The sequence below is a fragment of the Rana temporaria genome, chromosome 1 (genome assembly GCF_905171775.1).
Source record: "Rana temporaria chromosome 1, aRanTem1.1, whole genome shotgun sequence".
NCBI lineage: Eukaryota > Metazoa > Chordata > Amphibia > Anura > Ranidae > Rana > Rana temporaria.
In genome coordinates this window covers 420,555,086-420,627,174 of record NC_053489.1, presented here as the reverse complement: position 1 = coordinate 420,627,174, position 72,089 = coordinate 420,555,086, and the positions used below count along the sequence as shown (strand labels likewise).

The 72,089-nt window shown below is 41.1% G+C and overlaps 1 protein-coding gene across 4 annotated transcripts; it reads left to right on the top strand.

The window, feature by feature from the left end:
* The first annotated feature begins 16,418 nt into the window (after positions 1 to 16,418).
* On the top strand, positions 16,419 to 60,626 carry RASGEF1B (RasGEF domain family member 1B). Of its 4 annotated transcripts, none has more exons than XM_040325131.1 (14): positions 16,421 to 16,783; positions 42,478 to 42,660; positions 43,334 to 43,456; positions 44,766 to 44,903; positions 49,131 to 49,343; positions 49,430 to 49,504; positions 49,860 to 49,958; positions 50,043 to 50,145; positions 52,759 to 52,838; positions 53,565 to 53,660; positions 56,547 to 56,642; positions 57,395 to 57,518; positions 58,999 to 59,071; positions 60,188 to 60,626. In XM_040325131.1, the coding sequence occupies exons 2-14, from the start codon at positions 42,484 to 42,486 to the stop codon at positions 60,210 to 60,212; spliced, it is 1,422 nt and encodes a 473-aa protein (XP_040181065.1). In that variant the 5' UTR covers positions 16,421 to 16,783; positions 42,478 to 42,483; the 3' UTR covers positions 60,213 to 60,626. The 4 variants fall into 4 exon arrangements, with proteins under 4 accessions (XP_040181052.1, XP_040181065.1, XP_040181060.1 ...); XM_040325135.1 differs by having other exon boundaries at positions 16,423 to 16,783; positions 49,863 to 49,958; XM_040325118.1 differs by lacking the exon at positions 60,188 to 60,626 and having other exon boundaries at positions 16,419 to 16,783; positions 58,999 to 59,304.
* The last annotated feature ends 11,463 nt before the right edge of the window (positions 60,627 to 72,089 follow it).

The window sequence follows — 72,089 nt, the reverse complement described above, 5'->3', positions numbered from 1 at the left end:
ATCAAACATATTTGCATCTTGGGGGACATTTAGCTTTTGGCGAAGTACCAGTTTAGGGTAAATAAATGAGTGTGGTTTCTTCTTGAGAAAAGGGAAAAGGTCTATATAACAAGAAAGGGGTAACAAGAACGAGGTAAGGGTATTGCAGAAAGAGCTAAGTATAGAGATTATGAAAAAAGATAGAGAGGAGAACATAGAGAAGAGATGTAAGGACATTGGGGCTCTCCACATGTACTCCTCCAAGACTCCTTGCCTACAAGGAGGTATAGCTTGCCATTGGCAATGATTGACAAGTGTGGTGTGTACCCATGCTTCAAAATATTTTATTTAACAAAACACTTTCAATGTTATATCTACCAGACCAAAAGGGATCAACAAGTAAATTGTTATGGTTTACATATACTTGAATCATGCTGCAGTGCTACCAACACGCACTGGACACTCTTTTTTTCGACACTCAAGCCTACAGGTTTCTAAGAAGGTTGCATTGATCTTGGTAGCCATTAGATCAAGCAGCCAATACATGGTCAATCTCATGTATCATACCTGAAAGGTAACTGTGCTGAAAATTAGGTCTTTCAAACAACATGTTATAGGTTGAGTATATGTAAATGAACATTTGGATAATATCTATGATTCTTTGAGTGCTAATCTTGCAAAGTACTTTCTGATAGCAGCTTGTCTTAGGTGTTTGTCAAACAGTCCCTTTGGAATGCCCCTGCCATTGTCCATATTTGTTTTTGGTGTTAGAATGCTGACCTCTGCCAGGGTAAGGTCATAGGTTAGTTAAGGAGGAATTTAAAAGAGGATGTAGTTACAGCCTATTAGTTTGGTAAAACTTCAAGTCTACACGATGAATTCCTAGAATTACCATCATCAAGTTTTGTATTTAGTTACATCATCTATTTAGCCTTTCCCTGTTTTCCAAATGTCTCAGGTTAGTGTAGAGTGGTTGTAAAAGTCTTTATAATGATTATTATAATAATCTCACAGTAAAGTAAATTAGTAAGCCATATACCAGGTCCCTCCACTGGCTGCCCGTACAGGACAGGGTGACATTCAAGACGCTCTGCCTCACCCACAAATGTATACAGGGGAAGGCTCCCCAATTCTTAAGCGAGAAAATCAAACCCTACGTCACCAAGCGCGTGCTCCGGTCAACCAACCAAAACCTTCTCCAAATTCCTAAATCCCGCTACAAATCGAAGGGAGAACGTAGATTTTCGGTCCAAGGACCACGGCTCTGTTATGCGCTACCCACTACCATTCGCTTGGAGGAAAACCATCGGGCATTTAGGAAAAAACGAAAGACCCACCTCTTCTGAAAGACCGGTATGACGCTGGATGCCAAGCGCCTTGAGGCGATTAAGTTTGCATGTGCTGCGCTATACAACTTACTCACTCACTCACTCACTCACTCACTAAAGTACATGGCTATCTTGAGGATACTTCTATATCTATTTGAATGAGGTTTGAAAGTAATGGTGTACCTAACCACGATTTGAGTTTGCATGTTCTCCTTGTGTTCATGTAGGTTTCCTTCTACACTAACAAGACATACCAGTGATTTAATTGAATCCTGTCTAAATTGGCCCTAGTAGTATGTACTGTATGTGCAAAATGGTTATGCGTGTGTTATCACATTCTGCATGCCAGTCCCAAACATCAGCAATTGGGGAGAGTTGTGAAAAGATCTGGTGACCTACCTCAAAAAAAAAAAAAATCAAGAAAATTCTATAGAATTCAAGTGCATCAGGCATGGTGCCTAGAGTGCTGGCCCATAGAATGTATAGATGATGGGAAAATTAAGAAAATAATGATGTTACAGAAAGTAATAGGAATCATTGCTTGACAGCAAAAAAATCATGGATATCTAAAACTGTGCTGTTAAACATGGTTTTCCTGGATATTGCATTGGCTGCATGGGAAAGCTGGCTATATGATGACCTTGTAAATGGTAAGAATTATGCCCAGCTACAAGCAGCCTAAAGGTACCTACAAATACAAGAGCACATAAACCTTTCCATTCACTTGCTTTCGGGTATAAGTGATTGTTCCAATGTTTGTAAGCCTTCTTTTTTACGATTGAGCCTAAAAGGGAGAGAATTAATTGGCCATCTGCAGAGTCCTTACTTTAAACCTTGTCAAAAACACACAAGTTTTTTCAATAGAAGGTTGAATATTTGTAGAACAATCTTTCAAAGTATACGTTTTAGATTTTAGAGAGCCCACAGAGAAGAACTGTCTAGATTCTGTAAATGCCTATGTATAGACTTTTTGATTTTCTCATTTCACTAAATGAAAACAATAGTAATTGTGATTGGTAGAGAACATATGATCTCAGCTGGAACCCGTAAGCAATATATTACATTACAGAAAAGGATAAAGCCTTGGTTCTCATTAAAAAGCCTCAAATAGAAAAATCAAGACAAAAACTTTTCTTGGTCTACGGTCTTGTTCTGCCCTTCTCTTTTCCCAGTTATTTAGCTAGATTTATTATTACAATATACAGTGAGGAAAATAAGTATTTGAACACCCTGCTATTTTGCAAGTTCTCCCACTTGGAAATCATGGAGGGGTCTGAAATTGTCATCGTAGGTGCATGTCCACTGTGAGAGACATAATCAAAAAAAAAAAATTCCAGAAATCACAATTTATGATTTTTTAACTATTTATTTGTATGATACAGCTGCAAATAAGTATTTGAACACCTGTCTATCAGCTAGAATTCTGACCCTCAAAGACCTGTTCGTCTGCCTTTAAAATGTTGTATTACTCAGTTCTCAGTCAGTCTTTCTCAATGATTCAATAACATTCTGCAGAAATTCTCAATGTTGTACTATTAAAAGGTGTCATTCCCCAAAAAAATCAAAAAACAAAAATCATGATTTCTGGCATGTAGACTAAACAATGATTTCAGGCAATGCTGTCATAAAAACATTGTTCATTTTATAACCCGTTGCCTTGGAAATTGAAATCTGATTTGTCATTATTCCCCTTGCTTATAAAAATAATTTCAGAGGCTGGTCGTTATCTGTTTAAAATGCAAATTTTCAGGAAGATGTATGTGTGCTTAGAAAGACCATTTCTCATTTCTGCTTTCACTAAGTTCCCCTTTTCCTCAATCAGGGGGCAGATCTTGTAGCCCGCTACTATGCTTACTGTGCATGCATTTCAAAATTCCAGGCACACATTGTATATATGTATATATATATATATATATATATATATATATATATATATATATATATATATATATATACACACACACACACACAGTATCTCTCTCAAAAGTGAGTACACCCCTCACATTTTTGTAAATATTTTATTATATCTTTTCATGTGACAACACTGAATTAATTACACTTTGCTCCAGAGTAGTGAGTGTACAGCTTGTATAACAGTGTAAATTTGCTGTTCCCTCCAAAAAACTAAACACACAGCCATTAATGTCTGAACTGCTGGCAACAAAAGTGAGTACACCGATAAGTGAAAATGCCCAAAATGGGCCCAAAGTGTCAATATTTTGTGTGGCCACCATTATTTTCCAACCCTCATGGGCATGCATTTCACCAGAGCTTCACAGGTTGCCACCGGAGTCCTCTTCCACTCCTTCATGATGACATCACGAAGGTGGTGAATGTTAGAGACCTTGCGGTCCTCCACCTTCCATTTGAGGATGCCCCACAGATGCACAATAGGGTTTAGGTCTGGAGACATGCTTGGCCAGTCGATCACCTTTTCCCTCAGCTTCTTTAGCAAGGCAGTGGTCATCTTGGAGGTGTGTTTAGGGTCGTTATCATGTTGGAATACTGCCCTGCGACTCAGTTTTCAAAGGGAGGGGATAATGCTTTGCTTCAGTATGTCACAGTACAAGTTGGCATTCATGGTTCCCTCAATGAAATGTATCTCCCCAGTGCAAGCAGCACTCATTCAGCCCCAGATCATGACACTCTCACCAACATGCTTGACTTTAGGCAAGACACACTTGTCTTTGTACTCCTCACCTGGTTGTCGCCACACACACTTTAATTTAATTTGGTCTCATCAGACCACAAGACATGGTTCAAGTAATCCATGTCCTTAGTCTGCTTGTCTTCAAACTGCGGGCTTTCTTGCGCATCATCTTTAGAAGAGACTTTCTTCAGGGACAACAGCCATGCAGACCAATTTGGTGCAGTGTGTGGTGTATGGTCTGAGCACTGATGAACTGACCCCTCACCCCTTCAACCTCTGCAGCAATGCTGGCAGCACTCATTCTACTTCCCAAAGACAACCTCTGGATATGATGCTAAGCACTCAACTTCTTTGGTCGACCATGGCGAGGCCTGTTCTGAGTGGAACCTGTCCTGTTAACCACTGTATGGTTTTGGCCACCGTGCTGCAGCTCAATTTCTGGGTCTTGGCAGTCTTTTTATAGCCTATGCCATCTTTATGTAGAGCAACAATTCTTTTTTTCAGATCCTCAGAGAGTTCTTTGCCATGGGGTGCCATTTTGCACTTTCAGTGACCAGTATGAGAGAGTGAGAGCGATAACACCAAATTTAACATAACCGCTCCCCCATTCACACTTAAGACCTTGTAACACTAACAAGTCACATGACACCGGGGAGGGAAAATGGCTAATTGGACCCAATTTTGTAATTTTGTTGCCAGTGGTTTAGACATTAATGGCTGTGTGTTGAGTTATTTTGAGGAGACAGAAAATGTACACTGTTATACAAGCTGTACACTCACTACTTTACATTGTAGCAAAGTGTTGTCACATGAAAAGATATAATAAAATATTTACAAAAATGTGAGAGGTGTACTCACTTTTGTGATATACTGTGTATATATATATACATACACACACACACTGTAATACACTGTATATACACACACTCATATATTGAATGATTTGTAGCATTACTATAAATATGCCTATAGTCTGTGGTTCTCCATGGCTAGCCACATGATCTAAACTCTATGGGGCCGATCCACTTAGCGCATCGCATTTTTACGTCCGGCATAGCGTATCTCAGATACACTAGGCCGCCGTAACTTACAGCGTATTTCCCGTATCCACAAAGAATTTGCGCCGTAAGTTATGGCGGCGTAGTGTAAATGTGTCGGCGTAAGGGCGCGCAATTCAAATCACTAAGTTGTGGGCGTGTTTTATGTTAATACATCTTGACCCAATGTAAATGAAGTTTTTTCTGAACGGAGCATACGCCGTCCGTGGGGGTATCCCAGTGCGCATGCTCCAAATTAACCCGCAACAAGCCAATGCTTTTGACGTGAACGTAATTCTACGCAAAGCCCTATTTGCGAACGTTTTACGCAAACAACGGAAAATTCAACCCTGGCCCGACGTCCATACTTAACATTGGCTACGCCTCATATAGCAGGGGTAACTTTATGCCGAAAAAAGCCTTACGGAAACTACGTAAATAAATGCGCCGGCCGGACGTACGTTTGTGGATCGGCGTATCTAGCTAATTTGCATACTCGACGCGGAAATCGACGGAAGCGACACCTAGCGGCCAGCGTAAGTATGCACCTTAGATCCGACGGCGTACTAAGACGTACGCCAGTCGGATCTAGCCCAGCTTTAGGCCAATCTTGTTTTGTGGATACAAAACAAAGATACGTCAGAGCAACCTAGAAGTTACGCGGCGTATCAATAGATACGCCGTCGTAACTTCTTTGTGGATCTGGCCCTTCAGGTGCATTAAAGAAAAAATTTACTGATAGAAATAGGAAGGATGCCGTTGCTAACAACTCTGTAAAAAAAAAAAAAACCTTGATGCCTGGCTATCTTTCTGATACAATGGATTCTATTCATTCTCAAAGTTAATGAATGTCAGGTACAGTATGTAGGTAAGGATTCTCGGTTAACTGGATGCATGCTTGTTTCAGGTCTGTGACCTAAAAACCATTTATGCCTTATGCACATGAGCAAATGCGGCTGTACAATTTAAATTGCCGGCGTATTTCTATGCCCAGGAGACACAGCTTACAGCTTCTCATTTTAAATAATGGCTGTATGTGGGTAATTGTATACGGTACACAAGCCTTGTCCAGGGATTTATATCTGTGTGCATGTACAGCTAGCATACAGCAATTCATTACTATGAGTGGCTTTATGCTGCAGCCGGGTTTTGAAGTGCTGCTGTACAGCCTAATGCCGCATACACACCATCACTTTATGTGATGAAAAAAAACGACATTTTCTGTGAAGTAAAAAACGACGTTTTTGGAACTTCAATTTTCAAAGATGAAGTTGCCTACACACCATCGTTTTTTCACAATGCTCTAGCAAAGCAAAGGTTACGTTAACCACGTTTTTCCATTGAAGCTCGCTTCATAACTAGCTTCTGGGCATGCGTGGGTGTAAAAACGTCATTTTAAACGTCGTTTTTTGCTACACACGGTCAATTTCTGTGAAGTAAAAAACAACGTTTTGAAAAACGACACATAAAATTGAAGCATGCTTAAATTTTTTTTGTCATTTTTCACAAGACATAAAACAAAGTTTTCCCCTACACACGGTCATTTAAAGTGACGTTTTTAAAAACGTCGTTTTTTTTCATCACATAAAGTGATGGTGTGTACGCGGCATCATGCGCATGTGTGCATGAGGCCTAATGCCCTGTGCACACGACCGGTGTTCCTGACATGCCAAAACCTGATGATTTTCCCCACGTGATTCCTCTCAGGCCTGCCTGGCATACACACGTTCAGTCAAAAAAACGCTCGACCAAAAAGCGGTGATGTCCAACACGTACGACAGCACTATAAAGGGGACGTTCCTTCAAATGGCGCCACCCTTTGGGCTGCTTTTGCTGATCCTGCATTTTCTGCAAAAAAAATTCCTGCATTTCTGCAAAAAACATGAAAAAATGCATTGGTGTGAATGGAGCCTAACCCTCATTTTCTTTATTAGGTCTGCTGTTTGTGATAGTTCTCTGAAGCATTACATATATTTAACATTATGTGAGATATTTTGGTGATGTTAAGGGCTGTATTTGAGGCCCCCTTTAGGTCATAAGTTGACAACAATTGATATAGAGAGTAGCATATGTTGTATCTAAGGAATGGGCCATATGGGAGGGTTAAGATTTGGGATCTGGTCTCTTCTTGAGATGCTCCATTTAAAACTGAGCTGTAATACACGTCTGGGAATGGGCATACACAAGCCATGAGCTGGAGTCTAATGCAAACAATGTTAGGTGGAAATCCTGGCCTGGGGCGCTAAAAGATAAAACTGTTGTCTGTCTGCATCCAGTTGGAAACATTTGTTTTGGCCACAATGCTTTTCTTCAGTTGTGCTACAGGGCATAATTAATGTATTGGAATGAGTTAACTCAAATGTGAAGGTTGTACTGGTATGACAGCCTTTTTAGGATGTTTCATTGGCTAAAAGCAATATTTTAGTTTTACGACTAAAGTAAAATCATAATCAGGTGTATGGTATTGCCGAGGAAAAACAAGAGACGAAAACAAGTCAGCAAAGGAAGTCCCCATATTTCTGACCTGCCAATTCCTTTAAAGCCACCCACAGACATTTGAGAGATTGTAAGCGAGGCTGGGCTTAGGGGTAGGCAGAGTAGGCCTCCTAAAGGAGGGGGTTGCAGAAAGGGCAGGATATGCAACCTATGCTGCTTCACAACTCATTGGAGGAGGTTAGCACTTTGGCTTTTCTTCCTTGGGTGCCAAAGGACCTTGTCCTGGCACTGCTTGTAATGCCTCGTACACACGATCGGAATTTCCAATGGAAAAAGTCAGACGGAATTTTTTCATCGGAAATTCCGACCGTGTGTATGTCCCATCTGACTTTTTCAGTCGAAAATTCTGATGGAGTTAGAAAGAAAACATGTTCTCTTTTTTTTTTACGACGGAAAAAATTTCGGAAATTTCGTTCGGCTGTATGGAACTCTGTCGGAGAAAAAAAAACATGCATGCTCGAAAGCATTGAACTTCATATTTCTAGGCTTGTCGTAGTGTTGTACGTCACTGTGTTTTTGACGGTCGGAATTTGGTGTGTCCTTGTGTATGCAAGACAGCTTGAACGCAATTCCGTTGGAAAAACCCGTCTGAGTTTATTCCGATGGAAACTCTGATCGTGTGTACAGGGCATACGTGTGGCTCAGGCAAGCTTACACATTTCTGTAAGTGGATAGGGTAGATATGAGGAGCAAAACAGGGGACACCTGGTACCAGCTTGTTGGGAAAAGCAGTGGTGATCAGGAGAGGTCCTCTATCCCAAGAGCTATCAACTGCCATTGCATGTCTATATACATTTATAATGTAAATTGAACTTCCAGTGAAACTCTTCCTTGTATCCTGTAGTGTGAAAAAGCTCCCATGTGGTGCTCTCTGAGGCCCGAATTAACCCAGAGCAATTTAAGGAATGATTTAAAGAATGTCTCTAGAACCTTTTCAATGCTTAGCAGGATTTCCATTGTATTCGAAGGTACCTGTTTCCGCCTAAGTGATGCTTGAAGCTCAGCCCATGAAAAAGCACATGAGTGCTTGAGACAGAAGAAAATATGTTGTTAGCACACCTTAGTCTTCCAACTCTGAGAAAAGTAAAATGCTCCCTTTAGGGTTAAACGCCTATGTACATCTAGGGGACCAGAAAAGCAGTTTTACTTACCCAATACTTCATTCACATGGCAGATGGGTGCTCCCCTATGCCCTAAAAATGGACAGTTTATCAGCATCCTCACGTCTAATACAGGGCTAGGGGCAGGGCTGGACTGGGACAAAAATTTGGCCCTGGACTTTATCCAGACTGGCCCACTTTGACAGGTCTCTCCCATGGCGGCCGGACAACTCCTGCCCCCCTACCCCGGCCACCCAAGCCCCCTCTCCCCCTTCACTAGCCATTCTACTTTATTAGAGTAGAACAGCTGGTACTGGTACTCTTATAGGCAGTACAAGTGGGGAAGCTAGACATTATTTTACCCGGGGCAAAGGATCAATTTTTGCGCCCCCCCTTATGGGACAAGATTAGGCAGAAGTGAGAAACTCCCAGGCCATAGCTGTTGAGACCTCTGAAGGTCCCTCCATCAATTTGGTACTCGCAAAGGTTCCAAAATGACATTGATTTAATTTGGCCATATTAGGTTATGATGTCACCAGCATCCTTGCCCCTTTGTGTCTGTGCATCTGTGGTGGGGAATGCCCTTGATGGAAGTGAAATCTTCCTTCTGGTTTCACTTCAAAGTTCAGATTAGCTCAGCTCTAATGGGCAAATTCTGGTTTAATGTGCGATAGCAATATTTTCATGGGGCGGCACAGTATTTCCACCTGGCAGCAATAGGGCCATCAGTTTGAATCCCAGACCACGGTACTACCTGCCTGGGATTTGCATGTTCTCCCTGTGTCTGTGTGGGTTTGCCCTGGGTACTCAAGTATAAAGGGGTACTGGGGAGAAAGAAAACTAAACACAGGGAAGTAGAGACTCTGGAACAGGCTCGGGATGCACATACAGAGACTCAGAATTATGTCATAAGAAGCTCGCTGGAACGCCGACCCATTGGAATACTTTGTTTGAACTATTGCCAGCTTGCACTTTCCCCACAGATGTTACACCCGTACAAACTTGGGGTAACCTGGGGCAACCATAGTTAAGTTTAGTTAGGCAAAGGATGTCATTGCATATTGTACCTTCTTGGCCTAATGTTCAGTAAAGTTGTTTACTCTGCTCAAAGCCTGGTCTGAATTTACTCAAGGGGTGCATGTAGGGTCCTGGTATTTCTTTCTTAGGAACTGGGGTCTGGACTCACACATTGAGGTCTGTAAAACCTCACTGCAACAAAAGGTAACTTCCAATCAAGTTGCTATGAGTAACCAGAAGGCTTTGGGATGGTGCCTGGATAGGCGACGGGTTCTCCGGTAGTGAGGGAGATCGGCATTTGGCTTCCTTCCTAGCCGTCTGTCTCCGGGAGCTGAATAACAAAATTGAGACCTAATACCTGGACCAAAAAAAGTTAATTGGAGCACACATGAAGTCTGCGCTATGTGTTCAGTGGTAAGAGAGGCATGCAGACTGGTGGAGTGGCATAGGCTTTGCATGTCCCTCCTAATGCAACACATACACCTGTTCAAGTGTGCTGGGGCAAGTGACGCTGTTCATCACATGGCATAGCCTAAAGAACCCACCATGGGGTAGGCTTCCTATATGGCCGACATTTTGTACCCAATGGGTTAAAGTGATACTAAACATACACTGTTCAATTTACATTGTCCCTTCTATTTCTTTATGTGGATGATGGTACTGCAATTATTTTAATAAAAAACAAACATCTAAGTACCCTTTTCCTAATTGATATACAGCCGTCACGTGACCCAGCTCTTTCCCAGCCTGTCTGCAGGAAACAGAAGGAGGAGGAGCTTCTAGTCCTCTGCTGTTGGTCACATGTTAAAAAAAAAAACACCTTTGGAATACAGAGTAAAAATAAATAATTGTTGTCAATAAACTGTTTTAAATTGTCATACAAATATATATTTGAAAAAAAATCGTTATTTTTATTTTTTTGGCAATAACACGTGTGGGTGAATTTCTGCTAGTCACAGGCTGTATCACGCCTCTCCAGCAAATGTCTTAAAATGAAAGGGAGGTGAAGCCTCAATCAATCTACATGTACTATCCCACCCCCATTGTGCTTTGCTGGTTAGTGAGCACGGAGGAGAAGGGAGGGAGTGGGCTGTCATTTACCACTGTGTATACACTCGCATGTGTAATTCTATAGTCACATGGGCTACTCAGATGTGATAGGGAGGAAATGCTCAGCATAGAAACTCACTGAACACTGAGCATGTGCAGAGTTGCCGCCACAGCTGCAAAATCCCTAGCTGAATTCGGGACATGAACAGAAGGTATAGCTAGAGAGCAGCAGAGTCAACCAGGTTTTTTGCAGAATACAGAAAACAAATTTCATAGTGACTGAGTATATGAATATGAACAGCATGGTCCATACACACGATCAGAAAAAATTCTGAAAAATACTGCTTTCGAATCGATTATACGGCAATCCGATCATTAGTACACAGCTTTCGACAGCCAATCATGAGAGTTCATGCAAAATTATCCGATGGGACAAGCACAAAAATGTTTCTCATTTTAATTTTTGTTTAACCGCTTAACGCCCGCCGCATGTATATGTACGTCCACAGAATGGCACGTACAGGCATATGGGCGTACATGTACGTCCCTGCCTTTCCCGCGATCGGGACCTCCCCTGGTACATGCGGCGGGCGTCTTACCTCCGGGAGCGCTCAGTGATGAGGGGGCGGCTGTTCATTTTTGTCGGCCCCCTCGTGATCGCTCTCAGCCAATCCGGAAACCCCCCGCCGTGTGACTTTCTCTGCCTGTGTAATGTAAACACTGGCAGAGGAAGTGATGTCAGCTCTCCTCTCGGCGGTATTTTCAATCCGACGAGAGGAGAGGAGACATCACAGTAAGTGGCACCAACACTACACTGACACCACACACATAGGCACACTTAACCCCTTCCGATCACCCCCCCCCAGCCCCCTGTCACAGTGTCACTGATTGCAGTGATCATATATTTACTGATCACTGCATTTAGTGTCAGTGTGACAGTTAGTGTGACAGGCAGTTAGTGTTAGGTCCAGGGTAGCCCCGTACCCCCCCTAATAAAGGTTTAACCCCTTGATCACCGCCCTAGTTAACCCTTTCACCCCCTATTGCCAGTGTCACTAAGCGATCGGTTTTCTGATCGCTGTATTCGTGTCACTGTTGCCGCTAGGTAGCAAATTTTTTTTTTATATTGCGATTTTTTTTTTACTAAAGACATGTGGCTGAATAAATTTTGGCCTAAATTTTTGACTAAAATGTAGTTTATTTGATTTTTCTTATAACAACAAGTAAAAAAATATTGATTTTTTTTCAAAAATGTCGCTCTATTTTTGTTTATAGCGCAAAAAATAAAAATCGCAGAGGCAATCAAATACCATCAAAATAAAGCTCTATTTGTGGGAAGAAAAGGACGCAAATTTGGTTTGGGAGCCACGTCACACGACCGCGCAATTGTCTGTTAAAGCGACGCAGTGCCGAATTGTAAAAACACCTTTGGGCATTTAGCAGCATATTGGTCCGGGGCTTAAGTGGTTAATCAGTACAGTTGTCGTTTGAAAATTCAATACAATACATTACATGACTTCCAAATTTTTATTCTGTCGTATGAGAATTTTGGTAATTTTACTAAACTCTCGATATGAGACTAGAATGCGAAAAAAATATGCTGCGGCCACAGTTCCAAGCATGGGGTCTGGTGTGTTCCTGTTCACCGGTAAGGATGAGCTCCGGCATGTTCGCACAGTCCACGTGCAGAGCCCGCCGGAAAGTCGGCACCGCACATCGCTAATCACAGGCAGGGAGACATTGTCCCGATGCTCAGCAGCAGAGATCGGGAAATGTCTCCCTTCCTGTGATTAGCGCAGCGCCGTGCAGACTTCCTGGCGGGCTCTGCACGTGGACTGTGCGAACATGCCGGAGCTCATCCCGGTTCAGGTGCGTATCAGTCAGAAATTTTGCCTAAATTCACACCTGAATCGACCCAAACACGCACAGGACCCTTTTTGGAATGGGGACCGTGACAGCCCCGGACATGTGTGAACCGGCTCTATTGGGAGCTGGTCACACTCACATGTCATGCAAATTGGATGCGGGGAAAACCAGCATTCAATTTGCACATATGTGAACCCAGCCTGAATGTGAGTTATGCCTCCTACATACGATCAGATAATCGTTCGCATTTTGTTGCGCTCTACTAAATGTATGATTTTTTTCATACGATTCTGGAAACGTTTCCTGTTGGCGTAGCTATGTATCAGAAGTGATGTCATATACATGTGACCCCTGTGTCTGCCACGCCTTGTGGCCATTTCCGTTTAAATTGTAGAAGTATATTCATGTGTTGCTCTCCGCATGTTTCATTAGCGCATGTTTTTTCCGCTCGTTCTCTTAATGAACAGAGAACTGTACTGATCTGTTTCTGTTCGTATGTTGGAGCATTTTTGCTGTACAAACATTGTTTACGTTCTCCCATCTGCTTCCGGGTTACTTTTGTGTTTCCGATCATGCGGGGTGTTTGTCTCTCGATTTTTAGAGGATGCATACTGTAGAGAGTTGCCACCTCATCCCTTTAAACCCAAACACATATGAATTACACAGGTTCTGAGGCTTATTTAAAGGATCAGTAACGTTTTTAAATAACAATCATGTTATACTTACCTCCCCTGTGCAGCTCGTTTTGCACAGAGTGGCCCCGAACCTGGTCTTCTGGGGTCCCTCAGCGGTTGTCTCGACTCCCCTCTGCAAGGACTCAACACCTTCATGCGAGCTCGCATGGTGTTGAGTTATTGCGGGGCTGTATCACTCGGCCCCGCCCCCCGTCACGCCGCGTCATTGGATGTGATTGACAGCAGTGATTGACAGCAGCGCCAGCCAATGGCTGCGCTGCTTTCAATCCACTGTAGCCAATCAACGGCCAGGCTCAACGGTGAAGAGGATATCGGGGGCGAGCACGGGACTTTCGAGGGGTCAGGTAAGTATAACAGGGGGGCTGTATCATTGGATGATTTTCCCCCTAATGCATAGAATGCATTAAGGTGAAAAAACTTTTACCTTTACAACCCCTTTAACCACTTCCCGACCGCCGCATGTACATTTACGTCGGCAGAATGGCACGGACAGGCACATAAACGTACCTGTACGTGGGTCGGGGGTCCGATCGGGACCCCCCCCCCGGTACTTGCGGTGGTCGGGTTCCCTCGGGGAGCGATCCTGGACGACGGCGCGGCTATTCGTTTATAGCCGCTCCGTCGCGATTGCTCCCCGGAGCCGAAGAACGGGGAGAGCCGTATGTAAACACGGCTTCCCCGTGCTTCACTGTGGCGGCGTATCGATCGTGTGATCCCTTTTATAGGGAGACTCGATCGATGACGTCAGTCCTACAGCCACACCCCCCTACAGTTGTAAACACACACTAAGTGAACACTAACTCCTACAGTGCCACCTGTGGTTAACTCCCAAACTGCAACTGTCATTTTCACAATAAACAATGCAATTTAAATGCATTTTTTGCTGTGAAAATGACAATGGTCCCAAAAATGTGTCAAAATTGTCCGAAGTGTCTGCCATAATGTCGCAGTCATGAAAAAAATCGCTGATCGCCGCCATTAGTAGTAAAAAAAAAAAAAAAATAATAAAAATGCAATAAAACTATCCCCTATTTTGTAAACGCTATAAATTTTGCGCAAACCAATCGATAAACGCTTATTGCGATTTTTTTCACCAAAAATAGGTAGAAGAATACGTATCGGCCTAAACTGAGGAAAAAAAATGTTTTAGATATGTTTTTGGGGGATATTTATTATAGCAAAAAGTAAAAAATATAGCATTTTTTTCAAAATTGTTGCTCTATTTTTGTTTATAGCGCAAAAAATAAAAACCGCAGAGGTGATCAAATACCACCAAAAGAAAGCTCTATTTGTGGGGAAAAAAGGACGCCAATTTTGTTTGGGAGCCATGTCGCACGACCGCGCAATTGTCTGTTAAAGCGACGCAGTGCCGAATTGTAAAAAACCCTTGGGTCATTTAGCAGCATATTGGTCCGGTCCTTAAGTGGTTAACATCAGGAGGCTTCGCGGGCCACTGGTTGGGCACCCCTGCCTTAGGTTGGAAGCTCCTTTAGGGAAAGGGACTGATGTGAATATATGATATACTGTATATGTAAAATGCTGCATAAATTGATGGCGTTATAGGAGTACCTGTATTCAATAAATGACCTTTTAGGGTAGAGTAGTGCGTTTCTTCCCCAATGGGATCACCTGAAAAAGTCACTTTTTCTTTTTGCACGTCTTCTATTCTAGTAATTAGACTTCCATCACCTAAAATAATAATAAAAAAAAAAAAAAAAAAAGATCAAGCCTAAAACACAATATATATATATATATATATATATATATATATATATATATATATATATATATACAAAATTGTGTTTTAGGTTTGATCATTATATATATACATATATATATAGGGCCAGATTCACAAAGGTTAGCGGATCTTTAGATCCGTGTAACCTATGTGTTTTAAGATCCGCCCTCGCAAGTTTGTGAGGAAAGTGTCAAATTCACAACACACTTACCTCCAAACTTGCGACGGCGGATCCTAACTCCCCCGGCGGAATTCAAATTCCGCGGCTGGGGGAGTGTACTATTTAAATCAGGCGCGCTCCCGCGCCGATTTAAATACGCATGCGCCGTCCGGGGAATTTCCCGGCGTGCATTGCTCCCACTGACGTCAATAGGACGTCAGTGGTTGCGACGTGAGCGGGACTTGCGACGCGCGTGTTCGTGAATCGGCGTACGCAAACGACGTAGGAAATTTCAAAATCGACACGGAAACGACGGCCATACTTAACAATACTTACCCCTGCTTTTAGAAAGGGTAAGTATACGACGGGTACCGCGCTACGGAAACGACGTAAGAACACAGCGTCGGGTCCGCGTACGTTCGAGAATTTCGCGTATCTCGCTGATTTACATATTATTCAGTGTAAATCAGCGGGAACGCCCCCGGCGCCATTTTTAAATCCAAAAAAAGATCCGACAGTGTCACACAGTGTGACACTGTCGGATCTCGGCCCTATCTATGCGTAACTGGTTCTATGAATCAGGTGCATAGATAGGACCAGTAAAAATCAGAGATACGATGGTGTATCTGAGATACTCCATCGTATCTCTTCTGTGAATCTGGCCCATAGTGTTTTAGGCTTGATCTTCTTTTTTTTTTATTTTTGATCTTCTTTTTTTTTACTTTTTTTTATTTGTTTGTGTTTTAGGCTTGCAAATTTTTTTTTACTTGTTTGCGTTTTAGGTTTGATCATTTTATTATTATATATATATATATATATATATATATATATATATATATATATATATATATATATATATATATATAAATAAATTGTGTTTTAGGCTTGATCTCTTTGTTTGTGTTTTAGGTTTGATTATATATATATATACACAAACAAATAAAAAATATGATCAAACCTAAAACACAAAAAAATTAATAAAAAAAAAAAAGACACTCAGCCCAAGTGTGTATGGGATCTACCAGCTCGTTTCTCTAACCTGGGTCGAATTTGCAAGTGTCCTCTATTGAGAAGCCACATTGCCCTGATTGCAATGAAGGAAATTCCCCAAGCTAGCAATTGAAGTTAGCAGCCCTTGACTTGTTCCCATTTCGTCTTGCTATATTTCCCAGTCTCCCCAGTGGCCCTGAGGCTACAACTAGGAGGGGGAGGGGGGAAGCTTTGCCCTGCAGCTGTCTATACTGGAGCTCAGTGATTCACCATGTGTGTGTATACAGGAGGGATCAGAGAGTGGGAGGAGCAGGAGGGAGGACAGGGAAGAAGAAGTGCGGGAGGAGGACAGGGAAGAAGTGTAGGAGGAGTGTACTTTGAATGCGATTTGAAACCAAGAAACAAGTGCACATGAAAACACAGCAGTGTAGTCTATGCCAGATCTCAGCGTGCTGATCGCTCTGCTCACCGGGAATTATATACGGAGATAATGATCGCATTTTAAGGACAGTCCTGCTAGACTTTCTCAGCTTTCCAATTCTAAATCGCATCCACGAATCTGCGAAATTGTCGGATGTGTGCCCTGATCGGACCTACTACAGCCCGGATCGTAACCTTGGTGGAAAGAAGTGCAGCACATCATCATTGATTGACGGATCATCAAGCTGAATTTACAGGTAAACCCAGGTCGTGTTAGTACTTCTAGGACTGATCTGTGACTGCTAGTACTGTGCATAGTGTGGGGTCTGCACATCAGGGGGGGTCTGATTCAGCAGAGCTTGCCTTGTGTCCAGTGCAGGCATTCTCAAACTATTTCACACGCAAGATCCCTTGAAATAATTTTTAGGTCTTTGGAATCTCCTGCTTGTCTAGGGCAGCTCTTCTTCTTTTATCCATAAAAGCCCTTTTAAAATATTTTTTTTAGGTCCTAGGAAACGATCCTTGTGTACAGGGCAGCCCTTTAAAAGAATGTGTAGGTCCTTGGAATCCCCTGCTTGTGTATAGGGCAGCAGCCCTTCTGTTATGCATAAGAACCCTTTAAGAGAATGTGTAGGTCCTTGGAATCCCCTGCTTGTGTATAGGGCAGCCCTTCTGTTATGCATAAGAACCCTTTAAAATGTGTAGGTCCTTGGAATCCCCTGCTTGTGTAGGGCAGCCCTTCTGTTATCCATAAGAACCCTTTAAAATAATGTGTAGGTCCTTGGAATCCCCTGCTTGTGTAGGGCAGCCCTTCTGTTATCCATAAGAACCCTTTAAAATAATTTGTAGGTCCTTGGAATCCCCTGCTTGTTTATAGGGCAGCCCTTTAAAATAATGTGTAGGTCCTTGGAATCCCCCGCTTGTGTATAGGGCAGCCCTTCTTTTATCCATAAGAACCCTTTAAAATAATGTGTAGGTCCTTGGAATCCCTTGCTTGTGCAAAGGACTGTCCTTCTTTGAGTTAGATGATCATTTTAGGTCTTTAGGATCCCCTGCATGTGTCTTTTTATCCAGAACAACCCCTGAAATACATTTGGGGACTTGGTGAACCCCTGCTTCTGTCCACGACAGACTTTCCCAACATTTTTGCTCCAGAAGGACACTTGAAATAATGTTCAGATCTCTGTGTCTAGTGTATTTTTTATTTTTCTTCTCTAGAACCATTAAAATGAATTGGGGAACCCTGGTTGTGTCAAGGGCACCCTTTCCTAACCTTTTTTGATCCCAAAAAAACCCTTTAAATGATGATCGGGTCTTGGGGAACCCCTGGCTGTGTCTAGGGCAGCCTTGAAGAACCCTGGAAATAATAATTTTCAGTTCTCTCGGGAATCAATGCTAAAACCAGTTAACTGGTGGTCAGTGGGAAAAATCCTCCTTTGGTCAGAACCCCCCCCCCCCCATTACAGACAGCTAAAATGATCATTGGTGTAATTCTGCTGGCTCTGTCAAGTGGTGTTGAACCTGGAACCATGTAGGCACCATCTGATGGAATGTCAATCAGCCATCGCTTAAGGAACCCCCTAGAAAACTCTGGATGAACCCTAAGGTTTCATAGAACCCAGGGGGAGACTGGCTGGTCTTGGTCTAATATAGAATGGTACCACTGGTTATCATTTCTTTGCACACATTCCATCTGATGAGATCTCAAATATGACACTTGGAAACAACATATAGCTGGCCATGCATGGTTCAATTTCAACCATGCAGTGCCTAGGACTGACTGACTGACAAATGAAAATTGTTTAGGTTTGATATCAAATTTGTATAGTTTTGGTAAATCTAAAGGAAAATTGTACAATGTATGGCCAGCCCAAGTCTAGCCCCCTTGTTAGATTCCTAAATGCCCACCATTTGCTTTGACTACTGTGCTCTGTGCTAGTACTGTTTGGAAATGACATTTGGCTTTGAAAGCCACACTATAAAAATAGATTTTGACAGACTTGTTTGTGAGCATTGCAGTTACATCAGCTGAAAGTAGTGTGCTGGGTGAGCTCAGTCTCCTGTAGTGACTCAGTGACTATTAAGGAAAATAATCAGCCTAATATGTTACAACTGTTAATGGCCATGGTGACTTAATGTTGAAAGAGAGGTTTGTTTATCGCGATCAGCTTGTACACCATGTACTGTATGCTGTGGAATGCTGCCCGTGTAGCTTACAGTCTCTGGTAGGAGGACAATGTCAGCTGTGGAATTTATTTGTTCTCTTCTATATTTAGACAATGTATTAGCGTCACAGTGATGAGAACTCAGCCTTGGTCACTGGGGACTGCATGACCCTTGGAAATCTCAAAGCCTGTGCTCTTCTTCTGATTTCATTGGCTGGCGCTTTTAAGCGGCAATTTACCGTCCCTTAAATTGAAATTGATCAGTATAGACCGGAATGAGTACTGAATATGGAATTTGGACAAAAATGTAAATGGCCTTGTTTATGAACCGGTAATAAAGCCAGCTTAAATATATAAAAACCGGTTTGCAGGCCATGTCAAAGCTTTGGCATGCGATATTTGCATGGTTATTTAGACAAGAAGGCTTATTCTGGCAGTGGGTGGTCTGATTGTTCAGCTGACCCAATTGTTCCGTTGATGATGCCTAAGGCAGGCCACACACAATTGACTTTCAGCCTGTCCATACACCGTTCAATCAATCGACTTGGGTGCAACCAGCCTGCTGGGTTCTATCAACGATTATCACTAACGGGCACTTTAGACGCTAGCAATTATCGCTGTCTTCTCAAATCCCCCCCACTGCTTTCAGAAGACAATGGCTTGGCAGGAGGGTTTCCCACATCAACACTATCTGTGTTGATTGGGGAATCAATTTCTATTAGCCTTGTTTATGAACCAACAATAAAAAGCTATTTACCTGTGGTTTCAGGAAATCTGCTCCGTGTATGGCCGGCCTAAGTCACTGTATTGAATATCTGCAAAAAGATTTCCAGTGTGCTGGAAATCTTGCCATGTTTATGACAGCTATCTTTTGATGGGTGCACGGAATACGCCCTTCCTGCACCGTGTCTTGGTGTGAACTGGCCCTTAGGATGTGACTAAGATTCAGGAGGTTAGTATTTGCAAGATGAAGCTAAGGCCAAAAACATTGAGACATGACCTCAAACTGTTCAGGAACAGAAAGACAGAAGGGAAGTTCAAAACTAGCCTTAGGCTGGGTACATATGGGCCGTAAGTTGGCAGAAAATGGGAAACTTTGGGTGTGTGTGTGTGTGTGAAGCTCCCTGTCCAACCGAAGCTGGTCTCGTGACTGGCTTCTGTCGAATAGGCATGCTGGAATAGCTGCGAGTGCTAATCGGTGTTTCGTTCAGTCCCCCTGTCAGAACACAATGGCACAGTGGGGAGATCGCCACACTAATGTAGCTTGTGTTATTAAAGTGAACTGTCAATTTTTTCCCTCCTTTTTTGCATAAAGGGTACCAAAGGGGCAGTTGTTGCTTGGAGAGGTAATGAGTCAACGGTAAGGAGCATTTGGACGTTTTTAATCCTGGTGGGCTTAAAGCAGAGGAAATTAAAGTCAGCAGCTACACATACTGTAGCTGCTGACTTTTTTATTATTCGGACACTTACCTTGTCCTGGAATCCAGCAATGTCAGCCGATGTTTCCATCGGCTCTCGGGTGCTGCCGCTGCCATTCGTGGTAAGGCAAACCGGCAGTGAAGCCTTCACAGCTGGTTCCCTACTGCCCGTGCGTGAAGAGTGCTACGCTTTCTGAATGGCCCGGCGGTGGAGGAAGGGGAAGTGATCTCTCAGAAGTGGAGATGGGGTACCTGTCAAAAACAGGTACCTACTCCCCCCTCCTGAAAAGTGCCAAATATGACGGAGCTTCTACTTTTGGGTGGCACTCATTAAGCTTGTATAGAAAGAAAAATGGGGAGGTGAGGAGGTTGCAATTGCTGACCAAATTCTAAAAATCTTTTTTGAGCATTCTTGCAGCTGTTGACGTGAAAAATGTATAATTTATTTAGGTACTTTATTATAGCGCTGTCAATTTACACAGCGCTTTACATATACATTAACATCATTCCCTACCCATCAAGGAGCTTACAATCTAAGGTCCCTAACTCGCATTCATACGTACTAGGGCCAATTCAGAACAGAAGCTTATTAACCTACCAGCATGTCTTTGGAGTGTGGGAGGAAACCGGAGTCCCTGGAGGACTCTTGCTTTGCATGTGTTGTGACCTATTATTATTTTGATCAGCCAAGCAACTAGCATTTTCATTAACTGAGAGATCTGCGATTGGCAGCCTACACATTTTCTTTCAGCACAGGTTTCCATTCGGTAATTGTCGCATGGACCATTGGATTTTTTTTTTTAACCAATCTGGACATGTGCCAGTGAATTGTGTGGGGGGTAGGCTCCTGTTCTATGAGTGATTGACAGGGGTCATGCCTTTTGAAGTGAACCTTTTGAATGGGCTTTGTAGTTAATAAATATGCTGCATTCCAGCTCCTGCAGAGGGAGTTTCCTTGGCATAAGCGATTGACTGCAGATCCTAGGGATGACCTAAAATCCTGAATGTGATTATCAGGAAAAAATGAATCAGTGGAGAACCCATTAAAATGTGTATTAAGGCCTTGTGGGGCCGGGTCTTTTTTTTTTTTTTGCATTTGCATACAAACAGGAAATATCGGAGCATTATACATCCAAGTAATTATTAGTATGATGGGACTTGAGGGAGTGCTGGGCAGGAATATGCATTTACAGGCCCATCTTTCCAATCTGATGCTCTTATTGCACAATTTTATTACCAGTACATTTCTTTTCCTGTCTTTTGCAAGTCAATTATGAAAATATTATTGTTCTTGCCCTGCAGCTTTCTGTTACATTAGCATGCCTACAATTTTTTTTTTTTTTTTTTTTTTTTTGTATGTATCTAAACACGTCCTTATTTTTGTTAAATATTTTGCTTGTTGTAATTGGAATGTTACAATGTAACTATAAAATAAAACGTCAAAAGCAGTCCCCTTGGTATCCCATTGAACAGTGCCACCCAGTGGCCAAATTGTCATGGCTGGTAGTATACGGTTTGCTTGGCATAGAATGTGTGTAGCTAGGAATTAATCTGGGCTAATGAAATGGACTTTAGACGGTACAAGTGAATATGGTTGAAAAAAAAAAAAAAATAAATATATATATATATATATATATATATATATATATATATATATATATATATATATATATATATATATATATATATTCATTAAAATAGGAAGTATACGAAGAGAGAGATGATATACAAAACTTTGAATACAATATCGGCATATTTATCACAGTACATACATTAGGAAATGATACATAAAAGTTTATATTGGTGCACATGTGCTTATAAAAAAAAAACATATAGCACCAAGGGGTATGTAAAAACTTTATGGATCCTTAGGACTGGATTGAATATGCGGAGTGATGGATGTTGCTTTTACTCAACATGTTTCGCGTTAAATGCTTCATCAGGAGCATAACGGTAAATAGCAAGACTCATTTAAAATAGAATGTGTGTAACCTGGCTCTAAATATGAAGCCGCGTGTTTAATTTTAAGTGCTTTTGTATGCTGTTGGATTAAACTTTGCCCTAAGCAATATAGTATGTATGTGATGTCAATATAGCTCCATTTATCCTGTAAAAAATATTTGAGTAGTGAAGTCATTGCATGTATATGAAAAGTGGTATTGTTGTAACAATCGGATATAACAAATTTTGAGAACAAAGAATGTTTAGAAATTGCATCCCCATGACAGAGTTCCAACATATTTTCTGATGGATTCAGATCTATCATTAAAGTAACTACATATTAGTAATAGGGTGACAATATCCAGGTTTATATAATTGGCAGCAAAATATTGTCACATCCTGAGCAACCAATCAGATTTAAGTTTACTGATGTTAGAGTAATAAGTGACATTATTTGGATTGTGTGGGTTACCTGCATTTGCTGGTTCCCTATTTAGGTCAGTGTGCTTCACTTATTTGCCCCTTTTTGGTCTGTTAAATATACAGTACCACTGACAGTTTTTGTTATCTTTTCAGTATACAGCAGCTGCAAACAATGCCTGTTGATCCTGCCATAAATCCTGTGTGAGGGTAATACCCAGTGCTGGCTCAGCTGCACTCTTACACGATAGTATTGTTCACAGCTTTTCCTGTGCACTACAACCCTCCCTCTCCCTTCTTATGTTATAGAGAGCAGGAGGTGTTCTGTAATCTTGCCCTAGGGTGACAACGCTTCTCCTTTTGTAAAGGGCCATCTGTGACTGTTGTCACCTTAGGATAGGAATTGTGTTCTGGCAGACCACCACAGTGAGCTGCAATATTTTATGCCCCTTTTACATGAGCGGACTCGAACGAACCATCTATTGTCCCTGAATGAGCAGCGGATGTCAACGGACTTGTGTCCATTGACACCTGCCAACATCCGATCCTGTCCTCTAAAAACGGATGGATGGGGATCCGTTCCTCATTCACCTGGCGGATCGGATTGGATGACTTTCAGGCGGAAATGGACAGGCGGACCATTTCCAGCCAGCAGCCCATAGAGGAGAGCTGGACTGTGTCTGTGTCTGCTCTGCATGAGAAGAGCAGACACGGACCTGTCATCCACCTGCTCAGTACGGATTAGCGGAGCGATCTCCTGCTTATCAGGGGGATCCAATGGAGGACTCCAACAATGTGAAAGGGGCCTACACTTTATTGGTTTAGATACAGTCACTTATGACCTATTAATGTGGTTGTAAACCCTTACAAATAACTTTTCCCTACAGGTAAGTCTATAATAAGGCTTGCTTCTAGGCACTGGAAATATCTCCTAAAGCTGCATGCTTTAGGAGATATTTACCATATATGCTTGCGCTGGCGTCCTCGGTGCATGCGCACTTTAGAAAGGGCCTGACCATCGGCTCCTGCGTGGGAATGACATCACGCAACTCCGGCCAGTCACAGAGCCGGAGTCTGCGGCCCCGGGAGGATAAGGCGTGAAGATCGATACTTCCACCAGCGGGGACATTGCAGTCTTCATTTGCAGGGAAGTGCCACATAATGGGCTAGTACGCAATGAAAACTAGCCCATTATGCTTTTACTTTGCATGGGAATAAAGAGGAAGTGAAACCCATCAGGGTTTACTTCCTCTTTAAGTTATATTGGTAAAACCTCACGTTTCCTAGACATTAACAAAGGGGTAAATGGATTCTTTGTGAATTAGAATGTCACTAAACTGGATATTCCACTTCCCAATAGCCATATCAGTTGGTAGAGATTTCAGATCAGAGTACAAACAAAGAGCATCCTTCAGGAAGCTTTGGTTTATAGATGGGATAACGATGCACTCTTTAAACATATGCTCCATATAACATTGGCATTGCATTGTGTTTTATGTCATGTACTGCTGTTCTGAAAACCGTGCCCTCACATTGCCTCTAGAGAAGCCTGGTGTGACTGCAGCTCACGTTTTTGTAGCGGAGGATTAATTTGGCTCGGGGTAAACCGTGATGTTGCTGTAGCGGCTATTCTTGGATGCATCATGAGACATGAAACTAATCCGATGCAAACCTAATTAAGCTGAACTCTGTATATTTTTTATTCTTCTTTTTTTTTGCATTGAACCAGTTTGTACCAATGTAAGTATACAGTACATGTGCCATACCTGTGGGCCTTCTGTGAAAGCAGAGAATCGCATCTAATAACCACTGCCACTGCAGTGATCTCTGCTGTCTGCACTTACGCCAATGACATTGATGGAGAAAAAATGCAAAGTGTTCTCTGATTGGACGAGGCAAGCAGTAATAGCACAATCTCCACCTTGTGCTATCGGAGGAGATCAATGGAGCCAGGCAGAAAATTGAAGCTAAAGCATATGAATGGAGAAAGCTTCCCTGCTGGGTATTGTACTCTGACAGCCACAGGTGCTGGTTATCACAATACAATACCCGGTAGGGAAGATTCCACAATCCGGACTCTTTAGCATGGATGGAGGAAACTAATTGGACTTCTTTTGTTCAGCCTGCAGGCAGAGCAAAAAAAAAAATCTATGCGCGTATAGCCAACTTTATTGGATTTCATTGGCAACTTAGGGGCTGGTTCACGCCACAATTTCTGTGTTCCAGATGAGTTTCTGCGTGCTGGATTTTGATGCATTTCAGTGGTTGGGATTTTTATTTTATATTTTTGGTTCTTCATCTCTATATTGATGACCTATACATTCTGGTATGCTTCACATACTAGCACGCTCACGGCACAGGGCTCTGAAAGAACGGAACGGGTGGCGCATACGCCAATGATGTCACTGGCTGCGTGTACAGTAAATATCTCCTAAACAGCGCACGTTTAGGAGATATTTACACTACCTATAGGTAAGCCTTATAAGCTTGCCTATAGGTAAAATTCAATGTTGGAAGTTTCACTTCCAATGTAAAATCTGTCCTATAAGAAATATGAGGGTGGCCACTGCTAATGGTTTCTGGAAGATTAATTTGCCTGGCTATCATGGTGATCTGCTGATTTTCATTACTGACCAGGCACAAGAATGCACATGAACTTTTTCTGGGTCGGTAGCTAGGGTATTTATGCAAGGAGATAAGAGAGCCAGGCACCTAGCATTTTTCAGAAGAAGGAAAGTCCTATCATGACTGGTTTGCTTTTACCTCTTTGGTATTTGTAGTTTTGTAAGTCTAGTGATGCCTGAGAACTCGGCTAACCTCATTGCATTGACAAGGCCAGGTAAGGGCCCTTTCACACATGCAGACAGTATGTCTGTCTGTATTCCATCCATCCGTTTTTTAGATGAAATACGGACATACATTAATCCCTATGGGATAGCGGATGTCAGCGGATGAACATCCGCTGACACTCGATGTCATCTGTCCCCGCTATGGTTCGATTCTGTGGAGGAAAATCCTATTTTTCCATCCATGTGCAGTGCGGATCGGGTGATCACGGACAGACGGTCTGTGTTCATCCGAATTTCCCCCCATAGGGGACCGCCCTGTCATCTGGTGACTCAGCGGGGATCAACAGAGTGATGCCAGCTGAGCAAGTGGATGAGACATGTACAGATCCTCACGGGATCCGTACATGTGAAAGGGGCCTAAGGCCCCTTTCACACTGTCGGACCGTTCAGGTCCGCCTGTCAATGGCCGCTCCATGCAATCCTATGGAGCGTTGCATGTCAGTGGAGACATCTGACCTGATCCCGCCAAAATCAGATGGATGGCGATACTTCCCCATCCCTCCATAGGAGACAGCGGCGCTGCACAAGCCCCTCCCCGCTCAGTGAGCAGAGAGGGACTTGTCATCTGCGGAGAGATCTCCCGCTGAGGCGGCGGAAGCTGACGGACTCCGTAGCGACGGAGTCCGCCTCGTGTGAAAGTAGCCTATAACTAAACAGGAAAATCCCCTAGTCAAATGGAGCATACATGCTAAATAACTTGATGGCTATTGTGAACTTTCAGGTTAGCTGTAGAATGTCGCTGTGTGGATCAATGCAACTTTTTATGCATTAGGGATTGTAATTTTGAATATCATCTGGTCCATGTGTTATGCACAAATGTTCCTCTTCAGTAAATGGAAAAAGAAATGTGGTGCTGAGCATAAATAATTAATTCTTGGCTTGCCTACAAACTATAAGTAGCAGAAGAAAGCAATGCATTTATTAGAAGTGGGGAAACATGTCCAAGGGCAGTTTGAAGTACCGCCCCAAGCAGATGCTCGTATTTTAGGCCGTGGCAGCCCCTCGCTGTGCTCTGGTAGCGCATATGATCAGAAGCTGTTCAGCTATGCTGGCAACAGCTGACAATCACTTCTCTAGCGCAGAGCGGGGACTTCAATGTTTTATGACCCATCTGCCAGCATATCCCTAATTAATAAAGAATGTCTGCCTGGGAGAGAAGGTAAAGAGCAACTGGCCTTCTCTGTCACACGCACAGGGCCCCTGTTCATGTCTGTAAGGACCATGACATGAAAAACAGCTGATCTAGACAAGACGAGCCACCAGGCTAGGATGAGGGGGTCTCGTTGCTCGCCAAGCTCAACTCCATAGATAACCATTATCAATGCAAGTTATGGAAACAAATACTTAACAGACCTGAACCGGCTGTATGCATGTAGACTATGTGGCCTATAATTTTAAGGTGTAGCTGTACTCTAAACCAGAAGTTCTGAATGTACCATTGGCCACTAGGGCATAAATTAATCACTTGACCTTAAAGCGGTCTTTTATGCAAAAAAATAAATAAGTTTGCACTATTGCAACCCTCTCCAAGCGTTAAAGGCTTATATGTGTAAATATACACTCCACCCGAGAATGAAGTTGTGGCAGGGTGGATTGAAGAGGGGACATATTTTTTTATATATATATATATATATATATATATATATATATATATATATATATATATATATATATATATATATATTCCCCTCTCCACTTCATTCTCCCCTAGGTGAGAATTACACTTATTCTAGAAGGCTGTGAAGAGTATATCACATTGGATATCTCAGGCATCATCTTCCATACAGGGGATAGAGGGTGGGCCTGGGGGCACATCAGGGAGCGAACCCAGAACTGACAGCCAGTTCCCAATGTCGGAGAAGAAGGTAGCAGTGTGGGACCTGGCATGCAGTGGAGGATTAAAGCTTGGCCAAAACTGGTTTCACTTGGGCATGTATGCTAATTGAGGACAACCCAACATAAAAGATGGGAGGGTAATGCAATATGAACATGTGAGGGGGTGGGGTGAAGTTTCTCTGCTGAATCCATAATTGCCCTTAGCCCCTGTCCCGTAGCCAAAACAGGAAGTGAGATGAAATCTGTCACCAGAACTAGTGTCCTCATTGGAAGATTTTCTTTTTGTTCTGGTGACAACCCAAAAGTCAGAATGTCATTGATAAGTCACCAGGACAAACCGAGGAAAGTGAATCTCCTTAAGGCCCCTTTCACATAACGGTTTAAATACAGGCCCACCTGTCTGTTTTTAATGCCTGCTCGAACAGTCCATTCATCCCCATCGACCAACGGAAGTGCCCATTTACACCCGCCTACCTCCAACATCAGGGGTGCCCAACCAGTGGCGTTCACCTCTATTGAGCCACAGATGTAAACAGAATTGTGGCTGTGTGTGTGTGTGTGTATGTGTATGTGTGTATGTATATATATATATATATATATATATATATATATATATATATATATATATATATATATATATATATATATATATATACACACATACACATACACATACACATACACATATACACACACACACCCTTCCATCTGGGAAAATCGGATTGGAGGGCCAATAGAGTAGAGTGGGCTGTGCCCCTGTCCGCTCTGTATATGCAGAGTGGACATGGGCCTGTCATCTTCCCGCTCCGCTCATTGTGGCCCGCGACCAGTTACCAAGTTGCTTAAGTGGCCCTCGCTCTTCAAAAGGTTGGGCATCCCTGGTGTAAATGGACAACTGAGTCCATTTGGTTCTGGCCGCCCATTGAGCAGAGCGTGCTTGGTCTGTGTCTGCTCTGCAGAAACTGGGCTGAAACAGACCTATCATCCACTCGCTGTGTGAGCAGATTCCCTGTTGATCAGAATGTAGTTTTCCCCCCGGTGTTAAAGGGGCCCAATGAGGAAACAGACAGCAATAAAAGCGTGACAGGTGTTCTAATCCCTCTTCACATCAACAACAAAAAAAAATTGCTTTTTAGTTATACTTTTAATTCTATTTATGGTTTTTGATTGCAAATTATCAACTACGTTGTATGTTTACGCATGTGCTATTAATATGCATTCACAATTATGCAACGTCGGTTCTATTTAGCTTGAGGTTAGTTTCGTTTTATCTTCAAGTGATCAGTGCCAGTTATTTTTAGCAAGTGATTAGCTCTTTTAAATCGCAGTGAAATCCTTGGGCTGAACAAGACTTTCATCCGAAAAATATCACTGTCATCTTTGACGTTGGAAAACCAGTTTATTTTTTTTAAATATTTTGCATAAAGTAAAGATGACGTGTATATTGTACGAGTGTCAGACTAATAACCAGAGGGCTGTAACATCCTGACCTGTCTGCTTTCTGCAGCTATTAAAAGATCCTCTTTTCTTTTAACAAGCAGTGCCACGTTTGTTTGTTAAATACCACAAGTATGCGCACGCTGTTTTAACAGGTGTCACTGTTTGGTGATGAACACATGAGTTGTTCCAGGAACTGTCATCAGTCGCACTGGCGCTGTTTGTAATCAAATAACAATGAGGGACCTCAGAAGGATTGGCAAACAAATTAGCTGTCATTTCAAATTAAAAAAAAAAAAAAATGGGTGTAATGCTTGTGGGATGTCAAATGATTATAACCTGTCACTATGTATTTTCAGTTGATTTCTGTCGTGCTTTGGGAGTCCTTTTTTTTTTTTTTTTTTTTTTCTCCAACCAGACTAACTATGTCCCAAAGTTTAGGTGCCTATTTAAATTATTGGTGTGTCTGTTGTGTTTCGCTCACATTCTAATTGGCTGCTAGATGTGTGGGGTGGTCTCGCTAGCCAATAGGGGATAGAGTGGGGGGTTGGAGCCTTACCATGCAAACTCTGGTTACAATTTGCACAATAAAGCACCTTTTGATCAGTACCACTAAATTTGAATGTATACAACCAATAACCTGTCTGGTTATAAAATTTTAAGTAATTTTAGTTTTGGATAGAATGGACAGATATTAGAACACCTGCCAGGTTTTTATTGCTGCTCTGGGATAGAAGCATGCGGACCATTTTTTTTTTTTTTTAGTCACGTGACTGCGCAGTTGGCAAAATGAAATGAGGATAAAAACTTTCTGCACTCGTTTAGATGCACATGCTCCAAATTGGTCACATTGCAATTGGCCACAACTTTTTTAGCACCTTGATTTCAGCAGGAGGACATGAATAATGCATGGATTGTAGTTATTTCAGCTGTGTGGTATTGGGGATTAAGGGGACGTTTGCCTTTATGGGCCACAGCTGAGCCCTAGCTATCTAGCTCGTACAAAGAAAGCATGCAGCTTTTTCGTGTGTTCTCAGTCCTCCACCTTCTCCTTCCTTCTCTTTTTTATTTTTTATTTTTTTTTTTTATTTTTTTTATTTTTTTAAACCTGGTGGACCAGCCAGTAGCACCCTTCCTGTCTGATGTGTCTCCACTCTGGATGGATGAGTAATGGAGTCACCCTTGGACAGAAGCATTGTCCATGTGAGGAGAGGGTATTGTTGGATGTACTAGCAGATTTAAGCCTAGTACAAACTGCTAGTGTTCGTGTGTGTGTGTGTGTGTGTGTTTTTTTCTGGTTTAACCCAGTGGGCTAAATAGGGGGGGGGGGCTGACTGTACTACTGTACTAACATCTGATGTTTGTATACCCCCCCCCCCTGGTGTTCTGACAGGGGGATGCCATTGGCTGAGAGCACTGATTGGGAGCCATTCGATAGACCTTTTTCGGCTGGCTTCTATTGGACTGACTGCAGTATACACGGGGCGATTGTGGGATGTTTTTTGTTGAACCGGCTAATACTGCCCGACATTTGGCCCATGTGTACGGGGCTTTAGGCTCGCTTCACACCTATGCATGTTGCTTTTGAGCGTTTTTGCGGTGCTTGCTGCGGTTTTTGACGTGCGTTTTTACCGCGTTTTGCTTTTTTTTTTTTTTTTTTTTTAAGCCAGTAATTTTTTTTTTTTTTTTTTTTTTTTTTTTCATTTCCTTTAACAACCAGCTATGAATAGGTTGGGAAAAAAAAACGCATATCGCGGCAAAATGCATTGAATTCTATTGCATGAAAAACGCTGCTTTTTGCTGGGGGAAAAAAGTCCCTGACCCTTTCCAAAAACGCAGAGGCACAAAAAAACATTGATGTGAACATGTTCCATAGGAAACCATGTTAAAAAATGTCCTTGCATTTCTGCAAAATGCGCCAAAAAAAGCATTAGTGTGAATGGAGCCTAAGATAGTCTTGGCTAACAAATTTTAAAGCCTAACCCGTTTTAGGCAATAGCAGAAATAGTCAATTTCATATAGGGATAAAGCTTTAACGTAAACAAAAGTTGATCTGAACCCTTGTCGGTGCTAAATGATTTGTCTGAACACTAGCGTTAAAAAATAAAACTTGCTGAATCACCAGGTGGAAAAAAAAGGGGGGGGGGGGGAGTAATGCAGTCACCACACCTAAAGGATTGGTGAGCTGCGGTATAATAAACTTCTGATTTTGGGTTTAATACCACTTTAACTTCCTATCTGTTATCCATATTGGTGGCTCTGCTATTCCACTTGTGTACATTAACAAGGTTTACTCTGTACAAGACATTTTCTGTTTCATTGCCTTTTGTCAAATTAGGCTTTCTGATATTGCTCTGACACCCAAGTCCCATTGTGCTGCCTTGTCAGCCCGAGTCTGGTTGACAAATGAAAATGGCTTGCGAATGCTGCCACAGTGATTCTCGTCCTGTCTAGACAGAAGGTTGTTGGTGAAGGTATGCAAACTGCTTACCTCAGCAGGAAAAAAAAAAATGAAAATATTTCTTAGTACACTCTGTTCGTTTTGTGCTGGGTGGCTTAAATGGCCTATTCACGTGTCTACCTGCCTCGAGTGACGAGGGATTGTGCTATTGTGTTGAAAGTGTTTGCGCAGGTGTGCTCACCTATGACTCTGACTTTTGAAATGGATCTTGACAACTTATTGTGAAATAGTATATAATTTAACTCTCTAATTCAGTTTTCATGTACACTTTTATATTGCCATATTCAGGTTTAGGACAAAGGAGTAAGGAGAAAATGTATTGGATGGCTTTGGAATTTAAAGTAACACTAAACAATATCCCTCCCCCCAAAATAATCCATACGCATCTACTACTTGATGACCATGTAATTATTTTGTATTACATTTTTTCTTCTTGTGTTTTTCTGCCTCCTTCTAATGACTTTCTTGTGCTCTGGAACCTTTTTATTTCCTCCTTCATTCCGATTTGTTTGGAGGGAGCATTGCACATCAGTTGTGGTCATAAGTATGAACACTACACATCCCATAGTTTATAGGCCATCATTCATTTCGGAAGTGAGCAATAGGGGTAGCTTCATTCCTACATACAGTGAGTCCATGTGGATTGAAAGTATCCACCCAGTTTGGACATTTTGGAAGAGGCTAAGAGCAATACAAGGGTTTTTTTTTAATTAAAGTGGAGGTTCACCCAAAAAATACATTTTTAACATTACATTCAGCCGAGCTGTCCTAATGCCAATCGGCTTTTTTTTTTTCCGTACATACCTTTTTTATTTTCACCACCGCTTCCGGGTATGTCTTCTGAAATGGGTCCTTTTTAATAATAAACCCCTGAGGGTGTGACAAAATGTGTTGGAGGGGGGGGGGTGGTTTGTGGTGGCCACTCCTTCTGTACTACACAGGCTGGGAGAGCGGCATCCAATTTAATCATGTTTTGTCACTTTTCGGATGATGCCCCCCCCCCCCCCCCCACCGTCTCCTGACCAAGGGAAGAATCTCCTATCACCTCTTTAGCTTACAATGGCCATTAAGCTCTTCATTTTGTTAACAGTGGTAGTTTTTTTTTTCTTCTGAACTCTGAGATCACAAATATACGTTTTTAATGCCAACGTATTAAAGTTTAACATTTATTAAAAGTACATAATGCTGAAACGCCTTATAAGTAGGTTGACCACCATTTCTCAACATACCAGCGCTTCATTTTATAAGCGGTCACAGGCATGCAAATTACTGGTGGTTACAGTAGTACAAGTAGAACGTTTCTTTACCAAAGCAGTTTAACTGCTAAGACTGCTCACTTTACATAACATTTGACCTTTCTTTTCTAACATAACGCCTATGGAAAAGCTTTAAAGTATATTAAAACCCGAACACTAATGATGCTTGTTTCTATATCCACTTCCCGCCCGGCCTATAGCCGATTTACGTCCGGGAAGTGGTTATGAAATCCTGACAGGACGTTCTAGAACGTCCTGCAGGATTTCATGCCGCGCGCGCCCGTGGGGTCGCGCATCGCGGCGATCGGTCATGCGGGGTGTCAGTCTGACACCCTGCATCTCGGTAAAGAGCCTCCGGCGGAGACTCTTTACCACGTGATCAGCCGTGTCCAATCACGGCTGATCACGATGTAAACAGGAAGAGCCGTTGATGGCTCTTCCTCACTCGCGTCTGACAGGCGCAGCCCCCCCCCTCGGATCACCACACTGGACCACCAGGGATGCCCACCCTGGACCACCAGGATGGGCAAAAAAAAAAAAGCCTGCAAAAAAAAAAAAGCAGATGCCAATCAGTGCCCACAAATGGGCACTGACTGGCAAAATCAGTGCCACCCCACAGTGTCCATCAGTGCCACCCATAAGTGCCGCACATCAGTGCCACCCATAAGTGCCGCACATCAGTGCCACCCATAAGTGCCCATCAGTGCCGCCTATGTGTGCCCATCAGTGCCGCCTATGTGTGCCCATCAGTGCCACCTATGTGTGCCCATCAGTGCCACCTATGAGTGCCCATCAGTGCCACCTATGTGTGCCCATCAGTGCCACCTATGAGTGCCCATCAGTGTCGCATACCAGCGCCGCCAATCAGTGCCTCATCTGTGCCTGTCAGTACTACCTCATCGATGTCCATCAGTGCCATCTCATCGGTGCCCATTAGTGCTGCCATATCAGTGCCCGTAATTGAAAGAGAAAACTTATTTACAAAAAAATTTACAGAAAAAAATAAATGTAATTTTTTTTTTTCCAAATTTTCAGCCTTTTTTTAGTTGTTGCGCAAAAAAAAAAAATCGCAGAGGTGATCAAATACCACCAAAAGAAAGCTCTATTTGTGGGGGAGAAAGGACGCCAATTTTGTTTGGGTACAGTGTAGCATGAACGCGCAATTGCCATTCAAAGTGCGACAGTGCTGAAAGCTGAAAATTGGCTTGGGCGGGAAGCTGCGTAAGTGCCTGGAATGGAAGTGGATATTCTAATGTAATTTCTGTATTTGTGGAAATCTGCAGCTTTCAATAAAATATCTGTTGATCCTGGAGGGTTCTTGTACAGGCATTTTCTGTTATAAGGCATCAACGCTCTGTCTTTTATTATTTTTTTATATTTTTTTTTTTTTTCTGCATTATGCATGTTTGTAGATAGAAAGTAGCTGCAAATAAATGGGCAGAAGCCTTGTACTGTTTAGGGTAGTTTTATTTAGCTTTCTCTTCTTGTAATGTTTTGATCTTCGCATGACAGAAGTTGTGCATAGTGTTCCATGTCCCCGAGTGTGGGATGATTACTGGTATTATTATTATTATTATTATTATTATTATTATTATTATTATTATTAATAAAAAAAATATATAATCTCTATCTCTATAAAAAAAAATACTTTCACCATAACATTTTTTTTTTTTTTATAACATGACATGCCTCCAAAAGATATGCCGCGAGTAGGATAAACCACTACATCCTCTGAGCTTGCTCCTTAGTGTTTGATTTGCCAGGCAATGGTCATGTGCAGTTTATTACTCCCACCTTTTACAGGCCTACATAAAAGGCTTCCTTCCTTTTGTAAGGCTACGAGATAAGAGAGACCTATTTGTACTACTAATGTTCACTATATTTGTTGTACTGTGTTCATATGAAGTCATTCCTTTGCAGGCTGTTTGCATATTTCACAATGAGAAGGAAGTTCTCAATGAGAAGGAAGATATCTACTGATAACCAGTGTTGCACAATTCATAATACTGACACATACTTTTTAATATTTGTAGCTTACGTTTGCTTTGCTTCAAGGGAACTCATTATTTAGCCAAGTGTAGAGAATAATTGACCTTGGGATTGCAGGCCTTTCGTCTTCACATTTAGCAGAGCCTTTGTAGTATAAACGTCTTTTTTGTGTGTTGGAAATGAGACGTTTAGGTAGCCGATTGGATAGTCATAAAACCCTATCTTTTTTAAAAGGTTTCTATTTGCGTGATACAATTTTGACACCTTTTGGGTAATGATTGGACAGTGTTTGGAACACATATATGATGTAAAGAGAAACTCTACTCTACGCTATTTTCAGTTTCGTCCATTAGCTTGTTATATATCGCTGAGGGATCTCCCCATTTGAGTTCTCTGTGATACTTGTTACCTATAAACATTACAGAGTCGGTTCACACTAGGGCGACACGACTTCCAGCGCGACTTTCAGAGGCGACTCCGACACGACTTGAGTATGAACCACAGGGCGATCTGGGGCGATTTACAACACGACTTGAAGTCGTCTCCAGGACAGGAGACTTTCCAGTGGCCAATCAAACAACAATCAGCTCTAGGGGAGGGAGGGAGAGGTTTGCCTGAGAAATGTATGTTATCTTCCTGGAAAGTCGCTTCAGTTAAGACAGTGATCAGACTTGGATCAGACTTGGAGGCGACTTCCATTGAAATCAATGGGTACAAATCGCCTACAAGTCGGATTGAAGTGGTACAGGAACTTCTTTTGAAGTCGGAGCGACTCGAGTCGTGTGTATTAACACCGCTCCCATTCACTTGCATTGTTTTTCTCGACAGCGCGACTTGGGACGACTTGAGGCGACTTCAAGTCGCCCCAGTGTGAACCGACTCTAAGTCCTATGGTGGATTTCTTTACGGCAAAAGGATTGAGATAACCTTTTTGTGTTTTTTTTAGTTTGGCTGCAATGAGATTGCAGAGAAGGCTGCTCTACTGGGGGAAAAAAACTTCACAATGAACTCATTGCTGACTAGGTCTTGAAGAAAAAGTATTTTAACATTTCTGAGATTATCTACTTGACCTTTTTAAGCCCCATTTGGTTAAAAAAAAAAAACGTCTGTGTGTCAGTCTGTCCAACAAAAATCAGACGTGCCTGCTGGAAAACCAGCAGCCGACTGACTCCCGATCATCACTTTCAGCCAATGGAAGAGCACTGATCAGTGTTCGGGGGGGCATCCCCGCATCGGAACACAACAGCTCAATAAGGGAGATTGTACTAACCATACAAGGTTACTCCAGCAATGTCTCTGACCGGAGCTGTCCAGTTGCTATGCTCACTTGCCTTTTTATGTAATGAAGATTCAATGTCGAAGTCAATTTCTATTGGAGATTGTGTCCTTACGTTTTGATACTTGGTTTGGTGGATAATTGGGAGCCTACCCTGACACTATCTCTTGTTACCTGACCTTGAGACAAGCAGAGTGACTCGCCCACTATTTGGAGATGGATAGCTAGATAAGGAACTAGAAAAAAAGTGCCCACTTGGTCTCCAATTTAAAAAGCCAAAGCACTTGTGCAGGTGGCTTTATTTAAAGGGTCACTAAAGGAAAATTTTTTTTTTTTGCTGAAATGACTGTTTACAGCAGGGGTGGCCCACGGAGCCCTCTGATGTGGCCCGCGACCTCCTGCTCTGGAATGGCAGGTTAGCAAGCAAAGATTGCAGGTTGCCGACCCGCCATACCACAGCATCAGTGTTGTGAATGAAGCTGGTGGTAGAGGAAGGAAACGGCTGCGTAGCAGAGCCCCATAAGCCGATGCTTCCTCTACAACGCCGGCTTTTGCCACAGGCGGAGTCTAAGGCAAAGTTCGGCTAACCCACAAGATAGACACAGCGGCACTCGCAGTGTGGGTAAACCGCAGCACAACAGTGTGAAAGCAGTCTTAGGCCCTTTTCACACGATCAGCCTGACCAAATGGGACCCTCAATTCACCTCTTCAGAGCGCCACATGTCCGTTTACGCCAGCCTACCTCCAATCCGAAAAACATTTGTACCCTCCTATCTGGGCGGCTCAGAGGGCCTATAGAGTAGCCGTGACCTGTCATCCGTCCGCTCCGCTCATTCTGGCCCTCGACTGGTCACCAAGTTGCTTAAGTGGCCCTCACTCTTCAAAAGGTTTAGCACCCCTGGTTTACAGGGTAAAGAGACATAACAGTTATCTATTTTTAATCGTTTTTAAAAGGAATCAGTTAAGTTTAGTTTTAGCATGTTATGCTGTATCTGTGCTGGACAGTGCCATAGAGCAGTATTGGTTTGAAAACGAAACTAAAATCTCCCAGTATTGTGGTGATCAGAAAACGGACAACTAAGAAATGTTCAGAACCGAGGAGAATTACAGCAACATCAGAGCAAAAACGAACAATGAGGACATGAAATCAGGACTGCAGTAAGGTAAAGGAAGCTATTTAGCTAAAAAAAAAACTTTAGTGACCCTTTAAGCCTGTCCTTGTAAAGTTACTCTTTCAACATCTTGGTTCCTTGAAAAACAAACCTTTTTAAGAATTCTGACCAAAATGGTTTCTAAAGATGTCAATTCATATTAAAGCGGATGTGCCACTAAACAAATATATTAAAAGCCAGCAGCTACAGATACTGCAGCTGCTGACTTTTAATATAAGGACACTTACCTGTCCTGGAGTCCAGCGGTGATCGCAGCAGATGACGAGCCGATCGCTCGTCACCCTGCTGCTCCCCCCTCCATCCACGGTGAGGGAACCAGGAAGTGAAGCGCTCCGGCTTCACTGCCCGGTTCCCTACGGCGCATGCGCGAGTCGCGCTGCGCCCGCCGATTGGCTCCCGCTGTGTGCTGGGAGCCGAGTGTTCCCAGCATACAACGGGGGACGGACGGGAAGGGGAAAAAAAAACCCGTCCTTTGCCCGTATCGTAGGGCCGGAAGTGGGTGCAGATACCTGTCTGTAGACAGGTGTCTGCACCCCCCTCCCCCCTGAAAGGTGTCAAATGTGACACCGGAGGGGGGGAGGGTGCCGATCAGCGGGACTCCACTTTAGGGTGGAGGACCGCTTTAAGCTGAGTCCCAACTTTGATTTCCAGATTGACTTTACATAAGTAATCCATCCAACAGCTATTTAAAATACAAAGTGGCGCAGATACTATATATATCTTCTTCCTCCCCTTTTTTTTTTTTTTTTTTTTCCACTATTGTATTAGAGGTAGCAGTGGAGTGCTAACAAGGGGCTCCTAATCCTATTATTATCTACTAAGCTCTTTAGCTTCATGTTACTTAAGCTTAATGCAAATGAAGTTACCAACAACACACAGGAAAAGGAATGTGTGTAGGGTTCAGTGTTTTGTATATATTACATGAATTTTACCTGATAGCATTGGCTTGCCATTTACTGCTCTGATTAGGAAGTGTTTTTTAAAAAGACGTGACAGTTTTATCCTGAACGGTGATGTCTGTGCATGACATGCGTAATACTAAGTGACATAGTCTAGGCTGTGATATCCGTATAGTCACGCAAGTGCAGTATGCCCTAAGGCTTGCAGTCGTTTTTAAAGAACTGACCTTTTCTATAGTTCGCACAGACTTTCCATTTTTTTTTTTATTGTCCATAGACTGGAGAATAGTTTACATTCCTATAGTTGGTTATTAGTGTTTTTTAGGACTTGTTGGGTAATAGTAATATTGTTCATTAGGGAATGTTCTTACTATGCGAAGGCCATTTATACAAATTGTACAAATATTTTAGTACGTTTTTCAGAATTTTAAGGGACTAGAACATAACACAATCTCTTGTCTCAGGCCTTATAATGGGGAACAATTAAATTACGCTGACAATTGGGAGATTCTATAGTTTAATTTATTCGGCGTACACAGGTTATAATAAGGATAAAAGGTGTTTTCAATAGTAGAAACAACCCTAACAATACATGTTAATCACTTATTCTTTTCATGTATATATTTTGCATTTTTTTTTTTTTTTTTTTTTTAGCAGCCATGTTGGATAATTGCATACATTAGATCCGCTTCTTACTTTGCTGTGATAGACTATGCTTTACTGCTTCATCTCACAATGCTTGTCTCATCAGTTGGTCGACTCATAGAAAGCAATGTGCTCAAAGGGTGGTTTATATCTTCTCTTAACAGATTGACTGACTACCACAATCCTTCTACCTTTTTAACAATCTTCCTTGCCTTTTAATTTTAAATCTTCAGATACAAGATACGACGGCGTATATCCTGATGCGCCGTCGTATCTCTGAGTGCGGGCCGTCGTATCTATGCGCCTGATTCAGAGAATCAGTTACGCATAGATATCCCTAAGATCCGACTGGTGTAAGTGTCTTACACCGTCGTATCTTAGGCTGCATAATCACGCTGGCCGCTAGGTGGCGATTCAGAAACGTACGTCCCAACGGCGCATTTTTTTACGTTGTTTACGTTAGGCTTTTTTTGGCGTATAGTTAACCCTGCTATATGAGGCGTAGCTAATGTTAAGTATGGCCGTCGTTTCCGCGCCGAGTTTTGAAAATTTTACGTCGTTTGCGTAAGTCGTTCGCGAAAAGGGCTGGATGTCATTTACATTCACGTCTAATCCAATATGTCCTTGCGGCGTACTTTGAAGCAATGCACACTGGGATATTTTACAGACGGCGCATGCGCCGTTCAAAATAAACGTCAACGCGGGGTCAAGTAAAATTTAAAAAAAACACGCCCCCAACATCCCCATTTGAATTAGGCGGGCTTACGCCGCAACACATACGTTACGCCGCCGTAACTAAGGGCGCAAGTTCTTTCTGCATAGGGAACTTGCACCCAAAGTTACAGTGGCGTAACGTATCAGAGATGCGTTACGCCCGGAGAAAGATGCGCTCAGCTTTCTGAATCTGGGCCACTGTATGTACATTTTAATACAAGAGCAAACTTTTGTATTTCTATTAAACAATTAAGTATTTTGTAACCATACTGCTTCGCTCTGATTAAACATCAGCCAAAGATTTGATTGAGCTCATTCCATTGGGTTTTTAATCCAGTAAAGAATGTCCCAATTTATATTATTCCTGTTATGTAGCTGGCTTCGAACCTTTGTGTCTAGCCAAAAAGGAACAGTTGGACCCATTATATCATGGTGCATGTCTTTTTGCTATGTTAAGCTGTGCCATGTGTACTATTGAAATGTCTGTTTTTTTTTTTCCTCTAGCAGCCCCCAATCCACAGCCGAGCAGATGTATAAGGCAGCTTCCTGTTTTCTTTTATATGACCATAAATCCTTCCCTTGGGTCTTTTCCTTTTATTTTGATGCAAATATTCTATTGTGTGAAAAAAGTGAGGTTAGGTAACGTGTGTGTGTGTGTGTGTGTGTGTGTGTGTGTGTGTTTGGACTTTGAATCTTTGTCATTGTTTACTTGCTGAACTTTTTCATTCTACCATTGATTGCTTCTTTTTGTTTCATCGGGCAGCAGGAGCTAAGTGTGTAGTGCATGTTGTCCCTAGGAATCTGGCTAATAACTTGATGGTGGCTTTCCAGTGCTCTTTGAAACATTCTTTGTTGATACATAGACGGGGCAGATGGAAGGAAAGCATTGTAACTTCACTCCTTGTTCCAAGATCAGATGTCTGCACAGTCTGGTGGTATTGTGCACAACCCAAAATTAGCTTTTTAGATGACACCATAAAATCTGGGGTGGGGGGGGGGTTATGCCTGCTGCTTTTGTAAATTGCTAGAGTTGTAATAACGATGTGATGCTCTGGAGAAGATCGTACAGAAATAACCCACAATTTTGACCATTGAAAAAGTTTGTCATGGCACACGTTTTATGTGCATGTTTCACTTCCACCACAAATCTAAAAAAATATGAGTGATTTACAGGTATGGCTCATTTTAGGCTAGCGGGCAGCGCCATGCAATTCATTCATTCTTTTATACCCCTGGGTCAACTTTTCATCCAGATTTCTAGCACATACAATGGATTAAAAAATTCTACACACCCCTGTTAAAATTTCTGGTTTCTGTGATGTAAAAAAATGAGACCGAGATTAATCACTTTAGAACCTTTTTAATGTGACCTATAAACTGTACAACTCTATTGAAAAACCAACTAATATCTTTTAGGTAGGGGAACTAAAAAAAAAAAAAAAAAAAGATTGTGGTTGCATAAGTGTGCAGACCCTCTTATAACGGGATGTTGCTGTGTTCAGAATTAAGCAAGTCAGTACACACCTTACACAACTTTAAAGTGCCTCTGATGAACCCCAAATAATGTTCAGCTGTTCTAGTAGGTTTTTTTTTCTTAGTCCCATCTTACAGTAAAAGACATGGTCCGCAGAGAGCTTCCAAAGCATCAGAGTGATCGCATTGTTTAAAAGTCAGGAGAAGGGTATAAAGGAAATTCAAAGGCATTAGATATACCATGGAACACAGTGAAGACAGTCATCAAGTGGAAAATATATGGCACAACAGTGACATTTCCAAGAAATGGACGTCCCTCCAAAATTGATGAAAAGACGAGAAGAAAACTGGTCAGGGAGGCCGCCAAGAGGCTTACAGCAACAGTAAAATAACTACAGGATTATCTGGCAAGTACTGGCTGTGTGGTACATGTGACAAAAATATCATATTCTTTATATGTCTGGGCTATAGGTAGAGTGGCAAGATGGAAGCCTTTTCTTAAGAAAAACATCGAAGCCGGCTAGATTTTGCAAAAACACATCTAAAGTCTCCCAAAAGCATGTGGGAAAATGTGTTGTGGTCTGATGAAACCAAGGCTGAACTTTTTGGCCAAGTTTAGTTTGGTGCAAAAACACTGCACATCACCAAACGAACACCATACCCACAGTGAAGCATGGTGGTGGCAGCATCATGCTTTGGGGCTGTTTTTCTTCAGCTGGAGCCTTAGTCAATGTATAGGGAATTATGAACAGTTCAGTTCAAAATACCAGTCAATATTGGCACAAGACCTTTAGGCTTCTGCTAGAAAGCTGGACCTGAAGAGGAATTTCATCCTTCAGCATAACGACCTTAAGCATACATCCAAATCAACAAAGGGAATGGCCTCACCAGAAGAAAGTTTTTTTGGCCCAGACCTGAATCCGACTTGAAAATCTCTGGGGTGATCCGATAAGGGCTGTGCACAGGAGATGCCCTCACAATCTGAAAGATTTGGAGTGTTTATGCAAAGAAGAGTGGGCAAATATTGCCAAGTCAAGATGTGCCATGATTCGTACTGAAAAAGACTGAGTGCTGTAATAAAATCAAAAGATGCTTCAACAAATGAACCATTGTGCAACCATATTATTATTATTATTATTATTATTATTATATATATATATATATATATATATATATATATATATATACATATATACATACAATTTTTTTTTTTTTTTTTTTTTTTTTTTTACTTCCCTCCACCTAAAAGATTTCAGTTTGTTCGAAGTTGTACAGTTTATAGGTTACAAAGGTGGAAATCTTTCTGAAATTATTTATCTTTTGTCTCCTTTTTTTTTGCTTTTTTTTTTTTTGTTTTTGTTTTACAGGGATGTGTAGACTTTTTATATCCATTGTATATAGTTCTATACCATTTATTCCAGTTGCATTTCTGAATGCACAGTTTCCAATGGAGGAACTTTGAGTACATCTCCAGCATGGCAAACTTCTGTTTGTGTGTGGGCAAAGATGATCCCAGCTGGGGATTGAAGAAAATGATCACAACTGAAGATTCATTGCCATTGCAGTAGATCCAGTGGATTAGAATACTGATACAGTCAATTAACTGATACATTGGAGATGAACTGGAGGTGTTCTGCATTTTCCCTACAATGTAATGATGTGAATGTCTGGACTTGACAAGTAGATGCATAAGTTAAATGAATAAGATCACCTGTTTCCAAGCAATAGGATCCACTGGCATGTGTTCAACTAAGATTTAAGCCAGGAGGATCAGTTGTTTTTTTTTTTTTTTTTTTTTTTTTTTATATTGTGTATATACTCACTTATGATTAAGTTACATCTTTAGCATGTACTTTTTAAAGCAATAGGTTGACTTTTGTAATTATCTAAAACTACAGCAATGCAAAAACATTTTCCAAAGTTAATTAAAATGTAGAGCTCAAATATTCTTGTAAAAATATTCTGTGATTGTAATGGCCCTTGTTTTCTTTTACTTACAGGAGAGCATGCCACAAACCCCTTCTCTGGTAGCCATGTTTGACAGCAGTAGTTATAACCGTAACGTGTATCATTCAAAAGAAGAGAGTTCTGCTGACTTGTATTACCAAGAGAACAACTTGCTATCTGGCTCCCTTGAAGCACTCATCCAGCACTTGGTGCCCAGCGTTGATTACTATCCGGATGTAAGTTAAAGGGAACCGAAAATAAATCTGTTGTCAGTCATACACTTTCACACTGTGTACTGCTTACATAGGAAGCTTTTTTAGCACAGGAAGCAAGGCGATAGCTTATCTATGTAACACTAAAGTCAGGCTGGCAAATAGATAACAAGTGGTAAAAAAAGGAGCTCTAGCTTTGGGAGCTCTGCTTTAATAGAAAGATTACTGAAAGCAGGTCACGTAATTGTGTAATATATAAAGTATATAGACAACTTGGTGGGGAGAAAAGCATCAACTTGTAGAGAAGACGAAGAATGTGGTTGCAGTCGTTGTTGTTTTTTTTTTTTTTTTTTGGTCGAGAAATCTTTTTATTATTATGTATTGCTACCAACAGATTTGGCAAGGCAGATTGTCTACTGGTTCTGGGCATTTAGGCATCGAGTACCAGTAAAGAATGTTCAGGGAAGGAGGGTGGTTTTTTTTTTTTTTTTTTTTTTTTTTTTTTAATCCTACTTCTTTTTGTAACGGTTGCCCATATGTCCTCCAGTATAGCTTTTTATGATTCAAATCACATGAATATGGTGTATTATTTGAAGAGCCAAATCTATATATAAAAATGTGAGGTGTTTTGTGTTTTTTTTTTTTTTTTTTTAAATTTTAAATTTAAAATTTAAAATTGTTTTATTTTATTTTGTAGCGAACGTACATCTTCACCTTCCTTCTCAGCTCTCGACTCTTCCTTCATCCTTTTGAATTAATGGCTAAAGTCTGCCATGTTTGTATTGAACAGCAGCGACTAAATGAGCCAGGCACTGATAAGGTATGTTAAGGCTCAGTCTAAGGAAGGTTAACCCCTTTGTAATTTTATATATTTGATTCATGTCCGTTTTACTGTAGTTTGTTCTGATTTGGGAAGAAAAGCTATATAAATGCCCCCAAAGGCTTCTCCAACTTCAGCCTATTCCTGCTGAACTGGCTAACATTTGAGCCACGGGTGGCCCTGCACGCATCCATCTGGCTCAACAAAAGTTGATTTAAAAACTGACTAAAGCCTTGTACACACGGTATGATTGTTGTCAGAGGATTGTCTGACATGCTGTTTTCCTAAAATCTTACCGTTAGTACGCTCCTTTTTGACAATTGTTGTCCAATTTTCTGTCAACAAATGTTGGATGACAGGCTAGTAAATTTTCGGCGGACAACGGCTTGAAGTCGTCTTCTTCTTTTTTTTTTTTTTTTTTTTTTTCATATGGTCAGTACACAAATCCATCACACAAGTCAAAAGTACAAATGCACAGTCTTGGAATCAATGCTCCCCAAACACGAAATTAGCAGAAGGGGTCCAAAGGATGGCACTCGAGCTTGAATTCCTCATAGTACGTCACTACGTTCCTGTTTTGTGGCACGACACTCGTGTAATGTTGATATGCAAGACAAGATCCTGGCACATGCCCTTTTGGCAAAAATCAGATGCTCAGTTAGCCAACAATCGTACTGTGTGTACAAGGCTTAAGCCAGGTGGAAAGTTATCGGCTGAACATTGACTGCATCCAATCGGATGCAATCATTGTCCAGCATTGCCACTGTTTTCAGGCAGCTGTGGGTGCTACGGCTGCTTAATACAATAGATGGCAATGGACATTCCTCCATCCATTCGGTTGGCATGGAAAATGGAATTGACTGATTTTCGTTTGTTCAGCCCGCAGGCTAAATAGGGGAAACTCAAGGAGTGAGCAACTGATTGAAAGCGCACACAGACCTAAGCTGATTGTTTGTTCTTTTTAGTTGGATCATGCACACATTCTGTGGATGTCTTCAGATGTGCCAAACTCTCCTGGCTGACTTATGTCATGAAGGGGGGGGGGGGGGAGTGACCATAGGGAAGCATTCATTTATTTATTCTTATTTTTGCTTGCATGTACCAGACTTTAGACAGGCTTGCTTCATTATTTAAGATTTATGCCTTATCAAGACAAGCCAAGGATATCTAGCAGTGAAATGTTTGCCTGCCTTATTCAAACCTGGTTTTCCCTTTGTTGCATTCCATTTGGAGCTCGATGAGATATAGTAGCCATTTAGATGAGCCCTTAATAGTTTCCTGAGGGTAATTTTCAAATGTGCTTCCACAGAGCCACATCAGAAAAATTGCACCTAAAATCCTTCAGCTGCTGACAGAATGGACCGAGACCTTCCCTTACGACTTCAGAGACGAGAGAATGATGAGAAACCTAAAGGACACAGCTCACCGCATCACTCATGGAGATGAGGTAAAGTGCTTTCCTTATGAGAAAATCATTTATACGGAGACTATTTAAAGAAAACATGTCTACTTTCATGCATTTGACATCTCCACTCTAGCGTGAGCTTTATAGAGGATTTGGTCCAGCTCATTGGCTAAGACTTCATATTTAAATTATAGAGCAGAAAATGTTCTAAGCTAACTAAATTCTAGTGTCTCTGCCCAATTACACAGTGCAGTATGTGCTCTGAAATGGCCAACGTGACCAGAAATGACACATTCTCATTAAGACATTAGTTCATGTCCTAGGATTTTCTTTTTTCCCTTCACTTCCATTACCAGAAGTCTTGTTTTTCATAGCTAAATATAAGGGAATTCATACTATATTTTACCGAAGGTGGTGGGTACTGCTAGACGGAATTTCCCTGCTAGACAAATGATTATTACCTGTCAAGAACTGTTTTGTCTTGCACAATGCCTTTTTAAAGCTACCACATGTCGCATAACAGGCTTTAATGCAATACATATTACATGGTGCTTAATAGATGACTATATCTACTAGTACATACTGAGTTCACAGAAACCTTCCTAACCTTGTGTCTGTCAAGTGTGCGTCTTCATCACATGACAACGACTTCTCTCACAAGCTATGCATCTGATAACACTGTTCTTATACATTTCCCTATTTTAATTCTTTAGACTTCTCTGAAAAACCTTTATTTAGAAAATCACAGGAATGACTGCAGTTTTTCCCTCACCGGTACAGTTCAGATGGGTTCATCTTCTGATTTTGCATAAAATAAGTCAAACAAATAATAGTCATATGTCACACCCCAACTGATGTGTGTGTGTGTGTATATATATATATATATATATATATATATATATATATATATATATATATATATATATATATATATATATATATATATATATATATATATATATATATAATTTTTTTTTTTTTGCTTAATCCTTCTATAACAAATTTATAATATGAATATTTGGTGTTTTTTCTTTTTATAATTATTACTCCTGTGCTTTTACAGGGAACCAATTTTCATTTACATGTCTGCCCCAACAAGTTTTTTATTTTGCACATATAATATTTTTGAGGCAGTTTGCCAGAGTCTATAAAACATTCCAGGGTATCCTCTGGAAAATGTGAGAGATTTAGAAACCCAAAGTGCAAGTAGAGCTCACACACTTAATTGCAGATGGCACAGTGCCATCACCATGCTGTCCTGTTTGGGGGAAACATCTTACCAGTGTCCCTGGCTGGGGAAAAATTTCTCCTGGCAAGATGTTTTTTTTGTTTTTTAGCATTAAGATCGGTCTAATCCCTTGTCACCAGGTTTTTGCAATCTATTTAAGAAAATTTCAGATGACTCTTGTCCATAAAGGGAGCTTTATTTTTGTATTGGGACCTCCTGTCATATATCTTTTTTACTATTTGAGACTACATTGGGGAGATTATTCCACCATATTATATCCCTGAGATGCCAGTAGAAGAAATAAAGGGAAATGGGATCTTTGCACTTGCCATAAAATCCTTTTCTTAAAGCATATGAAGAGATACAGGAAGTCCTTCACCATTGAGTTCACTGTCTGTTACTTGAGTATTGAACACTAGCAAACAAAGCTGTTGCATGTCTCAGTTTTGTAGCAAAGCACTACTGAGAGCACAATCATAAACAAAGAGGGATGGAACCTTAGTCCCTCCAATGGACTTCCAAGAACTTATTTTTTACTGTGCCTACAAAAATCCTATTTTGCCCTTTATTTCTTCTATTTGTGTTACAGGGCTATAACATGAGGGTAAATCTCTCCAATGTAGTATCAAATGGTGATAAATAAAGGTTGACCGATATATCGGCCGATATTTGGCCTTTGCACAAAAATTGTCTGCCGATTTCTTAAAAAATTTCTCCGACTACTGACTGCACTCCTTCCTTCCCCACACTCCACTGGCAGTTTCACACACTGAGCGTCTCTACTGCTCAGTGAGTGAAACTGACATTTGCAACTGAATGCAGAGAGAGAAGAGCTGTCAGAATTCAGTGGTGATGTCGGGGGTGGGCGGGACCCAGCAGCTCTCAAACGCCAGCCGATGGGATCTGGGTGGGCCGCTAAGTGTATGTGGCCCTGCCCCCCTAAGCAGCCCAGTTTGATGGCTGCAGGGCCCCTCGCCGGGTCCTGCCCACCCCCAACTTTGCCGCTGAATTCTAACAGCTGGTCTCTCTCTGCATTGTTGCATATAGTGTAACACTGAAACTGACAAATGTGTGAAACCTGCCAGTGCTAATCAGTGACACCTACCAGTGCCAATCGCCAGTGCCAGTCAGTGGAAACCAGTGCCACCTGCCAAAAAAAAAAAAACGGCCGCAAAAATCGGCATCATTTATCAACCCCCCCCCCCCCCTGATTTTCTAAATATCGGCATCGGCCAGAGAAAAACCCATATCGGTCGACCTCTAGTGATAAAACTCCCATACTTTTATTTGATCAGGGTTGGGCTTTTAAAGATCATACCAATGCAGACAAAAAAAAAATCTGGATTTAGTTAAAACCTAATTTATGCCTTCCTAGCCATTGCCTTACATGTGTAGTCTGCTCGCAGTGTACACTGAAGTGGTGTTGGTAGTTTTCACTAGAAATTGAATTCATAGTAGGCTATTGAGTTGGTGTTTTATGTGCCCTTGTGAATACAGCTTGGATACACTATGTAGACGCCATATTCCAGGTAATAAAATTTCCCTGTTATGTCTACTATACATTTATTCTTCTATGGTAAAAATCAGTACTGGTTTTAGGACTTTATAGTAATCTACAGCATGAATAATGTGTCTTAATCACAGAGCTTGTGATTTAAGGCACATTATGAGACCACAAACATACTTTAAACCAAGCATTTACAATAATCTATGTGTTTGAAATCAAGACAAGAAGAGCTTTTGGTATGTTTTAATTATCAGACATGTAACAGACCCAACTAAACTCCATGCCTACTAGAGGATACTTTCAGAGTTATTCTCAACTATTCACAACATATAACTGCTGTATTAGCATTAGCTATAAATGGATGTCCCTGATGTCATTTGATTTAAGGCTCGGTGGTGCAAGGAATGTAACGGTAACATACTGTGCTGCTCAAACATCAAAGTAAAATGAAGAAAGATTACTAATCAAGTGCTACATTACCCCAGCACGGATCACCTAGCACCAAGGTCTGCATACAATGCTATCTCAGCTCAGTACATTCACTTAATAGTTCACTCCCAAGAACCATCAACTTCAGAGTAGGTCTATCATGTAATTCTTTGAATATTGTGTGAGCGGCTATGTTATGCACAAAGAGCAGCTTATCAAAACGGCCTTTGTTTATTGGACGTTTGAGGACAGAATTGACCCTGTGATCATAGCACTGTAGAGGCCAGTGTGGGATCAAACGGAGTTAAGAGTGTTTTGTGCTGGCGAATTCCACTACCAGGAAAGGCTCATTGTCAAGGGTCCATTAATTGTCGGCGCTAAGCAGCAGGACTCGTATTGGGTTAAAAGAACAGAAGTTGCTAGACGTGGGCAGACAATGCTAGAAATACAACAAAATAACTATAGCGTGATTCATGTTGACAGTGGCTATGAGACTGTTAATTAAGATTAACTTCAAGTTAGATGGAAAAGAGATACATTTACTGCTGTAGATTTTCAAGAGATTATGCAGTCAGATTATACATATTTTTCTTTCTTTCTTTCTTTCTTTCTTTCTTTCTTTCTTTCTTTCTTTCTTTCTTTCTTTCTTTCTTTCTTTCTTTCTTTCTTTCTTTCTTTCTTTCTTTCTTTCTTTCTTTCTTTCTTTCTTTCTTTCTTTCTTTCTTTCTTTCTTTCTTTCTTTCTTTCTTTCTTTCTTTCTTTCTTTCTTTCTTTCTTTCTTTCTTTCTTTCTTTCTTTCTTTCTTTCTTTCTTTCTTTCTTTCTTTCTTTCTTTCTTTCTTTCTTTCTTTCTTTCTTTCTTTCTTTCTTTCTTTCTTTCTTTCTTTCTTTCTTTCTTTCTTTCTTTCTTTCTTTCTTTCTTTCTTTCTCCAAAAACTATTGTATAACAGCAAATACTCCAAAAGCCATGGGGCCAGTGAAACTATCACGGCTATGGTACCTTTTTTTAAATATAACATTTTTAAAAAAGTACGGTTCTATTTTGTTTGTTTATTTTTTCCCCTTTTTGTAGCCCTATTAAACAACCCTTCTTTTTTTATTTTCAGATTTACAGAAAAACTGTCCAGCAAATTATTCAAAACCTTATCCGGAAATTAGCTGCTTTGAGCCAGTATGAAGAACTTATTGCCAAAATTAATGCCCAGTCTGCTGATCGTATGGCCATCTTAAAGAGCAAACCACAGTCCATACAGAGGGATATCATCAGTGTCTGTAGCGACCCCTATACTTTAGCTCAGCAGCTCACTCACATAGAACTTGTAAGTAATGGGGGAAAAAAATGAAAGTATTATAGCTAAATTGATGTATGATGAATGTACTAATGGATGTACCACTTGCATTACAGGAGAGGCTAAGTTACATTGGGCCAGAAGAGTTTGTTCAAGCTTTTGTCCAGAAGGACCCATTAGACAACAATGAGGTAAAGTGCCTGGGGTTGTCTTTCTACTTGAGTGAAATTTTTAATTTGTGTCATAGCTGGTAAATATCAATGGATATAGGATTCTGTTTAACAGAATGGTACGTTTTTATACATGTAAATCTTTACGGCCTGAAGCAATCATGGTATCTTGGTGTGGGATAGATAATGACATTGTCTGAATGTACTGTGGACCAAATCTAATGTACATATAGATTCCCCCAAGCAATATTGTATACTACCTTTTTGATCTTATGTTCTTTCTTACCACTTGTAGGCAAAATATGGTGGATGTGTACCGTATTGTTCACTTTGAAAATAAGCCATCTATTTTAACATCTATAACCTTTTGCCTCAGCAGAGTTGTTACAGCGACCGAAAAAAGGCACGGAATTTGGAAGCCTATGTAGAGTGGTTCAATCGGCTAAGTTACCTTGTTGCAACAGAGATTTGCATGGTAAGAAGTATAGCTGATGGCAATCAATTATTGCTAGAATTTAGGCTCTCTTAAGGTCTTACAATTCAATCTTTCTACCCACAGCCTGTTAAGAAGAAGCACAGAGCCAGGATAATTGAGTTCTTCATTGACGTTGCTCGGGAATGTTTCAACATTGGAAATTTCAACTCTCTCATGGCAATAATTTGTAAGTAAATAATAAACTCCAGCTATTGGTAAATTTGCACCATATATTTGTGTCTATTGAAGAAAAAAAAAAAAGACTCAATGTTTAGAAGTAGTACAGCAAAAAAGCCGATAAGGAAAAGTTCCTTTTAGATATACTCTCAGCTGTGCAATACAGCAATTGCAATAAACTATTCTCCTTAACTGTTTTTTTTATCAGGTTCCTGTTATTTGATTTAACTAAATAATGATCTCCTAGTCCTTATATAAAAAAAGTGATTGATACATGGCATGACATTTATTTCTAGAAACGCTTAAAAAGTTAGAATTTGGCCTATGGGATTTCCAGTAGGCACAATAAAACCAATGCCACATCTGGCAAAGCATATTTATTTCTGTAAAAATAAAAGGTGTGTACCAACAAAGGCCTACAATACACAGCTCAGCGCCAAAAGGATGTTTAATCTTCTTTGCAAATCCAAGAAAAATATTAAAATGGTATTTTCTATGGCTTCAACGAGTCAAAGAAAAAAGAGCAGCTGTTTAAAATAGGCAAAATAGTATAGAAGTATTCAAGAAACTAAAAATATGACTCAAATGTCCATTCCAGTGTTGGAATACAAACCGCGCTAATGTTGGATATAAAAGGTGGCCAACACCACCATGCAGTAAGTGATAGATGAATAGCCACTCCCAGGTGTTTCAAGATAATGTCCAAAAGTAGTCCTTAAAGAGATAGGTAGCGTGCACTCTCACGATCCACCACGTGTGAACACTCTCCCCTCAGGGGTTCAAACTCACCAGAGAATTTCAAAAGGCTGGCCTTTCAATGAGATAAATTCATCAAATATGGACTGCTGCGGTATACATCTATCAGGGAGCCACTTGTATGGAATCAGCCTCAGATATAGCAAATAACACGACCGCTACACGACACGCCTGAAATGACCCTTGCGCTCCACTAACGGAACTAGGAAGTATCTCACTACCTGGGAACCAGCCGGTGATTGTAGCAGGGGACGCCGATCTGGTCTATGATCTGGTGACGGTATTTAATTTCAATGTTCTTGATTTTTAATGCAATGTACATATGATGTATAGGGGAACTTGATGGAAGGGGCGATTGTTAAATAAACAGGATCACGCTATGTTTGCCTTTTCTGTGTTTATTTGCTATATCTGAGGCTGATTCCATACAAGTGGCTCCCTGATAGATGTATACCGCAGCAGTCCATATTTGATGAATTTATCTCATTGAAATGCCAGCCTTTTGAAATTCTCTGAGTTTGAACCCCTGAGGGGAGAGTGTTCACATGTGGTGGATCGTGAGAGTGTGGTGGAAGGTGCACGCTACCTATCTCTTTAACAACTACTTTTGGACATTATCTTGAAACACCTGGGAGTGGCTATTCATTTATCACTTACTGCATGGTGGTGTTGGCCACCTTTTATATCCAACATTAGCGCGGTTTGTTTTCTAGCACTGGAATGGACATTTGAGTCATATTTTTAGTTTCTTGAATACTTCTATAATATTTATTTCTGTACCTGTAATTTCTGCCACATGTGTAAGGCCGCGTACACACGATCGGTTAAACCGATGAGAACGGTCTGATGAACAGTTTTCATCGGTCCAAACCGATCGTGTGTGGGCGCCATCGGTTAAAAAAAAAAAGCCAACTTGTTTTAAATTTTACCAATGGATTCCTAACCGATTTAAAAGTTAAAAACCGATCGTTGGTAGGCACAACCATCGGTTAAAAATCCACGCATGCTGAAAATCAAGTCGACACATGCTTGGAAGCATTGAACTTCGTTTCTTTTTCAGCACGTCGTTGTGTTTTATGTCACCGCGTTCTGACATGATAGTTTTTTTAACCGATGGTGTGTAGGCACGACTGACAATCGGTCAGCTTCATCGGTTAACCGATGAAAATGGTCCATCAGACCGCTCTCATCGGATGGACCGATCTTGTGTACAGGACTTAAGTCTCTTACAGTCACCGATACAACTTGGCTTAGACAAGGGGAGGGAGAAACATTGCATTTTTATTTCTGCAACCTGTATCTGCCTAAAGCATGCACAATATGTTTTAGACCAGGGTAGGGTTCCTTTATTTCAGTTTTGGATTTACCCACACATGCCTAAGCCAGCATAAGTAGGGCGATAATAGAATTAATTGCACCATGACTGTACATATTGACAGATGTGTCTTTATTTTACAATCAGATTGCCTGTCCCACATTTAAGTGGATATTGTTTGGCTACAGGAATTGTCGTCAAATTGGTTTTCCTACTATAAGAAGCCTATGTCGCATCAATAAATAAGACTGCATTGGTTATGTTGCGTGATTTGAATTCACTTTTCTAAAAAGTAAACCTAAAACAATGAGACAGATTGACTTTTTATATTGTTTATATAATGCTGGCTGCGCTTCTGACATTTCTTCAGCAGTTTACTTTACTGACTTCACGGATCAGGAGATTTGAAGAAATAGACTTGCTGCACTACTAATGTAATTCTTTTTCAATTGTTTAGTCCATTTTATTACTATCCTGTGGACTTGTTTTAGTAAGAAAAACTTTGAAAAACTATGCTTTCTAACAGACATAAAATGTTTTATATCTCTGCAGCTGGCATGAACATGAGCCCTGTGTCTCGGCTAAAGAAAACTTGGGCAAAAGTCAAGACGGCAAAGTTTGATATTCTTGAGGTATGTGAGGCCGCTATGATATGAAAGAGAATTTATTACTAAGAAAATTTAACATTTTGCATTTAAAAAACATCTGGGGAGGGATGTTTCTACCTTTTTGAAGACGGTAGAAGTTAAATTCTAAAAGGCTGGGGGGTAGAAAAGGAACAAGGATGGTAAAGGGTCAGATTAGTTGTCGGGTTACTTATGCAGAATTAAAAATAACAGAAATATAAAGACAGCATATGCTCCCCCCCCCCTTTAATGTACTTGTAGTGTTTGAAGTGTTTCGTAGCTTACCATTCAGGTTTTAGTTCAATTGCTCTTTATTTATAGTGCTGACCAACTGACCTAGATATGGAGGGTCACACATGTTAACCCTGACACCACTAAAGGGCTGCAAGTAATGCTGCATAAATTGTTGCACTGTATGCATGATATAAACAATAAGAATATTATACAGTGCGTTTGGAGGCTTGGAACATTTTGCAGTAGAAGGGTTAGAGGGGCATGTTGCATGAGACTGCTAAAAAATCTTTGCTAATATAACCCTTTTACAGATCAATGCCCCATGTTTGCCCACCTTACAGACCTCTTAAATACTGGCCTGACAGTCGCACACAAAAAGTGCCAAGGGGCCACATGTTGGTCACTAGTGGTTTATACTGTGTACTCAAAACTGGCTTTTGTGTGATTCTTTACATATTGCAAATTTTGTCTGAAAATCATGTGATTCTGTTCTTCCAGCATCAAATGGATCCTTCCAGCAACTTTTACAATTACAGAACAGCTCTGCGTGGGGCAGCTCAAAGGTCTCTAACTGCCCACAGCACCAGGGAGAAGGTATGTTATCCAAATAACTTGACAAATTTTTGTATAAGGACAGATGTTACTATTGTTTTCACATTAGATTTAGACAAGAGTGAAAAGATGGTAGCTACTGGTAATTAAGGTAAAAAAAAATCAATCTAACTTTCTAATCCAACTGCAATTGATAGCCAAAGGAAACTGAAAAATATTTTTAAAAACAACTGCATCTATAGTGTATAATAAACCAACTAACGTAGCTGTTATACTAAGGTGCCTACCACCCGTCCACTATGGTAGTTACGGCCAATTGCTAGCCTAGAGCGCTTTTAGATGAAGGCTGTGTGTAAAGCTCCATGCACACTGGCATAAACATTGCTTCTACAGGAGTTTTATATTCTGCCTGTAGAAGCAGCTCAATGTTATCCTATGTGTCCATACACATTAGGACGTTTACGTGCATATTTTTAAGGACAACGTTTAGAGGCAGGAAAAAAAACCTCATTGGCGTTTCTGATTTGGAGCTCTTTGGCAGAAAAAACGTAAAACTCTCCTAAACTTTGTACACAAAATGCTCTATATGGAAGTTTGTTTTACTCCAAAAAGAACTGACATTTTTTTTAAGCCCAGTGTGCATGGAGCCCAAAGCCCTATGCAAATATTGACTTTCAAGTATTCGGTATTTTGCATATTGTTTTTTGGATGAGTTCTAGAGTAAATCAGGGCAGCAATAAAAGATGATGGTACAAATCTACTGGTGTAGCGCTAAATCATTGTAAATCAGGGCAGCAATAAAAGATGGTGGTACAAATCTACTGGTGTAGCGCTAATTCCTGCCAGTTAATAGAGAGTGCAGGTTTCCAGAAAGCAGTTTTCATTGTTGCATATTCCGACGTCATTGCTCAGCCAGGCGCAACATGGTTTAATTTAAAATGCCTAACCAGACTATACCTACCAAATAACTCATTAGACAAGCATGTGTATGCTGAAGAATAATCTGTCTTTTAATACATGTATTATTCAGAGGCTTCAATGAAGCATGTCAGTTATGCTACATTGGTTTAACAGCATCTTGCTGAAAATGAACATTGCACAACATTTTGAATTGCCTGGAAATGTAATTAAAAACTTCAGATTGCTCAGTGTTTATAAGCTGTGTGCGAGATCTCCAGATGTAATTTCCTGCATATTAAATGCTAATCTGGTAACCCATTACCATTCATAAAGAAATTCTTCTCTGGTACCTGTAAGATTGGCACGATTCACCTAAATATTCTTTGTGTGTGTGTATATATCATTTTCAAAAAGATGCAATAAACTTAAAGCATCATGGCATTCTAGGGCTGAATAATATTTACCAAGGGTTGATGTTATAACGGAAAATCATTCTCTGAAGAAAATTGTTTTTGACAAATGCTATCGGTGCAAATCACCGATCTTGGCACACCGTACAGATACTGTTTTAAACTATATTGGTAGCTGTGCAAGGCACAAACACCTGGCTATGGCCAAAAAAGTAGTGGGAGCACTTTCTGAAAAGCTTATGGTTTCATTGACCCATCAAGAAAAATATGGAGATTTGGCAAAACTGACAAACTACCCTATTCTACTGCCAATGATATCTGAATGATGCCTCTAGGTGCAGGCATCATTCAGAAATCTCCGCACAAAGTACAGGATGTCATATGACGTCCACCCGGGATAAGAGATCCCCTTTTTGGATGTCATATGATGGTATGTGGTTTTGAAGTGGTTAAATTGCATTTGCAAGTTTTCAAGATGAATCCTGTCTCAAAAACCTAAACACACTAGACCAGGGGTGCCCAACCTTTTGAAGTCAAAGGGCCACTTAAGTGACTTGGTAACCGGTCGTAGGCCGCAATGAGCAGAGCGGGTGGATGGCAGCCCACTGTACGCTATAGTGCCCACTGTACTTTTTTTTTTTTTTTTTTGGCGGTAGACGTTGGTAAAAGTCCATTTACATCTGCCATTACTTATATGTGAATGGAGGGTATGACTGACCGTGTGGAATGGGCCTAAGGCTGCTTTCACACTGATGCACTGTTGTTTACCCGCTCTGCGGGTGCAGCACAGTTCACCTGTAGCTTTCCTGCAGGTTAGCTGCACCTTGCCATAGACATCTATTATATCCTGTAGGCGTGGTGCACTTTCAGAAAGCATACCAAACTCTCAGGTAATAGAAGTCTATGGCTCGGTGCAGGTAAGTTTGAAAGCAGCCTAGTAACCATTACGGAAGAGATGGGCCCATATATACACTCTGATTTTAGCAAATAAACGTATCTTTAATAACAGTATTCTATTCCATCCCAGAGCAGGATGTTGCGGGCCACTTTAGAGGGCTCCGCGGGAAACTGGTTGGGCACCTCTGCACTAGACCATACCTTGGGGTTTAATAAAGGATTACATTTCCATACTTCAATCGGAAACTCTGTTCTGCAAATTAATTAAGGTTCCTTAACAGTCAGCTTGGTAACATTCTGTAATTCACAATTTGCTGACAGACATGAGCACTTTTTGTTTTTATATTTATAAATAAAATATCCATCTTTACTAAGTGAAGCTTATAATTCCAAAAATGCTGTGTCGAATTCTTTCTGTGTTTTGGACAGTGGCCAAGTTGCTTGCTGTGCGACATCCATTTAGGAGAGGAGCTCTTCAATATTTAGTGCATACATTTATGCCTTGCTGTCACTTTTCATAGACATTACAATTGCAGCATACGTGTTGCGACTGCTTGAATATTTCTACCTGTGCTATGACCGCAGCAAATGTGTTGCTTGATTACTTAAGCTATCTGTGTGTGTTTTAGCCTGGAAAAATAAGATATATCTGTTGAGTAGAGCTGCATAAAACAGTAGTTAACTGTTGACGTTAACATTTTGTGTATTTTGTTTTATATAGATTGTTATCCCATTCTGCAGCCTTCTGATTAAGGACCTCTACTTCCTCAATGAGGGCTGCACCAGTTGTCTCCCTAATGGACATGTCAATTTTGAGGTAAGTAAACAGCTTGTTTAGGCCTAAGTAACAAAGTGCAGGTAGACTTCAGATTGAGGCTGACCTTTTGTTGACAACCATGCCACTGTAAACACACTGGGGCTGATTTGTTAAGAGAAGCAAGACGATTGGAGTTGTTGCCAGGAGCAGGCAATCTGGTTTCAATTTGTATTAGAAAATTAAGTTGGTTATCTGGAAACCTGTGGCTAGTCCATTGCCCCTTGCCATTTTGATTAAGTATTTAGGCAGTAACTGTGTATTATATATAGTGTTATATGCCTTCTATAGAATCATTTACTACACAAAATTTCAAGGGAGAAAATGCTGTTCTTTCCTGTGCATCAATGTATCATAGTTAGACCACAGTGGCACTAAAACTCCCTTATGTGAGAGGATAGATTCATTGCTTGAATCTGAAAGTCTTGTGATCTCATATGTCACCAGTTGGCCTTGTTTTAGTGTCAGGGGTCCTTGTCACTCCCTGTAATTAGTCAGGTTTCTTCTGTCGTTTTTCCAGGGCAGCTTTAAAAAAAATGGCCTATTGTGACTGTTTTGGTCATGCATGTTTGGAAGAGTCTGTTCTTTACTTTTACATAGCTATGCATTTACTTTGACCCAATGATTATTCTTTTTCTGATCTTCAGAAAGTTTGGCTATGTATATATTTGGAAGAATCTGTTCCCCCTGTTCATTTCTTTTATAATAGCTATATATTTACTCTGACCAGTGCATATTTTTTTTCCAATCTTTAGAAATTCTGGGAGTTGGCAAAGCAAGTCAGCGAGTTCATGGCTTGGAAGCAAGTTGAATGTCCTTTTGAAAAAGATCGGAAGATCTTGCATTATGTTCTGACGGCTCCAATATTCAGTGAAGATGGTATGTGCCCTGTCTAATATTATAAGCACATCAAAAACCTAAAAAAACATGTATCCTAATTATTTTAAGAAAATTCAAATCTGTACTGCTAATGTAATGGCTTGCACATTTGGCCTTTATTCAGCAAAAAGTAGATAATGATATCAAAGAGTAGTAACGCAGAACAACTGATCAGACATTGCCTCCTAACTGATTTCTCAACAGTACTGTATTTGCCGGCTTATAAGACGACCCCCTATTTTTCAAGTGAAAACATAGCTTTTGGGCCCTATAAGACTACCCCCCCCCTTCCAAGGCAACACCATTTAAAAAAAACAAAACATGGATTCCACCACATATTTATCACTGACCATTGCAGCCTCTGCTCACCTGTGCCAACATTGCAGCCTCTGCTCACCTGTGCCAACATTGCAGCCTCTGCTCACCTGTGCCGAGGATCATTACGAGGAAGAGAAAAGCCGCAGGGTCGATCGGGAGCCATGCATAGAGCATGCAGGAAGAGAAAAGCCGTGGGATTACAGAGCGGATAGTCGGCTGTTACAGCAGAGTTTAAATTATAAATGCCTCCGCTCGTGATTACACACAGCCCCGCCTCCTGACCTCTTGCCTGTAAGATGGACAGAATGCCAGTCCAATGCCGGGACATGTTATGTCCTCCTTACAGGCGTGGGGTCAGGAGGCGGGGCTGTGTATAACCACAAGCGGAGTGGAGGCAAACTTTGCTGTAACAGCGGGCTATCTGCTCTGTAATTTGGCGTCTTTCCTCTTCCTCCATGCACGGTTCCTGATCAACCCCGTATGCCAGCGGTACCCGCTCCTGCACACCCAGGCTGAAATCATATGTTGGGCGTTTTACACCCAGCGTATAAGACGACCCCTGATATTTGGGCGTTTTTTTTAAATGTAAAACATCGTCTTATACGCTGGAAAATACGGTAAATTGGAATGGTTGGCTTGTATTATTTTGCCCATCATGGTTATATACTGGACAAGTTTATGGAATAAGCATGTGTACTGTATTTTGAGTTTACAGTAATTTGTCTACCGTGTATAGTTATTTTCAACTATCAAGAATTCTATTTTCAAATTATTTTGTTCTCAAGAATATAAATAAAGTTGGACGGGGTAAGGAAGGGATTTACTTCTGGGTTCTTTTCTACTTTTAAGAATCCAGAATGTGGCATAAGCTAGCATAGAAGTTTAATATGTGTGTAGTTTGTTCTATGCTCTTATGCCTTTTCATATGGGAAATAACTTTTGGCTAAATCTGGTCATGTTGACCATTTTATTTTTCTTAAGTAACAAGTAACTGAGAATCTACAGCCATTTAATAGAGATTTTAAACAAGTTGTCTTGTTGGCCAAATTTGTAAAAGAGAGGTTTTTCCGTACATTTTCATATTATCTTATTATTTGTTTAGATGTTTTATTTGGGTAAAGCAGGTTTTCTGACCAATGCTTGTTTTCTCTCCATGTTGCAGCACTGTATCTGGCCTCCTACGAGAATGAGAGTCCTGAGAATCACACTGAAAAGGACAGATGGAAAAGTCTGAGGTGTGTGTCAAGGTCCATACCACCCCTCAAGCCGGGGTGTATTTCTGCCACATTGGATAGTCACATTCAATCTGTTTGCAAACTCCAGTGACCATTTCTGTTGAGAAGCTACTGTCTTTATCTTGATTTATGCTTGCGTGTCTTTAAATTATTGCAATGAATTCTGTACACGGTTTTTATGTTAGTTTTCCCATTTTACATGTTTAAAGCATTAAATTACATCTTCATATTCAGTGTATAGAGTTTTCTATTGTCATAAAGTGAGATAAATTGATGAAACTGTTTTATGTAATTTTGCACCACTTTTACCTACAGGCAAGCCTATAATGAGGCTTATCTGTAGGTACCGTGAATATTTCCTAAACTTGCACCCCTTAGAAGATATTCACTGTATCTGCATGTGCCCGACGTCATTGGGACATGAGCACTAAAGAAACGGCTCTTGTGCCATGACGTGATTGGCTGGTCATGCGCGGGAGTGACACCATCGCGACTCTGGCCAATCGCAGCACCAGGTCCCGGGAGACATGTCTCTGGTCATAGCGGTGTACGGGGACTGCTGCAACAGCTTCGATCTAAGTTGAGTATTTTAAAATGAGCTAGTATGCAATGCATACTAGCTCTTTATACCTTTGTCTTGCATTCTTTTATTTATTTTTTTTGAGGATGGCTCCTCTTCAATTTTGTTTTTTAGTAGATCGGATTGGAGGTAGGTGGGTGAAAAGGGACACAAGTCTGTCTTGCATCCACCAGCCCATAGGGGGTACATGGACCATCTGATCAGGTCTGCCTGAAACTGACAGGTGGACCTGATCGTATTACCCATATAAAGGGGATTTTAATGAACAAACTTGGTCCACAACAACAGAAACAATATAAATATCAAAAACCTATATGACTCGGAGGGGTGGGGGGAATTGAGAATACATTATAATACAATAAAAAAAATTATATATAAATACAGATGCCTATAGTCCTACAGGCAATAATAGTGCTACAAGATTGTATGCAGCTTTTTATGGGAAATGCATATAATGTATGTCTATAGCATGAAGATTAGCCTGGATTTATTGTCCTCTGGTTATATGTTTTATTTTCTTGTTTTGTTTTTTCCAGGTCAGCACTTTTGGGCAGAGTCTAATGTATGAAGTGGCTGCTGTAGAATGGCCATTATTTATGGACACATTTGCACTGAGTGGGATTTGACTGATTGGAGCATGTCAGGCAGCCGAGTCGTTTCTCCAGCACAGCAAACGTGAATCACTGCAGCTCGAGGGCAGACAGGCAAATGAAATGAATTTCCAGTGACTGGGCTCTGGTGACTGTTTAGGACAAACAATTATGGCTATTTCACAGTCTTCCCTGAGCTCCGCTTTACCTCTTGAGTTGCATATAGATTCCTTGCTGGATTTCACCTTCTGCTTATCAATCCAACCCAGCTGTCGCTCCTACACAGTAAGAATATTGTCGCCCAGTGTGCTGCAGAAGACCAGAGTACTTTAAGGAGAAGACAACAAAGAAAACCTTGGACAAAAAAAAAAAAAAAACAATCTATCTTGCTGGTCCGAGTCCTCACCCATCAATGCTGAACAGATTTGTTTCTAAACTAGTTTACTGCTGGATAGTAAATAGTTACTGTGAACTATTGAAAACTGTTAATAAATATTACATAATACATTTGCCATTATTCCAGATCTAAAACCCATATCTGGAATGTAGGCAATAATCTATATCACAGTACATGTGTGGATAGACTGTTACCATGTTAATCTGTTTACAATCTTATTTCCCTTTTCTTTGTATTGTCTTTTTTTTATGTCATATCCATGCCTGTTGAGTTGCTTATGACTATCCATTTATTTATTACACCCCGCTCTGTCTGACAAAGCTCAGAGCAAACTGCACTGAACAGATTACTGAAGCCAACTTATTTTTCCCTGTCCTCCCTTACCTAGTATCGGTATACATTTAGAAGTCTTGTTGGCACAAATGCTTTTTTTTCACACAACCTATAGGTGTAAACTTTGTTCTGCAGATCAGTTGTGTATAGAAGCACCAATGTAACACTGTGTTAAAAAAAAGAAGGGAAATATGCATAATTTCCTAAATAATTAGCGCCTGAGTCAAATTGCTCAACTGTTTAGATCAGTGGTTCTCAACCTGGGGGTCGAATGATGATTTACTAGGGGGGGGGGGGGGCACAGAATCTTGGGCTGTTTCTGAAGCCCACACCGCTCTCCCAGCCTTTTTGCGGCAGTCCCTGGAGCCTGTTGGCACCCAGCTGGGCTTTTCTTGAAGGCCTTGGCAGCCCACTCTGCATTTTCGCAGCCACCCATTCAGTTCATGGCATGGCTGGGAAGAAGAGACTAAAGTTCAGCTAAAGCCTTATACACACATGATCGGACTTTTCTGTAGATTTTTGTCTGAAAGGAGTTGGCTGGGCACACCCATAGCATACACACGGCAGGACTTTTCTGCAAACTTTCCCAACATCATGTAGTTTTTTTTGCTCTTTACCGTCACCCTTTGGTCAACGTCTGCTATTGTTGGTTGATTTTAACATTGGTTTTGGGCATGCGTGTTTGCACTTCGGACAAAAGTCTGATGGATTTCTGTACACGCGATAGGACTTTGCACCATAGGACTTTTGTTGCAGAAAAGTTTGTCTGTTTGCAGAGCGAACTTTTGTCCGATGAAAACCGAAAAAGTCAGATGGAGCGTACACACAGTAGGATTTTTTTTGAAAACCTGCTCATTTTGAAGTCAAAAAGTCCTACCGTGTGTATGGCGCTTAACTGGTGAGAAATGTGAAGTGGGAGAGGCTGAAGGAGTCCTTAACTCCTGATTTCGGCATAGGTGTCACTGCTATGAGCCATCACAAAGTCGGAGACATCGTGAGTAACACTACCTGTGATTATAGTTGCCATTAAAAGTCCCCACTACAGTAATCCGATCAGCAGATGCCCTTGATGAAGAGCAGCTAAGTTGGCTGATCAGAACTTCCCCCATCTCCCACCCCCACAAAGGAGTACTGAGAAGGAATAAAAATAGGGAACATATGGAAGGGAGAGGAAAAGAGGGGACGGAACAAAGTAAAAGGGAAAGAAAGCATGAAAGATGGCTAGAGAGAGGGATGGGGGACAAGAAATTGGGATAGAGAGAGATAAAAGACAAGGAAAGAACAAAGAGTGGTACATCCTAAAATGTACTATAAGGGGGTTTAATAGTGTACGAGTGGAAGGGACTCAGGGAGCGCTAAATGTCTGTGGGTTAGAGGCGCAAATTACTTGTCTTGTGTGCTGACAAACTACGCTATTTAAATAGTTTTACTGTTGTGGGTCCCCACAACTTGGGGAATTTTATCAAGGGGTCACAAGACTAGGAAGGTTGAGAACCACTGGTTTAGATCATATTTATGATGAAGTTAAAAAAAGTCTATATTACTATAGACTGAAAAGCTGTGAGAGAATAACAATGTTACGCAGACCCATAATCGGTATTATTATTTTTTATTATGTAATGGTCTTCCTCGTCCTACTTTCACTAACTCAAGAGAAAAATAGAGCTATTTACCTCATGTTCTTCCCCCTTGACCTACAATTCACTGTACAGAGGAAAACTAGTGCTTACCTTTGTTCAAAATCAATACTAGATGTTCCACTGGACTGACGGAGGGCTTATTTGTGCATGTACTGTATAGGAATATTTTGGAAGGTGAACGTGTTAGTAAAAATTAGGCAGGTGTGGTATGTATGTACTCTACGTTCCAAGGGTATTAAAAGTCACGCAGGTTTAAAAGACTTGAGCATGTAAAGACATATAGATGTGTATGACACAGTAGGTGCTTGCTTTTCCATATGAAATGTGACAGCATTCCTAATAATTGAAGCTAACAGCTTCCTAAGTTTAATGAGGTAGGGTCGGGGGATTAAATATATGCTTAGAGACCCGATTGGGGGGGAAAAAATGTATTAATATTGGATCATCCAGTTTCATATGATTGATTCAAGGTATCCACCAGTTCTGGAAGGGAGCAGCTGAGCTCTAGAAAGATATTGTTGCACCCATGTACAGATCCGTCACTCCCTAAAGTAGTGGAAACTACTTCCAACTGACTTGCGTGATTTATATGTCCAGATTTTTTTGGTTTCTACCAACAGCCACACCATGAAATGATGGCTCGTGGTACCTATTCATGTAGTAATCTTTTGCTCAGAAGTTTTTTGGTGGATTTTAATTTTGTGTCTTTTGAAGCTACAGATGTTCATAAATACTACAATTTTCAGGTGTTCTAAAATGAGCCAACATTATGTGAACAAAGACCAAATATAATGCTCTGTTCATGTAAACCACCTTATACGTAGAACAAAGGCAAACACAAAAAATTCATATATAAGCTTAACTTTAACATAATAATACTGAACAATTTGTGTATGCTCTGTTATATTACAATATTTCTTTATAGAATTAGAGCTGTTACTTTTTTATTGATAGCCTATAATTTTATTTAAACGTTGATATATATGCAGAAAAATAACATGATGGCCAATCACCCATGTAACACGTTTTTCTGAAACATTTAACAGGAGATTAACATACTCAATTAGTGCCAAATCCAGTGACTGCCATAGCTAGAAAATGATATGCTCATTGCTATTCCTAAGACATTTGTCAGAATTTCCATAATCAATTTTGGAGACATTTTCACACACATGAAAACTGCAGGGAAATGAATATTCTGACAAGCAGCTGTTCCGACAAGACATTAGACACCTCCCCACTACTTTGCATGAATACATTTAGCAGATCCCTTGAGGAGAAGGCCATTCTGTGTCCTAAATTGAAGAGCAAAAGAGCATTCCATTTCTAGTATCACTGTTGGTTGGTTATACAGTTGTGCAGCTAATTTGCATAAAGTGCTACAAAGTCTAAATCTAATAAATATTTGTCACCAAGGAGGACTGTGTAATAAAATGCGCAAAGGTGTTCTTCTAAAAACACGTTGTAAATATATAGCACTTTCCACCTATAGCAATTTAAGAGCTAAGTTTAAATATAACCCTAAAGCAAACCTCAACAATGCAGTATGTTTTTTTCAGATTTAAGCATGCTGGGAAGAGAAGGAAAGAAAGATTTTGAAGCTGTGTATGACTATTGGGCATGAGTATGATGTGTGAATGACTAACGTGGACAGAGAAAATCCTTTTTTAATTATATATTTTCCAAAAACATGCAGTGTTATTTTTCACATTAGAAATAAGGGCATAATATGGCATTCATTAATATTTATCATTTTCAAAAAACACAGGTGCCATACATTTATAACCATTCCATTACTCAAAGCTTCCAGAGCCAGTTATTGTTAGGGAAAAGCCTATACAGTGAAAGATGTATATTTTTTTAAATAATGGTACCAAACAATAGGGCATGGAAACATTGTTTTCTTATTTTCCTTAATTAAAGTACCGTATGTCCAGTTAATCTAATAAACAGGTACTCTAGTAAAGGGGCATTCCACGAGTATGGAAAGCTGACCTCTACTTAAGGCTGAAGTGTGTGTATATATGACTGTAATGTATTTTGACTTGCTTATAAGATGCATTTCTAATTTATGTAGTTAAAATGAAACTGTACATATGAGTAAATGGCATTGTGTATATTAATGGTTGCATCTGTTTCTTTATTTTGCTCTATGTATTCTTAGAATAGATTTAGTCATGGTTCTCATGGACATATTAAAAGCCTTAACACAAAACTTAAACCGTCCAGAAGGTGTGGCTAGGACACTCTGGGTCCCAATTTCATGCTGTGACTTATATGCAGTAGAATATATCAAACTGAGTACAATAGCTCCAAATAGGCAACAGTTATGGACATTGGAGCCTCTTGGAAAGCCTCAGATGAAGACTACGGAGCGTTTAGAAGAAAAGGAGCACCACAGCAAAAATGAAAAATCCGCAACACACAAATTTTTTACACTAAAAATGGCAAAATATGTCATTGCATACTGGGACTTCTGTCCTGGAAGTTCCACTATATGCTATGCGTGTCACTTTTGGTATAATGCATCTTAGTACAACCCATATCTTCCCAAGTAGATGGACATAGTCACCGTCCTCACATCCTTGGCTCCACAGCTCGAGAAACTGACTTACTGATCATCGGAGCAATTTTTATTTATATAACAATAGAGCTACGTTGCTTTACAAATCAGCCAATCAAGCAGGAGGAGTTATACAACAACCAATGAACAATGACTAGGAGAGTCTTATGGGCGTGTCTGGGCAGGGGAAGTGTATATGCAAGTTTTTGACCATATAAGGGTATGGGGGGCGGTACTGCCCTGGGGGACATGTATCAATGCAAATTGTTTTTCTTTTTAAAAGATCGTTTTTACAGGAGCAGTGATTTTAATGATGCTTAAAGTGAAACAATAACCATGATAAATTCCTTTAAATATAGTGCCTGGGGATCCCCTTAGTCTGCCTATAAAGTGGCGCATCTGTTCCATGTATAGAAACTGCTGCAGCAAAACTGACATTTCTAAAGAAAAAAAATTACATTTGAATTGACTCACAGTTGCATGCGATTGCTGGCAATAGAAAAAATGCCTTTGGGTCAAGTATGGATTTTAAGGGAAACCCCATGCCAAAAGTTAACAAAGAGAAAACCGGTGTGGGCCCCCCCCCCCAAAATCCACACCAGACCCTTATCCAAGCATGCAGCCTGGCAGGTCAGGAAAGGGAGAGGACAAGTAAGAACCATCCTCTTCCTGAACCATACCAGGCCACAATGCCCCCAATATGGGGGGTTGCTTTGAGGCAGGGGTGCTTTAAGTGGGGGGTCCCCCGATGTAGATCTGGTATGGAATTTTGGCCACCCCACGTCTTTTTTTTTATGCTGAGGGGTTCCCCTTAATATTGATAACAGACCCATGGAATGCACGGGGGGGGGGGGGGGGTTGGGTATTCCATTTTTAAATCTATGGGTCTGTGTTTTAAAATAACTGAAGTCAGGCACAGTTATACGTCTAGGATTTGCATAAGGAAGCAAAAAATTATAGCCCCCATAATGTGGTCATGACAAATTCAAGATGTGCTATATTTTAGAAGCATGAAAGGAGGAAGGAAGGTATAGTCACATTGTTTACAGACACCACAGAGAACCTGTTAATGGAAAATTGGTATTGATTTATTATGGTGTGGTAGGTATGGTGAAAAAAATAGAAGAAGAATGTTCTCATTTTCAGTTGGGGGTCTGTCAACTGAAAATGAGAATATTCTTCTTCTATTTTTCCCACCATACCTACATACAAGGATAGATCACTATTATAACTTTTACCATACCTTGCTAATACTCTTTGCTACTTGAATGGCCAGATGGGCAAACATTAGTGTTGAGCAGAATACGCCATATTCGATTTCGCGATATATCTCGAATATATAGTCGAATATTCGAGATATATTCGCTAAATTCGAATATTCGTGATATTTTATCGAAATGAAATGATTGCGAATTTTCGCTATTGCGAATGCGAAAATAATTGCGAAATTTCGATAACTGCGGTAGGAGCACTCTGGCTCAGAATATTCTTGATATTTTTTCGAAATTTCGCAAAATGCGAATGCGATATTTACTGCGCAATTTCGACAAATGCTGTAGGAGCACTCTGATTGGCTCAGAATATTCGTGATATTTTACAATACAAAATAATTGCGAATATTCGGCAAATGCGGAAGAAGCACTCTGATTGGCTCAGAATATTCTTGATATTTTACAATACAAAATAATTGCGAATATTCGGCAAATGCGGAAGGAGCACTCTGATTGGCTCAGAATATTCTTGATATTTTACAATAGAAAATAAAAAGTGTTTTGCATTGGTGGTGATTCTTTACTCTATCCATCTGTCACAGCCGTTTGTCAATCAAACACCTTGAAGATTGAACACATTCATGCTGCATACTTTGGACTTTTTTTCACTTCACATATCAAAGACATTTTTATGAAAGATTATTTTTCTATTATTGGGACTATATTTCTTTATATATTTGTTTCACTGTGTATTTCACAAGTTATTTGCGCTTGCTTATTTTATAATTTGCCCACATGTCTTGTCACTAGACATATTTTTTATTCTTGTAGAGCGACTCCATTTTCTGTCTTGTATTAATTTATGTTGTATAACATTTTTGAGTTGCTGCTGTATTCTCCCCTTTTTTTAAGGTATGCGCAATTTTTTCCTTCTTACAAAAAAAAAATAATATCAAACATACAAATATTCATAACAGAAACATACACAAAGCCCCCCCCCTTTTGCATCAGAGACAATCAGAGTTCTCCTACCACAGTTATCGAAAATTCGCAATCATTTTCGCATTCGCATTAGCGAAAATTCGCAATTTTTTTTTTTTCAATTCGGCAACATAAAAGGATCGCCTCAGCTTAGCTACTCGGCCCAGGGTCTCTAATCTAACCAGCAATGGTTTTAGACGTCGATAGGATGTGATCTGTTTTAAAAATAAAATTGAAAAAATTTGAATATTCGGAATTGCGAATATTCACGCGAAATTCGAAATATATCGCGAATACTCGAATATGTCATATTCGAGCCGAATATTCGCAATACGAATATTCGTGAGCAACACTAGCAAACATCTAATTTGCTTAACACTCAATTAAATGTTTTATTAAATAATGCATATGATTAAGGCTGGGATCACAGCAGGGTGTCTGGTGTCTACCCGTTCACCGTTTTAGGTCCAAATTAAGTCAGAGTTTTTGCCTGAATTCGGACCTGAAACTGAGCCAAAGATTCACAGGACTCCTTTGCAGTGTGCTCCGCGACCACCCCGGAGATGTGTGAGCCAGCTTCACTGAGAGGTGGTCACAGTCTCCTATGTGAATTGAATGTGGAGAAACCTGCATCCAATTCACAATAGTGCGAATCCAGCCTAAAAGTATTTTTTTATACAGTGAGTGATTTTTCAACAGACAGTAAAAAGAACTAAGGGCAACATGATGTAGCTCACATCAACTAGTATGAAATGATCTAACAACTGAACAGGCTAAGATATACTGATATGTATAGTCACTATGCTCTACATAGGACCATATCTACAATGTACCATTCGACACAAAGCATGTGCTTATAGACTTGTACCGAAAGGCAAACAAGCTTTTTACCTTGCACTCATTAAATGTAGTTGTTTGCCATCATTAAATGTAGTTTATATAAGACTATTTACACATTGCCACAAAAAAAGCTCTGTGTATAGGGAGACATCCTAACTAGGGATGAGTACCGTGTGCAGGTCCAGTTGATGTCTACAGTTCGGGAAAACAGCAACTTTGCTATAGCAAACAATAAGCAAAAAAACATTTCCTGACCTTTGAACTGAAGTCAGGTGGCAGAGAAAGCCCAATAATGTGGGATTTCATATTTGCCACCCTCCTCCCTATCAAATCAGGGTTCCCAACAGCCGTTTGTCTGTGTGTGTTGGAGAGATTTGGAGTAGATAGGGGGAGCTGACAGAGTGATTAGCAGCAAAAGAAAGTCCTAAACAGTGCTATGTACAATATTACAAAAAATGCAGTTTAGTTATACATTATAGTAAATTGCACTGTGGTGGGCTACATAATGTGTACCCGCTGTTTCTACTGTTCTGTGTTATGCTACAATACTATGAATTGTAGTGTGGTGTAGGAGGAAAGTGAGGTGAGAGGCACAACAGCAATGTGACTGGCTTTCCCTCAGCCATCCTATTCCAACAGATGGCACTGACCTACAGGTACAGACCAATGCTATTCCCTGGGCTGCTCCATGTAGCTCAGAGCTTGTGGTGTCAGGACCTGTACCATCTGCTGGTGGCACTGTGATGCCCAGGGTGCAGTTTCGGCGGCCACCAGTGCAGTGCGTGTTTTCCAGCAGCCAGAAGATGTCAATAATTAGGATCTACTTGATGCTGGCTGCTGGGAAAGTATATAACCGATCTCTTTACATCCGTGCTTCATTGTTTTTGCCTGTTAGCCATATACCTTCTTGCTAATTATCCTGATCCCTGCGTGATCCTGTACTTTGCATCAAGTACCCTGTATCCTGTTACCCCACTTTTGCTCTCCTTGTTCCCAGTCCCACTGCTGGTCATGCCTTGTCAGCTTCCTTCCATTTGTCTATCGTGTATTATAGTTAGGTTGTTGTTTTGCTTTTGACTCACTTTCATCCTCCATCTCTGCTGGATACCTGCACTCGGTATCCCTTATACTGGGTCTTTATTGTAAGCATCACATCTGTGGTACGGGCTGGTAATAAAAGGGATACACCCCCCCTCAACCCTGACTTTCCCCCTCTCACCCTCCTCCACAAGATTCTGTATCAGTATCGGCCTTAAAATTTGTGACCTTAAGTGATGGAAGCATGAAAAGTGGTTACCTTATGGCGCATTAAGCAGGGAGGAGGGTCAGCATGTTGCTATATTGAGTAGGGCCAAGTGTAAACTTGAAGCTTGCTGTATGCCTCCTAGCTGTTCCACCCCATCATCATGTAGCACTACCCCCGGAGGAGCTGCTGGTTTGTTTTGGGTGGCACATTTACCTCGTGGCTCTTCCGAATTCCTAGGGGTGAATGGTGCATATAGCAGAAGTAAAGGAATGTCCACAACAAGTGTCTTTTTCTGTGCTCTTTATTACCCAGCCGGGTAAAAACAAATAACTTGTGGTGAGGAAAGTAGAGTTGAAAGAAGGAAGGAGAATAGCAAATTCAGGCGTAGCAATAGGGAAACAGTCCTACTCCCAAGTGTAACACTTCTGCTTGAGTGGGTATAGCGTACCTGGACAGGCCTCTCTCACTGACCTGGCAGCCTGAGCATCGCTCGAACCTTTGAGGAAAAGTCTCTGCCACAGACTCTCCTTAGAATGAACGTCAGGGAGACACCTCTGCCACAGGCACTTTCTGATTGCAGTTACGGAGGCAATCCTCCTTAGGTGAATTATGCCTGGATCTCCTTCTTAACGTCGCCCAGGTACCGACTGACAGGTGATCAATCCTTCAGTGTCCGGCCACCTTGATCCACGGTGGTTTGTCAAAATCCTTTTGGACCACCAGCCTCTCATTGGCGCTCCTCAGATGGACTCCCCCCCGTACAGCTATATCGCTTGGGTTCCTCAAAGTTGGAAACCCAGTCGATCACTGGGTCCCTGTCGCTGCTCAAATGTTCCAGACCAACATGGTCCCGGAACCAGGAACACCGCGTGGCACGCAAGCTGTCAGGGATCGGATGGGAGACTGATTTGATGAGGTCGGCCTCTCTTATATCTCCTGTCCTGGCTCCGCTGAAGGTGAGACAGAGGAAGCCGAAGGACAAGAGGGACATGAGTGCCAAATCATAGACAGAGCCAGAGTCAGGAACGGAGCCAGGCCAGAGATGGGCATCAATACAGGAACAGAACACAGAGCCATGGTCAAGAGCAAGCCGGGTCTAAATACTGGGAGGACACACAGGATCAGAGCAGGATTCAGGAACACAGCTGAAGATCAGTCAGCAAAGCACAAGAGCCCAGACTCCCTTTAAATAGGCTGTCTGGCGCCAAAAGGAATTAGGCTTGTACGTGTGCGCTCGTGCTCACACCTGTGCGCATGCGTGCCCGCAATTGCGGGCTCTGACGTGCATGCGCGCACCTGTGTGGCATTCGATGGCAAAGGCTATGTGCTCGGGCACGTCTGTGTGCAAAACGTCTCACAGGAGTTCCCTGACACACGCCCCGGGCCAGGTAGGCCATAATGCTGGGGCGCCGTGATGTGGTCACCCTAAAGGTGGGCGCCACACTGGACGAAGAAGACCCAGAACCAATGGCATCTGCCCCATAAATACCCTCCCCCAGCATGCACAGCAAGGCTCAACCCTCCTGATTGGCTGCTGGGGAAGAGCACCCAAACCTTGATTCCACTGTTGCCATCTACCGCACTGGAGTGGGAAGAACACCCCAGCACAACAGAATGAGCCCACAACACAGCCAAGCTGAGGGAGAGACCCTGTTTTGAACATAAAAAACTTTTATCAGAGTCTAATTACACTCTAAACCCTTTCTAAATTTAAATCGCACCGGTACTTTAAAGCAACCAGGCGCTACAATCATATTACACTAAAGGAGCAAATCCCAGCAGTCCTATGAGTACTGTTGCACAAAAGGAGTGGTCCTAGAGGAGGAACACTATTCCCAGCAATCCTAGGAGTAGTGCTAAAGGACCTGGAAACCAATGAGTAAACATTAGTGTTGCTCACGAATATTCGCATTGCGAATATTCGACTCGAATATAGCATATTCGAGAAATCGCGCTATATTTCGAAATTCGCGGTGAATATTCGCAATTCCGAATATTCGATTTTTTACAATTTTTTTTTTAAAACAGATCACATCCTAGATATCTCCATCGACGTCTAAAAGCATTGCTGGTATCATTAGAGACCCTGGGCCGAGTAGCTGAAGCGTTCATTGAATTTTCCAGAAAGATCGCAATGCGATTATTCGGCAAACGCAATATCGCGCGATTACTTTCCTCGCCCCGATCTTCCGCATCAGAGCGATTTTTACAGTTTCATTTTTAAAACAGATCACATCCTAGTGATCTCCATAGACGTCTAAAAGCATTGCTGGTATGATTAGAGCCATTGGGCCGAGTAGCTGAAGCGATCATTTTATATTGCCGAATATTCGCAATGCGAATATTCGGCAATAGGAATATTGCGCGATTATTTGCTCCGCCCTTTTGCATCAGAGCCAATCAGAGTTCTCCTTCCACACTCGTCAGAGGTTAGCAACCAATAGGAACCTGCCTGCATGGACATTATATAAGCTCACTCCCAGCACCATTTCATTGCAGATTCAGAAGCTGGCTATAGAGTGTGGAGGCTGTTTCTGTGTTCCTGTTTTCCTGTGTCTTTGTTCCTGATTGATTTAGATCATCACCAGCATTGCTATTTAGTGATTCCAGTGGATCTTTTCCAGTATATCAACTGCT

Coding starts and splice junctions, on each gene's coding strand:
- RASGEF1B (XM_040325118.1), top strand. CDS start 42,484: ATGCCACAAACCCCTTCTCTGGTAGCCATGTTTGACAGCAGTAGTTAT. Junction 44,904..49,130: donor GCATCACTCATGGAGATGAG/GTAAAGTGCTTT, acceptor TTTTATTTTCAG/ATTTACAGAAAAACTGTCCA. Junction 49,505..49,859: donor ACCCATTAGACAACAATGAG/GTAAAGTGCCTG, acceptor CTTTTGCCTCAG/CAGAGTTGTTACAGCGACCG.